Source organism: Cynocephalus volans, chromosome 3 (genome assembly GCF_027409185.1).
Source record: "Cynocephalus volans isolate mCynVol1 chromosome 3, mCynVol1.pri, whole genome shotgun sequence".
NCBI classification, from domain to species: Eukaryota; Metazoa; Chordata; class Mammalia; order Dermoptera; family Cynocephalidae; genus Cynocephalus; species Cynocephalus volans.
In genome coordinates this window covers 92,424,289-92,490,570 of record NC_084462.1, presented here as the reverse complement: position 1 = coordinate 92,490,570, position 66,282 = coordinate 92,424,289, and the positions used below count along the sequence as shown (strand labels likewise).

Sequence of the window (66,282 nt, the reverse complement as noted above, 5' to 3'; positions counted from 1 at the left end):
ATCCATCCCCACCCACACAGCTACCCATGCAGGCAGGTTCTTACTATGGCCTAGGGCCACCCCCCCTCCCCCCCGGGCTCTCTAGTGGTTCTCTGAGAGCATCATACAATACTGCATTAGATAACTGATAAGGTCAGTGCCAGCTCTAACTTCATCATAAGGGATAAAAGCATGGTTGCTGGAGCCAGACTGTCTGGATTGGAATCCCAGCTCTGCTACTTATTAGCTAACCCTGGGCAAGTTATGTAACCCTCCTCTGCCTCAGTTTCCTCATCTGTACAACAGGGGTAATACTAACTCATAGGCCTGTTTGGTAGAATTCACTGAGTTAATACTCAAAAAGCTTTTAGAACAGTGCCTGGCATGTACCATGCTAAACAATCAATGTTTATTATTATTACTACTACTACTACTACTATACAGCCACCCAGCAAAACAGATTAAATCGTCCAAAGCTGGGACCAGAACCAGATCTGCCTCTTAATCTGATGCACCGGCATGTACTTGGTGAAATGTTTTAACGGTGAGAATAAAGATGGTTGATTTTAAAATTCATCAATACTTTGAAAGTAGTGTGAGCTGTTCCTCAGTTTCAAGTTGAAAATAGTCACCTTATTAATTCATCTTTTAGAAAGAACGAGTCTTTTTATAAAAACAAACAAGCTGTCATTAGCAAGGCTAGAATTGTCAGGAACCAGCTCAGTGCTACCATTGGGCTCAGAGAGTGATTATCATGTTCAAAAGCGATAATAACTCTTGGCCATTAACACCAATTTAGTTGTGAATAATTATGTAATTGTCTGGGGTGTTTCAGAAAAGTACCTAATTTTTGTTGTAATCTTAAAACACAGAGATAGAGAAAACAACCATAAAGACTTGCAAAGGTATAGTATAATTACACATACTCTAAGTATAAAAACCCAATTCTTTGTCATTGGGAGATGGCCAGTTTGGAATGTTTTAATAGAAAAGTAGTTTTACCATAGGGATTCAGTTGCATTATAGGAAAGAAGTCAGAGCATTGACAATGTGAGGTCTTAGGGCTTAGAAAAAATTTTTCTATGCATAAATGGATATTTAGTGAATGTATAGTTCCCTGCCATGGGAACATCTGCCCAGCCCAGTGTCTCCCACACTGGAGATTAATGGAGAAGACCCCCAGGGGCTTGTGGGTAACCAGTGGTAGTGCTCCATGGTGACCAGCAGATGAGGGCAAGAAAGCCTTCCTGGAGGAGATGCCTGAGTAGAGTCTTCAAGGAGGAGTCTGTTTTAGTAAAGTAAAGAAATTGGAAATATCTTCCAGGTAATGAAGTGGGCAAAGGAGCAGAGGATAAGAAAGTTTGTCTTGTTCTGGGAACTGCAAGACTGGCAATGCTCAATTAGTCAAGTAAAAATAATAAAGTGTAGTGCACTTGAGAAAAAATGTTTTGTGTGTTCTCAGCACTTTTATTATGTAGCTCATTTAATCATTATAAAAGTCACTTTAGGTAAGGACAATTATTATTCCCATTTTACAGATGGATAAACTGAAGCACAGAGAAGTTTGGTAACTTTCCCAAAATCTCACTGCTAGGGAGGGTGAGCCCGGATGGAAACCCGGGCAGCCTGCTCGGAGTCTGTGCCTCTGTGTGATCTCACAATGAAAACATCTATTTGGTTTGGAGCTATCCAGTTATCAACTGGATCTTACCCACTCCCCAACCAAGATAACATCACTTTTAGCCCCTAATTCCATGATTTGGGGGAAGTTCAGTTCCTTCTTGAATATTTTTATGAATTACCAGAAGCTTCTTTTGTGTGTTTGTTTCCAATGAGTTCACATTCTCCATGCAGCATTTCTGAGCTGTTTTTGTCTCTACCCTGTCCTAATGATGGCCCAGTTGTAGGTAATTTTCCTTGATTTAGCTTTTTCCCTTCTCCCCCAAAACTATGTGTGCATTTGCTTAAGATTTGGGGGGCTGATGACGAGTGGGTGCCATATTATGCTGACTGTAACCCAGACCTGCACCTCCCCCTCACAAACAAGACTACGTGTGGATAGGTAAGTGCAACATCCTGGCAGCACAGCCGTGGGTGGTTATCCCAGTACCCATGGCCTGGATTCCAACCCTTCCCAATCATGACTGTGAGGGCTGAGGAATGAAGAGAGGAAGGGATAGTGAGAGGAACATACTAGGACCCGATTTTGTATTATTGTGGTGCCCCCCAAAACAAGAACTCAAGAAACAGAGTAAACTTTTGACTACTTTTTTTGCTGAACATGCATGTAATTATATAATGTTGAGTTACTAAGCTATTATACTTCCATTACTTTTATACATCTGTTGTCTAAAACTACATTAGTCTACACTGAATCCCTTTTGTATTACATGTTACTGGTTATAAATATACTTAAGAGTTGTCTGTGACCTTCTATTGCTGCACTGTAACTCTACCTATATGACTTTGGGCAAGTCACTTAACCTCTCCCAGTGAGAATTATAATGTTCTTCATAGTACCATCATGAGGATTAAATAAAATACTATAAATTGTGCAGCACAGTGTCTGGAATGCAGTAAGGCTCAATAAATGTTAGTAATTATTTATTTCCCTGGTTAACCAAAAACTGACTGTAGTTCGGTATGGCTGACACATGGGAGGTAGGATAGTGACAGAGAAGGGATGGAACTGGGCGGGGGGGAGAGGGTGCAGGTAAGGAGTAACCAGACCAGGACTTTGTGTGTCGTTACCAAGAAGATAGACTTTATCTACTGGTCAGAGTTTCTGAAGCCATCCTTAATGGGAGACAAGTGTGATCTTCTATCTGTAGGGGTGAGGGTATGGTGGTCCAAGATGGTCTCCAAAAACATAACACTGTGTATTTCCCGTTTAACTTAAAAAACCCATAGCAATTTTATGTTCTATTCCATAGCATATTCAGAGACAGGGAAGTGGCCTTGAGATCAATTCTTGGTTGAATAATTATAAAATGGATGGCATTTGGAAATAGTCTCAAACCACTTTAGAAAAAACAATTTCCAACCAATTGAACCGACTTTTTGAGATGTTCCAATTTCAATATGGCTAATACACTATAAATTATGTAACATTTTGTCTTAGGGGTTTTAAAAATATTCCGAATTTTGGAAAATATTCTTACATAAAGAAGCAAAGGGAGAATGGGATAGGTTAGTATTTTGAAAACAGTGAAACTCTCGTCCCCCTGTAAACTAAGAGCCTGTTGAAACTAGGATTTTCCCTATATCCTTCACAGGTGAATATGATAGATTGATGAATGGGAGTCCAGGAAACTTCCTACCTTCACCCCACTCCCTTCTTGATGCCCCGAGGCCAAATATTTACTGTGATCACTGTTCAGAGGCAAATAGCCTTATAATCATTTAAGCTGTTAGCAGATTTCCTCTGGAAAGGAAGGAAGGGAAAGATAGAGTAGGGTGGGGTCAGGTTTCGGAATCCTAGTAAAGTCAAGGGAGTAGAGGTGGTCTCTCTTGCTCTGGGGCTAGCCTTGCTTTCACGAGGCCTCTAAAAATTTCCTATTTAAAAAAATCCTGCTCTTTTTACCAAGAAATAGTTTAATATATTTTGGAGAAAAACCAACCCACACACATTTTTTCATAGCATCAGCATTTTGTTAAAGTGAACAAAGGTGTTAAAAAACACACGCACAAACCAGTATGCAGAAGCTGGCAAGTGAAACAGACAGAAGGAATTTGAAAATCAAATCAGAACAAGTTTTGAAAGGTCCAGGACAGGAGACATAAAAACTATCTGGTAACTCACCAAGTGTCATCTTCATGTTTATTGGGTGATACCCATGGGCCAAACGTTAGTTTATAATTTTGGTAAGTCACACGAGAGCCTGTTAAACCAGAATGCTGCTTGAAAATGATATCTTTGGTGATATTTCACTGAAGCTGGATTTTTAAACTTTCTAATCTTAAATACATGATTCATGTAGAGATTATATTTAGTCATAAGGCTTCATACTTTCTTCTTATGCTTAGTCTATTTCATAGCTTATAGCAATTGTAACAGGCCCACAGTTGGAGTTGAAATATAACCAAAAACTATTCTACCAATATATTTAATAAAGCTGAAAGTTTAGTGTAAAGAAGACTGTTTCCCCAAATTAGAATCTACTTTAACACCTGACATGGACAAAAAAAAAAAAAGACATCAAAATAGAAGTATAGCTGGGTAGATAAATATCTAACATTTCTCAATGTTTCCTAGTATAACTTATCTACAATTATATTTTATTAGTACTTTTCAAATATAGTTGATGAAGGGGAGGGAGAGAGGGGGTTTGGCAAATGATAGGTTGGGCAAAGGGCATAAAGAAATATCACGATTTGTAAAAACGGAAATTTTTATTTGTAATAAATAAAAATTTAAAAAATATAGTTGAGTCTTTTCTTAGGTAATTTAAAAATTTTAAAGAACATATTAAGAGCCTGGTAACCAATTTTCATTTTATTTAGCAGATAAAATGTTATTTTTCATTTGTGAGCTCCCAAATGGCACGAACTACGTAAGGTACTCTACATACATTTTTATTTCCTTTATTTTTTGTTATAAAACTTAAGTGAAAAATTTAAAAAAAATCAAGTGAATAAGCTCTTACGGTGAAAAATATGTTTAAATGAACCTGGTGATCATGGTGTTCTGGGGAGAAAACTGCTTTGCTAGTGAATGTTAGAGCATATGGTTCACGGATAATATTTGAAATCTTGCTACACTTTTCTCATATTTCTGCCCCAAACCCAAAGGGGGATTAAAAAAAGAAAAAAGGTCAAAGGAGGGGGAAAAAACCTTTAGTGACTCAGATGGCCTCAGATTTACCAGTCATGGAAATTTCCAGGTGGTCTCTAGAAAAGTTTGCTGCATCCATATATGCTGTTATAGCCTTAAAATGGTACAACAGTCTATACCAGGGGATGGCAAATGTTTCCTATAAAGGGCCAGATAGTAAATATTTTATATTTGTCACAACTACTCAACTTCACAACAATAGCATAACAGCAGCCACAGACAATACATAATTGGATGAGTGTGCTGCGTTCCAATAACATTTTATTTATGGACTCTGAAATTTAAAGTTCATTTTCACATATCATGAAATATTACTCTTTCTTTAACTGTTAAAGAACATAAAAATCATTCTTTGCTCTTGAGCCAAACAAAACAGGCTGCAGGCCAGATCCGGCCTGTGAGGCATAGTTTGATAACCCCTGCTCCACAGTACTGGAGAGTTATCAAGCCATTATTTTCAGACTTCTCAACAGTCCTCAGCAATCTTACTTTCACTGTGGCTTCTTTCTTTTCTTTCTGCCATTGTTGCTGGGATTGTAGGGGCACTACAAGTGACTGATATCAAAAGAGAAAAGTCTTTGATATCTTTTATTCCCATCTGGAAGATTTTTTCAGGTTTATTTCTAAACATCTAAGAGTCTATAAAACTAGATAGTTTATAATCTATTTTCCAATGCTTTTCAAGAAAAATGCCTCAATGCCTACCACTATTAATCAATAAAAAGAACAAAAATTTAATTTGAGGGACTGTACATTTTCATTTTTTTTATAAACCACACGGCAAAACACTTTATTTAATAAATGTATAGGAAATTACAATTTGAAAATTGCAAATACAGTACACATACATATACTTTGATCTTAATTACATAGGAAAAACTCCAGCTTCAAAATCTTTCTAAAATAAACCATATGCAAAATACCTGGATTCTGAAGCGGAAATATGGAAAAGAATATACAATTTCTTAAACTGTGATATGGCTTATTTAATAACATATATTTAGAGAAGCATAAGCTTTCCAAATATACAGTGTCATCCAGGTGGAAAGCTGACATACTGGCACATTTCAATTTTGTGTTGCAGACACTGCAGGATATACTTAACTGAAATATTTAAATTGACACTTTTTTTTTTTTTTTTTTTTTTTTTTTGCGGCTGGCTGGTATGGGGAACACTGTCTCCACAAATGTTTAACCAGGAAAGTCTCCATAAATGTTTTCCAATCTTACTAAAAATCAGAAAATGTTTATTGGTTCTCACAATATGACTGGGAGAGCAAGTTAAACCCTCTGTAAGTAAGAATTCAATGACTAGCTGGCCTGGGTGCACACACCTAATTCAGTACTGAGGAACTCCCACAACTACTTCTCTCCAATTTGCATGCTCCCACGCTCCCACAAACATCACAAACAATATATCTAACTGGCGATCTGTAAAGCAAATCTGGAGCCCTGGTCAACAGGATTCACATGAGAGATCTGGAGTTAGGGTTTGCTAATGGTATTTTGACCACAGAGATATTAAGCTTCATCAATTATTTGGAGATCAGACTTGCCTACTCTCAACACAGCATGTAGCAAGGTGCCACTGTTTATTTATGACTAATATCCAAGTGGCTTATGAGCTAAGCTTTATTCAAAGACAAACTGAACCAAATGAACTAATCATATCTAGAAACACATAGATAACTTTAAATTTACTATTCATAAGTTAGAGTCAACAGCAAAATTACCTAAAACCTTATTTCAAAGGGGCTCAAATTTTATAACACCTTATTCATTATGGTGAACCAATTAATATAAGTGCATAAAAAGAAAATAAATTTAGCTAACTGTATTTGTTTCAGAACCAAATAATTATCTCTACAAATGCTGTGAAGAAGTTGTTTGAGAAACACAACCCAGAGTCTTATTAGCAATGATCTTCACTTGTGATTGAACAGTACAGTCTATTTGTCTATCACACTCGCTTTATGAAGTTTAGTTTGCAGAGAAATCTGGATAAGGAACAATCGGCGATTAAAAAGAGGTTCTTTCTCACCTGCAAACGTTTTTTAATTGGTGCCTTGTCTCTGGAAGATGGTTTTTCCCCACATTAAAATGAGAGAAGGTCATGTATCTGATCTTGAGTATGTCTATTCTGGGAAAATTCTACCAAACACTGGCGGCTGGGACATCTGGGTTCAAGAGATAGAACACTGAACTAAGAGCAAGAGTCTTAGTTTTAGAGAATGGAAATAAAGCACCCAATGTTTAGAAGAAAACAGTAAAATAATAAATCCAGTGATTTGGCAAACAATACTGATGGGAGCTGTACATTGTGAAAAATCTGTGCTCACATTACATAAGGCATATCTAATGGAAATGTATGTAGGAATTACAATAGCTTCTAGTTCTATATGTCAAAGCCCTCTGAAATATGCCTTATTCAACTACATTCTCATTATATTTCCATGGCAGCATGATCATTAATGAAATAGGTCTTTTCCTAAAACAAATCAAAAGGCTACATTTGGCCAGAGTTGTGAAACACAGGCTTATGTACACAAGTAACTATTTGCAAATATTAATCTGAAAACATTGCATTAAAGAACTGCCAACTTTTGGGGGCCGGCCCCGTGGCTCACTTGAGAGAGTGTGGTGCTAACACCAAGGCCATGGGTTCAGATCCCTATATACGGATGGCCAGTTAGCTCACCTGGGAGAGCATGGTGCTGACAACACCAAGCCAAGGGTTAGGATCCCCTTACCTGTCATCTTTAAAAAAAAAAAAAAAAAAAAAAAAAAGAACTGCCAACTTTCTATGTTGTGATCTGTTGTCCTATTATGATCTATTTTCCCAGTGCAAAATTAACAATGCTATGTGTTTGTCCAATTCAGCCACTGCTTTTCATAGGGCAATAGAAAGCTCTTATGAGAGCTCAGTTGAGAAGTTTAACACAGGATAGTAGCTCCACAGGTGAGAGACCAAACGCTTTGTCAGAAGCTGTGTAGTCTCTGGTTGTATCTGCTAATTATAACCTTCTCTGTGGGTTTTATCAAAAGTGAAATCTACCAATTCTCAAATCTCATAGGCCCAGTAAAGTATAAAAACAAAATATTTAGTTCTTTCTACAGAAACAAAGCACAGGAAACTTCATGTATAGCTCACTTTAAGCACAACATGATAATTAAGATTTACAAGTTTTCGGTGTTTCCGTATTTTACAAAAGGATCCTTTTCAATCTTCAAATGAATTTTAGACTGCTTTATAAATAACTTTTAAAGAAACAGGCCTATATGAAAGCCAGATGTACCTATATAAGATAAAGTTTACAAGAAACATCCTCAGTAGATATGGGAAAACTATTAGCACATAGTGCACATTTTTTCCTTTTCTCTTGCTAGATACCCAAAGTCAATTAATGCCCAGGTAACCACTGAAATGCTTCTCATTTATTCTTACTTGCCTTCTATATGTAAGAGCATAAATAGTGTATATGCTCCTGAAATTTTTGAAAAATTCAAAACAATATTTTAAATAGATTTAAAATAAGAATATCATAAGGTAAATTTTCAATTCAACAACCACCTACTGGGTTTTATTAGGTACCATCAACCCTGCTATTGATATCACCGTCTTCCAACAATCTTTTAAGTAAATCCAGGTTTTCTTGCCTTAGGTTTGCTTATATTAAGGTACTTGGTAAGAAGATAAAAACTGTTTCCTATTCTTTTCAATTCATAATTTACATGGTACACTGTTACTCTACTAGGAATATCTGAAGATACCCAAAACAATACCCATTTTTGGCATTAAAGAAATTGTCCCTATTGGAAACAGACCCCTAATATGCATAAAAATAACCTCAAAACCAATGGTTGCAAAATGAAATGTGAATATTCACAGCTACCTCTTTAACACAACTGTTACCAATTAGGTTGCCTTCAGTTTGGAAACTTTTATGCTTGGCCTTTCTATAACACAGATTTAATGTCCAACCCTATCCCAGTGCCTTAAACACACACACACCCACCCACCCTCAGGTCAAAAACCCTTTACATTTTTGTTTTCTCAAAGTAATATCTTCTCTCAATCCCTTCAGACATTTCTGCTATGGTATTATTGGGAAACCTCAAAATTGTATCTTAGAGTTTCTGGAGTCTATAGAGAATCCCTAACTTAATAAAATAGAAATTCTCTCTGGAGTAATGTGGTTAATCTACATGTGAGAAGTGGGTATCCTAAACTGAACCTTAGCCCTCCAGGTTTTATCCTGACAGACATACACAGATTATCTGGAATAAGGGCAGGAACCAATGTACCAAGCAAATTTTTTGTACAAAATATTGGCAGTTCTTCAAGGGACAGAGGATCATTGTTTACATCTTCTAGTCTCTTGCTGTTCTTAAGACAATTCCATGAACAATAGAAGGGATTTCAGGAAGACATAAATCTGAAACTCCATACTCTATCCTCACTCTTTTATTTTGTTTTAAATCATCAGATAGTAATTTGAGTTTAAGACTAACTTCTGCCATTCCAAATAATATTGAAAATATTTCCTAAATAATTTAATGACAGTAACCACAATATGTAAAGATTTGGTTCTTTTAAGATTACAAATAATCAAAAATGTTAACTTTGAGATTCAAAACCTTATAACATCTGGAAAAAACTCTTTATCAGTAACTATAACAATAACATTAATACTTATTTGTGAAATAAAACACTTCTGAAACACTTGGGAATACATGCTTATTCCATTCTCTGGATAATTATTAGTACTTTCTGAAATCTGTTGAGGAATAATTTCTGTAAAAAGAGAGCAGCAATTCCAGAAACTAGGTGCCAAGATGACATAATAAAAAAATTCAGTTTTCCAGTACTGGCTTGATATAAAATGGCCTTTAAAAGTATTATTAAAAGCAAATAATGAATTCTTAATTCTTTCTTTAAGACATGTACTCTGTCAAATTAATGAAGTATGGTCTTGGATTGTCTTCTATGAGGTATCTGTAGAGTCACATCTCATACTGTAAACTGTTTTGGAAACATCTTCATCTGAAAATCATGGTGAAGTCTCATTTTACCATTAAATGGAGACTAGCACTGTCAGGCTGGAGTGACTGTTTTGAGAGACTGGTGCTTGATATGGACACAGCTGTCAGGGATTCCATTTTCTCATTTAGGTTTGCATTTATTGCTCTCAAGTCTGTGACTACAGGGTAAATAAGGCAGTAGTCCCCAAAATATATAAAATTAGGGACTGGAACTCTGACAATTTGCACAAGTTCTGTCCACTTCTTGCCTGTAACTCTGAAGCTGAACAGTACATTTATACATGCCAAATGTGTTCAATAATAAATGTTTTGCTTTTGACTGTACTTCCTCCCATTTAGATGAACTTCCAGGAACTGCAATGTCAAGAAAATATCATTACTATTCATTGTTCATAGTTACACATCAGCGAATAAAATACAGGGAAAAAACCAACCTTAAGATACTGTGAACATATTTTTATTAGTCTAATTTGTACCCTCTCTATTAGAGAAGTATGTTATTTTATACATCCAGAGTGGCTTCTCATTATTCCAGTCTCTCCAGTCCACTCTCAGGTAGAGAATGAATACCAGACATCAAGTACAAGCCTGTCATTAAAAGATCTTATGCACTTTAAAGATAAACCACAGGCATATATTATTTTGATAAAAAATAAAATAAAAAGCATCAATCTGAAATGACTTAAAAAAATGAGAAACATAAGACTTTAGCTTTTCTTATGTAGAAAAGCGCATGGTGAGCATGGTAAATATACTTAATGCCTTTGATCTAAAGGTAAAAATCAACTTGTAGTGTTTCATCTCAAAAAGGTCAAAAATTATTGTTCTGCTATCAATATTGACCTGAAGCTCACCTTTTGAAGAGCCTCATCCCTCCCTTAAAACAAATCTTTCAGCGGAAAAGTCTACCTATTTAATTATAAGCACAGATGTTTAGTTTCAGAGATAGAAGTCCACCAACCCCAGGCCCCATTTACCATCAGCAACATACTTAGCTGTATATGAACTATGGCAGTAGATTTTCCTGAAGTGAGAGACCAGATATTTAAATCTTCCACTGAATATACATCTTCTATTTTCATCAAGGCTTCTTTGATACAATCTACATTCAAATGGCTTGGTACACCTATTAGTTCAGGATATATAATTTATATGAAAAGTTTATTTTGGAAAAAAAAAAGAAGTTTTACATTACTGAGAAGACTTTTTTCAAAGAAAACAAATGGCTTTGCCAATTCAGTTTAAGCAAATACTTTAAGATAAACTAGGTACACATATATTTTTACTAAAAATGTAGGATACATACAAGTGGTTAATACATTCTTAACAAAATGTCCATTCTCTCTAAAAAGGAATGCCAATCAAACCAGAATACTTTATTTAACAGATAAGCTAGGATAGGCAAAAAAAGAAAAAGAAAAAAAGAAAGAGAGAAACATCCAATGATGATAAACCTATTGTTGAGAAATTTTATTTTCATGTTTACTTATAGTATCAGTAAGGCAAGGATGTCATAAATACAACAGAGTCACAAGTTAAATGGGAATTAAGGAATTAAACTACTAAACATTCGCATTGAGAATCAAAAGAGTTGCATTCTTGTCCTAGCTCCACAGTTTATTAGCAGCATAACCTTAACCAAGTTATGTTATCCCTCTGAACCTCAATTTTCCTGATTTTAAGTGAGGATAATTTACTCCATTGTCTGCCTTATTTTGCTTAGCTATTATAAGGGTCAAGTGGGTAATAGATGGGAGAGTGCATTGATCTGTATGTTATAAACATGTAAGGTATAGCCTAATAAATATCAGTAAAATGCAAAAGACAGTTCCTACCCAGTGTCCCCCAAACTCCCAATCTGCTTTAGGGAAATAATAAATCCTTAATGGGAATATTAGTGAGATCTTACCTTCCAGTATTATAACTACTGTGTCCCATATGATGCGAAATGTTGTAAAAGCCACAAGTAATGAAAATATATATGTACAGATGGGATCAGCAATCTTGTATTCTGGCTAGAAGGTAATAGTTCAAAGTTGTATGATTAAATATAGAAAGATAAAACAGGCTGTAAAGCAAAGCAAGGCATATGTCCCCTGTTCTTTGGCTTTCTTTAGCAGTATTAGAGAATATCCTTAAAACTTGGATATTGTAGTTGAAAAACATCTTTCCTAGACTGTTTAAATGACTTTCCTCTTGGGACCTATTTCTAGAAGTTTAATTGCCTGTTCTACTGTTCTCCTCTATACCTTCTCTAAATCTTCTCCACTGTCCCTTCACAGAACATCAGAACTGGAAGGGTTTTTAGCAGCCATTTGGTTTAAGCCCCTCTTAAAAAGGGGAAGGAACTTAAGTTTACAGATGGGAAGGGACTTGTCCAAGGTCCCTTGGCAGAGCCAAGACTAGAACCCACATCTCTAGATTTCTAGCCAGTGCACATTTTATCACCTAGCAGTTCAGTGACAAGACTTACGATTGAGTTTTCCAGTGAAGGCACTACCAAAGCCAGCTACAGATTAAGTTACCCTGTGAAGTTACACCATTGTGTTTACTGCTAACAAATATGGATGGTCAATTAAGCTTATGTAGATGCAAAATGAATAGAACTGGCATTGGTGTCCAGCATACTGACAAAGGACAATCAGCTTTATTTTTAATGTTGAAATTAAACACATTTTAAAATAGAAAAATTGGCGATCATATTACCTTGAATCGTATGATGTATGCAGCTATTAGCACACCAACACTCTGTACCAAATCCCCCAAGGCATGTACAAATGCAGCTCTCACTGCCAGGCTATCCTGCCCATGTCCATGTCCATACCCAGAACCTATGGTAGGAGAATTTGAAGGCAGGGAGTGGGAATGGGAGTGATGGTGACCAGACTGTTTCAACAGAAACCCCATTCTGTAAAAATAAAATAAAACATTATTTTTCCTAATGTTATTGATAAACATTTGTTACTAGTCAGACACTAATGATGCAACACAGAACTCATTCATTTAATAAATATTTGAGCATCTATTATGTATCAGGTACTGTTCTAGGTGCTGGGGTCAAAACAGTGAATAAGACAGATATATCCCTACCCCCAAGGAGCTTAGGTTCCAGTAGAGAAAGCAAAGAAGCAACAAATAAATACAAAATATACATCCAGGCAATGAGAAATACTTTGAAGAAACATAAAGCATTGTAAGGGGATGGAGAATGATGGGCAGTGTGGTCAGAGAAGGCCTCTCTCAGATTCCTTCTAAGAGAGACTTTACAGAAGTCAGGGAGCAAGTGGTAGAAGAGTCTTCAAGGCAGAAGAGTCTTCAAGGCAGGGCGAAGGCACGAAAATGAAAACGTGCTCTATGTACTTTTTTTTTTTTTTTTTTTTGGCAGCTGGCCAGTATTGGGATCGAATCCTGGATGTTGGTGTGATCATCACCACACTCTAACCAACTGAGCTAACTGGCCAGCATGTGCTCCATGTACTTGAAAAAAATAAGACAGCCATTGTGGCCAAAATAAAGTGAGCAAAAGCACTAGGAAGTGAGTTGCAGAGGTACATGGGATCTTATTAAAAGGCTAAGGTAAGGACACTTGATTTTATTCTAAGTATGAATAGAAGCCACTAGGGCAGGGATTGGAAAATTGTGGCCAGTAGACCATATGTGGCTTGCTGCCTGTTTTGGTACAGAAAGTTTGATTGGAATATAGCCATGCTCACTTGCTTACAATATGGAGTGTGGCTGCTTTTGTTCTACTAACAGCAGAGTTGAGTAGCTTTGAAAGAGACTGTATGGCTCTCAAAGCCTAACATATTTCCTGCCTAGACCTTTACAGAAAAAGTTTGCTGAACTGTGGTGTGAGTGGTTAAGTATATAACTTAAAAATGCTAAGTTTTTTTGGGGGAAAAAAATTAGTAGTTTAAAAAAAACCTAGATAGAAAAATATTCTGAAAGTTAAAAAACTTTGTCCTTAAATTCCTCATTGTTAGTTAACCTCCAGTGTACCTCAGCAAACTAATGAGAAATTCATAATGTCCATAGCATTTCATTAACTTTTATAAGAAAAATTAATATACAGTTGTCCCTCGGTTTCCATGGGGAATTAGTTCCAGGACCTCCTGCACATACAAAAATCTGCAGATGCTTAAGTCCCTGATATAAATTGGCATAGTAGTTACATATAACCTACATAAATCCTACCATATACTTTAAATACAGATTTACTAGATTACTTATAATACCTAATACAATGCAAATGCTATGTAAATAATTGTCATACAAGATTTTTTAGAGAATAACAAAAAAAAAGAAATTTGTATATGTTCAGTACAGGCACAATTTTTTTTCAAATATTTTTGATCCACAGTTGAATATATGGATGCAGAAACACAAATACAGAGGGTCGGCTGTACTGTATAATTAAAAATATGAAAATATCACTGCAAATTACTGAATGCATGTACACTTGTCTCTAAGTTCACAGTAGTTGAAAATATTAATGTAAAAAATATAGAGCTTACATTACGTTAACTGCAACTCCAACAGCTGCGGTGATGAGCATTATATCTCCATTTATTTCGTAGTTCATATGGATAGTTCTTTGCACAGCTTCATATAAGAGGAATCCCATAAGTATATACACTAACAGCACACTAATCATAGCTGACAAAACCTCTAGAGGAAAAAATATATAAAGCAAATATATTTTCAGCAGTTATTGCACTTCAGAGCAATTAAACATTGTGCAGTCTTTTATTTATATTTTCTTTCCCCTAAGGAGATATAATCACAATTACATTATGTCATTAAAAAGCACTTTGTCATGTCATTTTTCTTATTCAAAAAGTGTTTAGCAGCTTGACTGATCTGGGTCCTTCACTAATTTACTCCTACTACTTACTACTTCCCATCCTCCACCCATCTCTTCAGGATCAAGTTATGTAAATTTCTAGACCATAAAAGGTAAAAAATGACAAACTGAGAAAAAATATTTGTCACATACATTACCACAGACTAGTTTCCTAATATAAAAAAAGTACATTTAAAAATCAGTCACAAGGTGAACAACCTGTAAGAAAAATGGATAAAGGACACAAATAGCAATTCACAGTAAACAGAAATTGCCAAATTCTCAAAATCAATCATAAAAGAAATTCAAATTAGAATAAGATTCATTTCCGGGCCAATCCCGTGGCACACTCGGGAGAGTGCGGCGCTGGGAGCGCAGCAGCGCTCCCGCCGCGGGTTCGGATCCTATATAGGGATGACCAGTGCGCTCACTGGCACTACACATATATTACCTTTAGACTAAAGAAAACAAAGAAAACTTTTAAGACATGTAAGTAATCATTAATGTGCCTTGATTAGGATTTCTCTTCTAAGAATGAGATACACACTCATGCCAATTGAGCTGCACATGCGCAAGATGAGATGTTTTGAGGCTATGCATAAAGCATTATGTACAACAGAAAATGATCATAAACAACCAAAAAAAGTGATCAGTAGGGACTTTGTAACATGGAATTCTATGCTGCTTTAAAAAAAGAATAAGAAATAATCTGTATTATTTCTGATGGTATTACGTTTTGGACAGCCATACAAGTTAATGACCTAGAGATATGATTGGTTAATATTCTGATAAGGAATAATCTCCAAAACATAGTGTTATGTGAAAAAGCAAGGTACACAATATAGTTTATATGTTATTATTTCAGGAAAAGAAAAAAGAATATATAATCATCCGTAAATGCAATCTCTGGAAGGATTATACAAAATATTCATAAAAAACTGGTTACCTTGGGTGAGGAGAATTGGTAGCTGGGAGATAGGGATGACTTTGCACCATATATGCTTTTTGTACCATTTGAATTTTCTACCATGTGAATATAAAGTAAAAATAATTTTGTATCTTTCCAAAATAACAAAAAATAGGCAACGTGAAGTACCTTTAAAAATAATTAACAATTACTATATAAAATAAGTGTTGACACTGAAAACAATAAAAGCAGAAAAATACTTTTAAAGAAAACTTTTCCTTTAGAGAAACCTGACATTAATCCTGTTAAGTGCTGAAAGGTAAAACAATATGTAAAACTGTTATCTGGAATGACTCATTGCTCAAAGGTTCCAGGTAGTTCAAGTATATTGGACTTTGATACATTTTCATTCCAATTTATAAATTACAACACAGAAAAGTTATCTAGCAGTTATAAGCTATTTCCTGAATAATTTAACCAAATTTTTATAAAATCCTGTGCATCAATAGACTAGGTGCTGAAGTAAGACAAAAAACATATAATTAATATTCAAAACCACGCTACCGAACACCTACTCTTGACATAGTAATCATACTTCAAAAGAGATATAAGAGCAGAAGAAGACAGAGAAAAAACCAGTTGAAATATACAAAGCCATGGAGAGACTTCCATATTAAGTAAAGACTGTAAGCTCTTTGGGGATATGGACCAAATCTTATTTCATGTCATATTCACTACAGCACTTAGCAGAGTGGCTTGTATATAGCAGGTACTTAAATATTTATGGAAGAATTTGCAGAATGAAATTAGTCAAAGGTTGAGCAAGGGAAGATGATAAAAGGCTACACAATTATGAAGGTTATGCTAAATATAAAATATAGGTTATTTACTAAATCCCCCCAAACAAGAAGTAAATAGGTTAAAAGAGAAGTCTTAAGCCAAATAAAAGACAGAAAACACATGGAATTCCTTAGGTAAAGTACACATATATAAATAATATAAAGAAAGAAGAAATAATTAAATTTTTAAACTGCAAAATCTCATGTACTAGTGTAGCCTCCTACAGTAGTAGGATTACTTTAATCAAGTATCAAGGCTGAATCTAGCAATTAGGCCACCATAGTTTTTAAAGTGCCTTAATCAAATTTTTTAATATAAAAATGATAAAGTAATACACTTTACATTTATAAAGACTCACAGCCATACAAATTAATGACACAGAGATGTGATTGGTTATGAAAATTTAAAACAAATAATTAAAAATTTGTTCAAAACCCCTTAAAATTAGGTTGACCATAGTTTCCAATTTTCCCAGGACAGTCCCAGTTTATGCTTGTTGTCTTAGCATATTTATTAATAGTGCTCCATTTAACTCTCAAAAGTGTACTGGTTTGTATGATAAATTATACAGTTATCCTAGTAGGTCTGCCAGATAAAATATTAAATGCCCACTTAAATTTGCATTTCAGGTAAACAAATAATTTTTTTAGTATAAGTATGTCCCATGCAATATTTCAGATATATCAGGTGTTCTGTAACTGTGTGTATATATGCGTATGCACGCAAATCTGGCAACCCCACACCCATGTGATAATTTTCCTAAACACTAAAATTACCTTTTTGTGAATTCTCAGATAAAGCAAACTCACATTCAAAATAAAGTAAGATGAAAGCCAAACAAAAGCATAAATACAGCTTCTTGGCAGAAGGATTTCTACCCTTACAAGGCCTACTATGCTCCTGCAGGCTACAGCTGAAGATTCAGTTCTCCAACACCTCAGTTTTCACCTATATGACAGCATGAAAGGGATCCTGATGCCTGCCCACAGTTAACAGTAATGGAATTCACTTGATTCCTAGAAATTCCCAAAATGGTGTATTAGGATACTGTTATCAGTGATATCCCCTTTTCAGCAAATTAGAAAGGAATATGTCTCATAGTCTAGTTCCCTCAGTGAAAAAAAAAGACATTCATCTGTTACTTTTTATTCTAATCACCTGTCAAAATGACTTCTAGACAGAGTACTGATAAATGCAAAAAAAAAAAAAATAATAATAATAATAAAAATTAAAAAACCCCAAATTTTAAGTAGACTTTTAGGACTAAGATTTGTAGCTGAGAAGTACTAGCCATAAATAATACTATCTAGCTAAAAATCCTAATAGTACAAATATGATCATTTATTCTGATAAAACAAACAAAAAACTCTTTCACTGTGAATAAATTAAACCTTGGTGAAATACCATGAGTAGGACTAATTGGCATTAAAATTTTTCTTTCACAATATTTTTAACATGATGGAATGCAGATAAAGACAGGCAACATTTTTTTCCCCACAACATTTAAGAGAGAGGAAAGCTTTCAATCAACAACCAAATTATGACCTGCTCCAATCATCTCATTCTTGCTCTGGGTTGGTCTCCTGTCCCATATTTTCCAAGACAAAAAGAGTGCATATCAGATGAATTTTTCATTTTCTTAAAGGAGACACAGAAACTTCCATAATTGAAATCCTAGATTTCTGTGAAAGTTACTACCCCATTAGATTTAGATAAACTCAAACAGTCATATTTCAGTCTAAATGGAAATTTGCATAAATTTAAAACTCTTCAAAGATATTTTTATGAAATGCTAGAAAACTTACTATTATAGTAGTTCTAATATATTTTGATACTTTACTCTACACATATGTAATTAAATTACTCTGCCTGGAGACTAAAATACACCCTGAATGTCACATACAGAGAATAAACAGTTTTAGTCTGAACGGCCAGTAAATGCTAAAAGAAAAAAACCAATGGGAAAAAACATAGATGATTATCAAGTTTTGATAGTACTGTAAAATATGAAAACTGTTTACTGCACATTTTAAAACAATAATAAATTGCCAAAACTGGAGGTTTTCAAGCTTCATATGAGAAACATTGGAGTCCTTCTCTGTCCTTTGTTATTCTGCAGCATAGTACCTTATTCTTTCTCTTTGTAGAATTTATTACAATTTATATTTGTGTTTGTGTATATATCTACTGCCTGTCTCCCCACACTATACTATCACTCATTCATTCCACAGATAACTTTTGGGCACCCATTCAGTGAATGAATAACAATTTGCTTCAACTATGTAAACAACACACAACCCAAACATATTTGTTTTCATGGGTGCTGCACAAATGTACTGCTGTAATGTAACTGTTAACTTTGTTAATGCTATGATGCTAATAATGAGTATACTTCACTTAAATTATATAACACTTATTTTTCTATTGCCTCAAAGAACTACATATAGCAAACATCTAAAGACAGGGCTCAGAGGCCTATAAAAATTAATAGGGAAAGAGAGTGGAGATATATTCTCTCTTCTACTTCTCTTTATGCTATTTCTCTTTTTTACCTTCTTCCAAAAGGAAGGAAACAGAAGGAAAAACAGGGCGTTGTATAGAATTTGCCTAGGACTTCCAAACCAGTATTTGTATTTTCAATTCATCCACAGAGAACTCTACTGCACTCAGGCTAAAGACACCATATAGGATTTTCAGTGGTCCACTGTCACCACCAGAATGCCAAGTGAGTTTGTCTTTGGATCCTGCCACCTTCTACTCTAAATAATCTCTTATTCCTGCCTTCTTACCGCTCCCCCTATACCATAGCCAAGGTGCCTATGACTTTCAAGTAACTTCTGGCTATCCAAATTGATAACCTTACTCGTGTCTTTCTTTTGCCTTAATAAAAACTCCCATTTTTAGGAAGTTCTAAAAACTTATTCTTTTCCTACAGATGTTCATGTGATGTGATTAAATTCCCACTAAGATGTGAAAAATTAATAGTCATACCTCTTCACAGGGTTGGGAGGAAGTTGTTAAAATGAATTACTAATTAGGGAGAAGAGAATATGGATTTTTTTTTTTTTTTTTTGGCTGCGTGTATGGGTTAAGACTTTTCAGCTGAATACTTTCTGCTCCTTTAGTATCATGGTATAAATAACAAACTACATAGAATTAGCACTGTAACCATATACCTACCCCAGGACAACCCATCATCTAGCCAGATCTGCCAGAGGTTTTTATTCAGTAGAACTACATATAGTAGAACTGCTACGAAAGACTACTATCACTTTGCCACTAACCTAGGCTGATGATCTGTATTACCATACTGCAAATCTTGCTTTTTATTTCAAATACAAACAACTCTGCTAATTACAGTCCTTTCACATGATCACCATCTTTATCTAATCCATGCAACCTCATTGGCCCTGGATCTGGAAAAGAAGCCACATAAATAAAGTTAATTACTTTCATAACCCACAAAGAAAGATAGAGGCATAGAGCAAGCAAGGGGATGGGGGCTGTTCTCTTTAGAATGACATTTCCCCTTTGTCTGGAAGATGATGCTATTCCTCCTGAGAATTTGTGGGATTTCTCCTACAGTGTGGTTTCATTAAATTGTAAGTTTTATTAGCTTCCACAGTCAAATAAATCCAGGCATTTAAAAATAACTCACATATGGTGTGCCTTCCCTGCTCTCCCTCGTCCCACAAAAAGCTGCTATAGTAGCTCATTGTAAAGTAATAATGCAAGAAGAAAAGAAAAAATTTGAATGAGATTTTACACAATCTATGGTTCACATGAAGGAAACAAAAAACAAAAACAAAAATAACCACCACCCCCCCAAACCAAAAACGTAGCAACAGGATAGAACTGACTCCTGGGACAGCCACTTAGGCCCATCCCACAAATCTAAACGTACCTTTCTCTCACCTTGACTGAATGATTTTTGCTAAAATGAACTCTGTTGTATTGCCAGAAAAAGATATCAAAAACCTATAAGTTAAAAAGCACATCATTAAAAACTGTCATTTAATCATCAGGGTGAATCATCTTACTTTTCTCCTCCTACTTAGCTGAGACAGTTATGCTGAGACAGTAAGAATTCTGATTAGTCCATTTTGGAATGTGGAGCATTTTGAGAGAGATTAAAAGTCTGGGTAGGATGATATATATACTGGCAGGTAGAAGAGGGAAGGAAAAGTAGAAGACTGGAACTAACTTTTATCGGAAATTTACTCTCTGCCAGTACCATGTTAGGTTCTTTATATACTTTACCACCTTATTTATTTTTTGTAATTCTGCAACACAGAATTTTCATCCCTGTTTTGCAGAAGAAACTCCTACTTAGATTAACTCATAATCCAAAAGGTCACGTAGACCTCAGATTTAAAGAAAGACATTTGACCACAAAGTTCTAAAAGTGGTAAGTATCAAAGAAAACAAATAGGACTAGCCCCTAACTCAGATAAGGAAGAAGAAACTCCCTTTTGATTAGTTTATTTCAAAAAGACCTATAAGTCAGGTTGTACCATCTAGCTAAGTTAAAGATCAAATAAAGTTTTACAGTCTAGTCTGTGAACATGACCACAGTTTTAGAATTATAGATAAATGTTTTCTAGTTCCAAATATTTTAGTCTGAAAAGTTCAAAAATACCTCTACTCTCAGTTTGGAAATTGGTTTAATTTACTCCCAACACAAATGATTTGAGGATCATGAACGATTCTAAATTATCCTTCCACAGCTTTCATGTTCTTATTTATTCAGCCTGAATATGCAAAAATTTGATTAATATTCTCTTCTACAGCACTTATTAAGGCCAGAAACACAGAGTTTAATATTACCTGTTCCTGTTACAACTTAACTCAAGGTCAAGAAGGAGGCACAGTTTCAAAAATAGCTATAAAATGTGATAAATGCTATTAACCATTTACAAATTGTTATGAGAAAACAAAAAGGAAATAAACTTAGAGTATGATACTACTAATATATGATTATCATTCACAGATACAATCTTTCCTTTATATATATCTAATCTCATAAATAAATCAATCAGGAGTTCATTATAAGAACAATTCTTACAGATTCCATTCATTAAAACATAATTTATACACAAATTTCAGACATATATCCATCTCTCTATCACAGTTTCTATACACCTTCACATGTATAATATGTTTTTACTGAATACTACTAGGTAGTCCAAATTAGATGTACCAGTTATAATTTGACATTAAACACAATATTATGAGTAAACATTAAAAACTCCTGGTCAGCAAGGCAGCTGACTCTACAGCTTGTCTCACACAGACAGACAAAACAATGAATAAACAATATTTGGATGTAAATAACTAAAGGAGAGCACTGGAGAACATCAGAAGAGCAGAAACCCTTGTGAGCGGAAACTTAGGATAGCCACATAGAGAATGAAAGGAAACAATTGGCCTCTACCACCCTATTCCCCAGCTGGGATCAGCTGGGAACCAGGATGAACTCCCTGTGGGGAAAAGGTAAGCAAGAAGACACCAACAGCCCCCCCATCAACATCTTGACACCTACAGTCCTTACTACTGGGGACCCCTACAGTCCTCACAGGTACTAAGCCCAACTGAGGGAGCTGCCTGAAGTCCACACAGTTGTACTCTCCCTAGAGAAGGAGCTGCCACTGTGCCCTGCACTCTGTGACCCACATAGCTACTGTGCTACACCATCTTGGAACTGGAACTACTTCTGGAATGTATCTCACCCCAGGGGCAAGTGGCCACAGCACCCTTTCATCCCAGAGACTAAGCTACCATCGAACCACTCCCTGCCCAGTGGCCCCACATCACCACAAACCAAGCTTCCAGCAGCTGTTACAACCTACCTCATGGGGCTAAGCAGTGGTGGAGCCTCTCCACCTACCCCTCCCAGTTGTGCTGTGCCCCTCCCCATCAGGCTGGAGCTGAAGCAGCACATGGACCCCTGGGGAATTGGTGCCTTGCCCAAGCCAAGCAGCTGTGCAATTCAGGGCTGAGCTGATGTAGTACTCTGCCAAGCTGAGACACTCCACCCTACAGGCTGAACAACTCTAGTATCCTGCTTTCCTGGAGCTGGACTAGCCCCCTACACACTGAACTGCTGAAACACCCTTTTCTCTGGGGAGTGGAATCAGCACTGTGCTGCTCCCTGCCCTATATGGCTCAAATGACAGCTGTGCCCTACCATTCTGGGGTCCTTGCTGCTGCTTCACCTGGCCTCATAGGTTTTGGGATATTGCTGAATCCCACCATTTCAGGGGCTAGAATCACCACTACACAGTGTCTCATCCCCTGGAACATGAGTGACCACTGAGCCCTATTTGCTATGGCTCCTGAATTGCAACCATACCGGGCTCTCCAGGCCCAAATTTACAGAGCACCTCTTCTCCCCTAGAGCTGGGCCAGGGCTGTGCCCTGCCCCTCAGGGTCAGCCCACCAAGCCTAAGCTGCCAGGGAGTGCCTTGGAGTTACATATTCTAGCTCTGTGGGAAATCTATGTCCAAACTTGCCACAAAAAGTATACATGCACCCCAAGATCTAGGTGCCACAATAGGTTTGCAGAACCCTGAGCCTAGGATCCTCACTCCACAGTTGCTCCAAGCACCTGCACCTGAAACCCAGCACTGCTACAGCTGCTTGTAGGTCAGGCCAGACCCCAAACTAAGAGGGATTCCCTCAGTAACATCTCCCCATTGTGGGGAAAATGAGAATAGGAGGACCCCAAAAGCTCTTGTCACTGAAGTCCTTAACAACCTACACTGCCCTCACCACTGCCACAGACTTCTACAGCCTAGGTCACTGAGGCAACCACAGTTTTCACTGATGTGGATCACAGCTGTAGAATCTGCCCACAGATTAAACTACTGCATCTGTACTGAAAGGGAATTGCCACACCCTTTTCAACCAGCACACTAAGGTCCAACTGCAGGTAAAAAAAACCCTTTCTCTATGAAAGCCACTCTGTAAAGTTAGGAAGAGGCAATTGTTTCAACAGATGCACAGATATCAACAAAGAGATACAAAAACAAAAAAGCAAGGAGATATGACACTGCCAAAGGAACACAGTAACACTCCAATGACAGACTCCAAAGAACAGGAAATGTACAAATTGCTGGAAAAGGAATTCAAAATAACGATCTTAAGAAAAATCAATGAGATACAAGAGAATAGCAATAAAGAATTCAACAAAATCAGAAAACAATTTATGAAATGAATGAGAAATTTAAGAGATGGATATAAAAAAGAACTGAGCATAAATCCTGCAGCTGAAGAGTTCAATGAATGAAATAAAAATACAATAGAGAGCTTTAACAGCAGACTAGATCAGCATACGAAAGAATCTCTAAACTTGAAGACAGGTCATTTGAAATTACCCAGTCAGAGAAAAACAACAACAAAACAAACAAACAAAAAAAAAAAAAAAAAAAAAAGAAAAGAAAGGAGAATGAAAAAAAGTGAAGAAAGCTTACAGAAATTATGGGACACCATTAAGCAAAGGAAATTTGCACTATAGGAGCTCCAGAAGAGACAAGAAAAGGCACAGAAATCCTATTTTATGAAATAATAGCTGAAAACTTGCCAACTCTTGGGAGAGATATAGACACTGAGATTCAGAAAGCTCAAAGGTCCCCAAACAAATGAAATCCAAAAAGGTCTTCTCCAAGGTACATTACAGTCAAATCGTTAAAAGTCAAAGACAAAGAATTCTAAAAACAGCAAGAGAAAAATTTCAAGTCACATATAAGGGAATCCTTACAGAATAACAGCAGACTTCTCAGCAGAAAGCTTACAGGCCAGGAGAGAATGGGATGATATATTCAAAGTGCTGAAAGAAAGAAAGAAAGAAAAAAGGCAGACAAGAATGCTATATCTAGAAAATCTATTCTTCAGGAATGAAGAAGAAATAAAGTCTTTCCCAGATAATCAAAAACAGGGAATTCATCACCACTAGACCCGTCTTACAAGAAATGCTCAAGAAAATCCTACATCAGGAAGTAAAAGGACGATAACTACAATCATGAGAACACACAAACATATAAAATTCACTGGTAAAGCAGACACAAATGGAAAAGAGAAAGGAATTAAACCTTATCACTATAGAAAACCACCAAACTGCAATGATAATAAGAGAGAAAGAAAGAAACAAAGGATATACAAAACAACCAGAAATCAACAAAGTGACAGGAGTAAGTCCTCACCTATCAATAATAACTGTAAAAGCAAATGGACTAAATTCCCCAATTAAAAGATATAGACTGGCTGAATAGATTAAAAAAAAAAAAACAACTAGAACCAACTTTATGCTGCCTACAAGAAACTCACTTTACCTGTAAAGACACACATAGCCTGAAAGTGAAGGGATGGTACAAGATATTCCATGCAAACAGAAACCAAAAGCGAGCAAGAGTAGCTATACTTAGATAAAACAGACTTTCAGTCAAAAGTCGTAAAAAGAGACAAATGAGGTCATTACATAATAATAAAGGGATGAATTCATCAATAAGATATAACAATTGTAAATATATATGCACCCAATATTGCAGCACCCAGATATATAAAGCAAATATTATTATATCTAAAAGGGATAGACTTCCATAACAGTCTGAGACTTCAACACCCTACTCTCATCATCAGACAGAGCATCTTACCAGAAAACCAATAAAGAAACACTAAATTTAAACGGCACTACAGAGAAAATGAACTTTATAGACATTTATGGAACATTTCATCTAACAGCTGCAGATCACACAATCCTTTCATCAGCACATAAAACATTCTCCAGGATTAACCATATACTAGGCCAGAAAACAAGTCTTGACAAATTTAAAAAAACAAATCACATCAAGTATCTTCTATAACCACAATGGAATAAAACTAGAAATCAGTAACAAGAGGAACTTTTGAAACTATAAAATTGCATGGAGATTAAACAAAATGCTCCCAAATGACCAATGGGTCAATAAAGAGACTTAGAAGGAAATAAAAAAATTTCTTGAAACAAATGAAAACAGAAACAAAATATACCAAAACCTATGGGATATGGCCAAAGCATTATTAAGAGGGAAGTTCATAGCAATAAACACATCAAAAAGTAGAAAAATTTCAAACAAGCAACCTAACAATGTATCTCAAGGAACTAGAAAAGGAAGAACAAACCAAACCCAAAATTAGTAGAATGAAAGAAATAATAAAGATCAAAGCAGAAATAAACAAAATTTAGACAAAAAAATACAAAAGATCAACAAAATAAAATGCTGATTTTTGAAAAGATAAATAAAATTGACAAACGATTAGCTAGACAAGATAGACCAAAAAAAAGAAAAAAAAGAAAAAAAAGAAAAAAAAAAAAGAAAAAAGAGAAGACTCAAATAAAATCAGAAATGAAAAACTTATTATAGAAGGAGAAGCAAAGGCATAGTAAAACTATCCTAGATCAACTCAACAAAAGAAGACCAGACATTGGATCCTCATTTAGTTATTTTATTTAATAAAAGCTAATCTTTAGGTTATAGAAGAGACAAAGACTGTTGCTTCTTCCTCACCCAAGACCACCTGAAGGAGCTGAAAGTCTACTGTAGATGGTACTTGATCCTGTAAAGCTAATTTTCTATAAAGAAAATTCCAGATTCAGTCTACACTGTGCCCAAGAAACTGATGATGAAGAGGAAAAAACTGAAATGTGACTAGCATGTAATAGCATCACTGTTTTACCATCAAGTAGAGTTTGCCTCTTCAATTTCCTTTATTTCTACCTTTTTAAGAAACATTCTTATCATTCTCACTTGGGTGAACCCTAAAATTATCATTGGTACTTCAAAACTATTCATAGGCACAAATATGAAGAATACTTAGGAATTTAAAAAGAAACAAAAAGTAAGAGCAGAAAGTAACAAGAACTCTTCCTGCATTCTTCCACTGGGCTCACAAGATTTCTGTTCTCTTACTTAAAAGTGAGTATCAACTCCATTTTCTCTAACACCTAAACACAGTGAATGTGATTTCCTACCACATTGTGATGAAATAATTAACTACAAATTTTAAAGATTGGATATTCCACAGACTTTATAGTGGCATTTCTGTATATATACATAAAAACCACATATAAATCTTGAATTCATTTAAAATCATTTTCAGAGAAGAATAAATTAAGCTGAATAAAGGCTGCTTTTGAAGTGCTGGGCACTGTTCTAAGTGCTTGACAAATATTATTAATTTAAGATTTTTATTAACTCTATGGTAGGCACTATTATTAGCATCCTTTTACAAATAGGAAATGGAGGCACAAAGATTTTAGGCAACTTGTCCGAGGTCATACTGGTGGAAAGTGAGAGTGCCAGGACTTGTGCCAAGCTAATGGTTTCAGTGTCTATACTCCTAACTACTTCTTTTTGTTGTCTCTCATGAGTACTTGTAAGCACCAAAAGTCTATAATCAATAGTCCATAGATAAATATAAACCAATCAAAAGCCTACAAAGAATGTGATCTTTTAAAGCGGAAAACACTTCCACATAATACAGAACTAAAGTGGCAATTACAACTAAACCATAGCTTAATATTTACTATTGTCAGATAGAGTGTCAGAATTTGGTTCCTCAACGTAGAAGAAATTTCCAAGAAATCTGTTCTAATTTTCTGCTTCTTGATGCAGAATCCCAAGGCAATAATATCCTGGGCTCAATTCTTATTCAAAAGGAGCAAGAGAATACTATTTTTATCTGAATAGTTAAATGGTCATTGTCTTTAAGCTCTGAACTTTTCAAATCAGAAACTTCTACAAAATATTATAAAGTGATCTTCAGATAGCTGGCTGACTGGCTCAGTTGGTTAGAGTACAGTGTTGTAACACCAAGGTCAGGAATCAGATCCCGGCACCAGCCAGCCACCAAAGGAAAAAAAAAAAAAAAAAAAGTGATGTTCAAGAGGTAGAACTCTTTGTACAGAATCACTGCCGCCAGGTCTAGAACTGGGTATTCTGAATGCTGCCTTTTGCCTAAGAAAGGGCAGCAAATAGCGAGATATGAACATATATATATATTTGCTTATATTTTCAAAAGGAAATGTTGGAAGGTTAAGCCAGAAACCAATTTAAATGGTTTACTAACACGGAGTGGGTGGGGAGACAAGGTGGAGAAGACAGAATAAAAACAAGAGTTCTCTGAATAAACCTTTTCTTTTAAAAAGTAATTTTTTACTTTGTAACATGTTTTTCATATTTACAAAATAAATCAACAAGGAAAAAAAACAACCCGTCCCACCCCTGATGCCATCAAAATGAAACAAATTTCAACAATAGTAACAAATCAGAAGTTTCTTAGAAGGATTCCTTCTGCAGAGTTCTTCAGGATTTGAATTCCCAAGTCTTAAAGCTAGAGGTCAAAAGATCTACACTATTTAAACATGTCCAGTGTAAACATATCTCCCACCACAGAACTTCAAGAGTTTACTTATGAAGCCATGGTACTTTGTGGAATGTAAGGACACCAACGGCTTTGGTTTATAGATTTATTTGCCAAATTCTATTTACCTTTATTGTCTTTTGAATCTTCCCCAAGTCAACATAAGTTTTTTTCTTCCATTATTTCCACCATTACTTCAAGAGTACAGTAAGTGAAATAAGGTCTGTATCTAAATTATCCTTATAAGATTTTGGAATACAAACAATAAGATCCCAAATGGCTCTTTTAGTGTAAAGCTTAAGTACCTACCTGTTTAGCTCTGGAAAATATGTTATCTTTAACAATTCCCTCCCTTTTCTTTTTTAGATGACTTTAAAAATTGAGATAAAATTCATAAAACTTCTCTGTATTAATCTATTTTAAAGTGTACAATTCAGTGGTTTTTAGTACATGTTTAGGTTGTGCAACTATCACCACTAATTCCACAACATGCTCATCTCCCCCCCCCCCAAAAAACCCCATACCCATTAAGTTCTCACTTCCTTTTATTTTTCAAGTTCTGTTTTTTTGAGGTTCTTAATAGTAGGGCTTTGGACTTCCCGGATTGTTCTTTTACAGTTTTTAACTTTTTCCTCCTGTTTCTGTCACATCTTTTTGTTCTATATTCTGGGAGACTCTTACTATATTTTCTAGTCCTTCTACTGAAAAAGAATTTTTAAAAAAATTTCAGCAATAATATTTTAATTTCAAAGAGCCTTTTCTTCTGTTTCTTTTTCAAAACATTTTATAATATTCTGAGTATATTAATTAATAAGATAATTTTAAAACTTTTCTTTTGCTCTTTAAGTTACCTCTCTTTCCTCTAGGATTAATTTTTCTGTTAGTTTAATTTCGGTAATTTCTTTCTTTTGCTTCTAGTTTTTCTCAGATTCTGGAAGATTCCTGGTTGTCCATTCACATTTAGGGCAGAAGGATGGGGAAACTGTCCTTTGCAAAAAGGAAATGCTGGAAGGATAGGCCAGAAACAAATTAAAATGGTTACTAATAAGGGATATATGGCAGGGCAAAGTAGGGCAAGTGTATTAATTTAGGGTGAGTAGGTGGGGAACCAGGCTATAAAGCTGTAGAACCCTGAATTTTAGTAGGAATAAGACTTGTTTTGGAGCATCAACATCCACACTAGAAGTCCTGGCTTTCTCCAAACAATTTGTTCAATTTCTTTATCTTTCTTTTTTGGTAGCTAGCTGGTATAGGGATCCAAACCCTTGACCCTGGTGTAATAACACTGCACTCTAATCAACTGAACTAACCAGACAGCCCTCAGTTTCTTTCTAGAAGAACTATCTGATATTTCACATAGAGGAAAATGTAGGCTGCCTTACTGGAGGTGCAGATTGAGAAGGGAGGTAGTAGCATAGTGGAATTATTGGGAGCAGCTTCCCATTTATACTGATTCAATTAATCTTCTCTATTTTCAGTCCCAGTTTTCACTTCTGCTGATCTCTGTCCCTGAGCCTTCTCTGGAGATCTGTTGGGGCTGATCCAGTTCCTAGTTCAGAGTCTACTCTAGGCTATAGGTTCCTTGCTTATTTCCTCCTTCAATCTACTCTTACCTACTTTATGACTTCCAGAAATTTCTGGAACAGTTTATTGGTGACCCAACCATCTGGTTCTGTTGTTTTTGTACTTTTATGTCTGTATTTTAATGTACTCTCAGATGGACTGGAGTAAAATGCTGATATCTTGTCCACCATCTTGGAACTTAGTACTTTTAAGGAAAAGGAAAGATTTGACTTTCTATAGAAACTTTCAGAGACCCAATAGGACCAATCAGGTCTATTTTCTCTCATCTTTACATAGTACTTGTTATCTATGAAGAAACAAGTGACTATGTACTACAAACACTAAATACTTTAATATTTAATACTTTAATATTTAATAGAATTTTCATGATTATGAGTTATTATATATGTAACACCTTCTATGTTCTGTCACTGCATGTTTCTGGTAGAAGAGTGCCACTGCTTTCATTAGAGTTCCAAGGGATTTATAACCTCAAAAAGGTTAAGAACCATAGGACTAAATGAAATGTACTCTCTCAAATAGCGTTGGAAGTTAAAAATCCCCATTCTGTGATGATCAAGTTTTAGATCTTAAGCTGCAGGTGTTTAAATCACAAAAAATTAATGCTTGAAAATAATTTTGAAGTTGTTTAAAAACCCCAAGGCAACCAATAAACAAATTACTGTATAAATATGTTGGAAAGCAGTGGGGTTTCTTTTAGGAACATATCCAAATGCATTATAAAGTAGCTTAACAAACAATAGAAAAACCTCAATTAGGACTTTAGCTCTCTTGTACAGTAGCTGAGAGTGCTGAGGGGTGGGAATATCATTTAATCTCCAAAACTGATGAATGGATAGCTACTTGGAACATCACCATTCAGGTACAATGTCATGTTTTACATTAGAAGACCAAGTGACTAAATAAGAAGACCTAGATGCTGAGTTAAGATTAAGCTAATTGTAATGGATTGAATTATGTCTCCCAAAACTCAATGAAGCTTGAATTGTGTCCCCCAAGTTTTATGTATTAGAAACTTAATCCTCCACTGTGACTGTTAAGAGGGGGGAAATCCTATTATGGTAATTGAAAGGTGGAGCCTTGAAGAGGTGATTAGATTGTAGGACCTTGCAGTAGTGAATGGATTAAAAATGGTGGTCAGGGGCATGGTTCTGAGGGCTTTAAAAGGAGATACTCTCTCTCTTCTCTCTCTGCTTCTATCATCTTGCACTGTGAGACCCCTGGATCACTGTCACCACCACCAGATGGTCTTTGGACTTCCCAGGCTCAGAAATTGTAAGCAATAAATTTCGTTTTTCTTTATAAATTACCCAGTTCCAAGTATTTTGTTATAAGCAACAGAAACAGACTAATACAGCTAAAAAGTAACAAATTAGAAGAGGAACTGATTGATATATTATTCAAGAGTGTCAATGGTCCTACAAAATAAAACTACCATATGCTAACTCTGGTTCCTTGAGACAGGTTTTGCTGAAGCTACTTAAATATCAACTTTTGGGTTCAATGCAAAAGACATCTGATCATATGGCACTTTATATAATAGTTCAGGTAATTATTTGTACATATTTTCAAAATGAAAAAATTTTAAATACAGTAACATAGTAATAAGCAGAGCTGTGTAGATAACAATGTATTAAAACCCTTCCTAAACATTAACATTTGTTCAAAATAGGCAAATAAAAATATGTATGCATTTGCATAATTATATTGATATGATGGCTGCAATGGAGGTCAGCCACACAGTATATGCTTAAAATCTAGGTTACAGTTGAAATACCTGAAGTGTAAGGGAAAAGCTAATGCTCATTAATGAGTCCCAGGAGGTTTTGCTTGGTTCAATAAACTTTAAATAAACTTTCTTCTGATGCTATCTTTAGGACATAGAAGATTAATGATCACCATATAATTTTATATGTATAAACTGTTTACCTTTTCTGAAGGTATCCTGGAAAATATGTTTTTGAATAAGTCTTGTTCATCTATTTTCATTTGCTTTGTTCAAAGAAGATATCACTGGAAAGATCTCAGTCAGCGTTTACAGTTCGTTGTGGTTTACTATAAAATATTATAAACCCAAATAAACTCCAATTACCTACCTAAGCGATGAAATCCAAAGGTGAATCTCTTGGTTGGTGATTTTGAAGACAGCCACAAAGCAAGCAGGGTAAGTATGATGGCACTTAGGTCAGTTAACATATGAAGTGCATCTGTCATGATTGCTAGGCTATTTGCAATGTATCCACCTTAGAGTAAGGATGGGAGGGAAGAAGGAATAAGTTAATTTAAAAAATTAATGTAAGCAGAAATCCATTATATCCCACAAAACATGAACTTCTAACTAAACGTTTATCCTTTTCAATTAAATCAAGGTATTCTGAAATTTTATGCAAAACATTAGATATGTGTATATTTTTCTGATGAGAATGTCCATTTCTATTAACAGAATGTCTGAGGAGTCAATGACTTTTAAAAAGTTAAAAACTACTAACTTGGGAGCAAACATATAAAGAGAAATTTTGTGTTTTAGCACTGCAGGTTTTGCTCAAATTACTAATTCTACTATTAGATAACCATAATATCCCAATATTACAAAAAAGCTGAATAAAAAGTAGGTGTTTGCTTGTTTGGGAGGGTTTTGAACTGAAAATTAAACTGAAGAAACTCACAAAATGTACATTAGTTCAATACAAAAGATAAAAATTAACTGATTCACATGGATATGGATAACAATGTCTCCAAAGAGAGGAACAAAAGGTGGTATTTAGAATATAACTTTTTTGGTATTGAGAGTGTGAGTGTGAGTGAGTGTGAGTGTGAGTGTGAGAGAGAGTGTGTGTGTGTGTGTGTGTGTGTGTTGTCCCGTTATGGACAACCAATTTTCCTACTACCATTCACTGACTAAACTGTTAATACTATAACACAGTAGTACTAAAACTTTATGTGTCACAGAATCACTTGGAGGGTTTGTTAAAAGACAGACTTTGACACTATTCCCCAGATTTCTGGTTCAGTAGGTCTGAGATGAGGCCTGAGAATTTACATTTCTAACATGTTCCCAGGTGATGCTAATGCTTCTGGTTTTGGAACCAGTTTGAGAACCACTGTTATAATGTACAGCAGAACTTCACGATCACGTAAGTATGGCTGAGCTGTTGATTCCCCTCATTCCTGGGTGTGCAGAACCAAGAGCAGCAGGCCATCTGGGCTGATGATCTTGTAGTCACATCCATTTACTCCAGTGTGCTCTACACAAGTATCTGTTTCTATGTATTCCCTAACATGAAAAAATGGGAAAGCACATGTTATTACAGGGGGCTTTGGAATCTTGGATACTCTGAGCAAGTTTCCTAACCTTTTTGAACCTTAGTTTACTCATCTATAAAATGAGGTTAATACCTTAAAGCAGCACTGTTCAACAGAACTTTCTGAGATGATGGAAATGTAATACAGCTGTGTTGTACAACAGAGTAGTCTACTAGTTACATGTGGCTTTTGAGCATCTGAATAATGGTTAGTGACCTAAGGAACTGATTTAGTTTAATTTTAATTAGCCTAAATTTAAAAAGCCACATGTCCATGAAAATAGAGTAAGGACCTCTGAAAATCATCTTTTTTATAAAAGCAATTGAGAACATGGGCAAAATTTGTCAAAACTCAGCATTTCAGAAGTCTGGAAATTGGGCCGAGCCCGTGGCGCACTTGGTAGAGTGCTGCGCTGGGAGTGCGGCGACTCTCCCGCCGCGGGTTCGGATCCCATATAGGAATGACCAGTGCGCTCACTGGCTGAGTGCTGGTCACGAAAAAGACAAAAAAAAAAAAAAAGAAGTCTGGAAATTAACCAAAGACTTATACATGTAGCATTTACTCAAGGAAAACAGCTGAATCTCAGTAAAAAAAAAAAAAAAAAAAGTTGGCTTTGTGGCGTTTTAACTTGCCCTATAGCCATTTCCCACTCCCCAGCTCAGTGGCAGCCTTGAAAACCAATAGGCCACAGTCACAGTGAAAACCTCAACTTGGAAGGCACTGGAGGAGGTGAAATGGGTATGGAGCTCCTTCAAAGCCCCCTTTCCAGAGAACTGTCATTATTTGACCTGTCTAGTGTTTCCATGAAAGACTTGCAAGGCTGCTTTTATTTGACCTGACAGTTGTAACTTGCACTGTGCGAACAGCCCCAGCCTTCCCATGGTTGTCAAAAATAATCAGAGGCAACTATTTAACACTGCAGCTGCCTGAGTTGGTAGATAATTCATTTACTGTGTTCTGAAGATTCACAATGATGTACCTTAATGTGGGTCTCTTTTCACTGAATTTTCCAGGCTTTTGTTGACTCTTTCAATTTGAAAACATATACCTTTCGGTTACAAAGGAATTCCTTAAACTATGTTATGAATGATTTCCTCCTTTCCGCTTCCTCTATTTCTCAAACTCCTCTATTTGGAGTTTAGACTGCTATTCTAATTTTTGTGCCTCTTCTCTAGGTCCATCTGGTTTTTTTGCTCTACTCTGTAACAGGGTACCTTTAATTCATCTTCTAACTCTTCTGTGGAGTTTCTATTATATTTTTACTGATCAAAAGCTCTTTTCTTTACCCCGAATTTCTTTTTAAAAGCAGCCTGTTGTTTCATGGATACATGATATTCTCTTATCTCTGAGGATACTAATTATATAATTATAGTATTATATCTGACTGGTTCTTAAGCAGTTTTCAACTAGCTTTCCTTATTTTAGTCTTCTTCTTCACCCATACTTCTAGAGAATTACCTGATACAGCCAATTGTGAGCCTATGTAGGATTCAATGTCCTAAAAAAAAGTTCTCTAGGTGATTCTGATGTACAGTAATTTGCTTGATAACCACTGCTCTAGTGTAAACTGGGTTGATTCTCAAGCCTTATCCCAGGCCTACTTAATTAGAAACTAATTAGAAACAATTTGTTTTAACAAGTTCTCTAGGTGATTCTGATGTACAGTAATGTGCTTGGGAACCACTGCTCTAGTGTAAACTGGGTTGATTCTCAAGCTTTATCCCAGGCCTACTTAATTAGAAACAATTTGTTTTAACAAGTTCTCTAGGTGATTCTAATGTACAGTAATATGCTTGGGAACCAATGCTTCAGTGTAAACTGAGTTGATTCTCAACTTTCCCCAATCCTGGCTTTCTTGGGTCTATTAAGTTAGTTACCTCTTTAACTCTTTCCTTTCCAGTTTCCAAAATTTTTGTTGCCATTTTCTCCTCTCCAGTTTTCCCCATCTGTGTGGATTAATACCTTTTTAAAAAATCCCTTTATTGTGGTTTAAGAGAGGTTCAGGAGGGAGCAAAATTAGATGTCTGTGCTCAGTTTGCCAAACTTACCTGGAAGTCTGTATTCACTCTTCAAGTGTTTTCATTCCCAATAAAAATGCAGTTGCTCAGGTACTCAATAACTCTACGTTACCAAATCCTAAGGATATTTTAATTCTCATCTAATTAGACATCTCAACAGTTTCAACCTATTTATTTCCACTTTGAAATACTCTTTTTAAATTATGGGACACCTGTTTTCCTTTACCTGCCTTCTAATGTTGGAGTTCCTCAGGACTTGGGCTCTCTAGGTAATTTTACCTATTCCTATGGCATTACATACTGTATCTCTCTTTACCTTGACCTCTCTTCTGAACTACAAACTCATATTTAACAGTCCAATAGACACTTCCACTTGGCTATTTCACATACAAATAAAAATTAACATGTCTAAAATACCCCTGTGAGCCCATGCCTAAATCCTGTCTGTATCCTCTTCCCACTTCATAAACACATTTCTGTACACTCAGCAACTTAGGTGAGAAACTTCAGAATCATTCCTGATACTGCTTTCTACTCAACCCCCCACATTCAAACCATCAGCCAATTTTCTCAATGTTCACTCTAAAATTTTTCTCAATCAGTACATTTTTCTCCATCCACTCTAGTCCAAGCCATAATCATGGACCATGAAATCAATTTAGTGGACTGAGATGCAAGTGAAAAAATATTAGAATACATCACATGAAATAAAACTTTTGTCTCAGTTTTACATATTTATATACATGTGTATGTCTAGGTCTATGTGTACATACACGAGTAACAATAGTGAGGTCAAAAGTTTGAAAACCACTGACTAAGGTAGAGGGACCATTTTGAAGGCCTTAAGGGCAGGAAAGAGCTTTGTGAGTTGTAGGAAGAGAAAGACGACCAGCATGGCTAAGTAAGCACTGGGGAGGAGTAGTATGAAATGAGGTAGGGAATGTATATAGTTTTTGTACATAAAACCTTCAGCCAAGTATCTTAAATCTGGACTGCCACTTCTATTCTCATCATGGTTCATCGAAAGACAACATGGGAGAATCATCTCCCTGCTTTCATATGATTTTGAAAACTGTCACTAAGAGGAGTTAAGTTACACTAACATGACTGAAAATAATCTCTAAACTAAGAATGTACCTTTACATTCTTATGTACCTGTACATTTTACATAATTAGAAAAACAAAAAAAGAAAACCAAGTTCATAAAACATGAGGGGCCCTCTAGTTTGTTTGAGATCCTCCTTATAATGAAAAACTTTCAGGTTAGTTGGTAGTATTTAATTTTGCAAATCTCTTGGCTATAAATACAAAAAGGAATGGTATAAACAGTCCACCTAAGTGAAATGTAGAGAGAAAAATCAAGAGACTGGGACTGTAGATGTGGCTCTTCCATTATCCACCTAAGTGGTTTCACAACAATTTAGCCTCTCTGGGCTCTCAGAATCCTTATGTGTAAAAAAGAAGGTGGAGCAGGTGTTCAATAAGGTCCCTTCATACTGTAAAGTTCTATGGTTCTAAGTAATTTTAGAACCAGTTACTATTTATTTATTTTTTATGTTAACACCTTGCTCATAGAATCAATTACTACTTTAGATGTTGCAAAAGTTAACCTGGCGTATTATCAGTTTTTTAAAAAGAGGAAGTTACATGGCATACAACGAAGATAATGTCATTCATTTTACAGTAGATGACAGTGTTTGAAGAACTAGAAGACAAAGCCAAAGTTATCTGGGAAATTCATGTTGTACTTAGGTTGATCTGCACTTTGGAATTGTGTGACCTTTTCACATCATGAGATCAGTATCTTGATAAATAACGAACTTCCTGAAAAGTTTAAACCTCAAATCATGTGTAATTATAGCTTGACAAAGACCCTCGAGGGAAGGTAAATGGAAAGTGAGTTGGCAACACAACTCACCTACAAGTTCTCCAATCATGAAAAGCAAATAAAGAACGGCAGCAATGGTCAACCTGGTTTTCACCTTTCTCTGCTTCAGTAACTCTTTCTGTTTGCTGCAGTTGTCACAGGGGTCCACCTTCAAACTCAGCTGACTGTTGGTCAAATTTAAGTCCTGGTCCAGTAAGGAATCATCGTCGGCCTGGAGGGCCGAGTGCGCCCCGTTTATAGGCCTTTCCCGGGTTTCGGAACCATCATCGGCCACCACAACTCGAAGTTTGTTAAACCTAGAAAGCCCCTCGTCCCCCACCTCATCGGAGAAGTCAAAGGCGCTGGTGTCATTCAGAAACAGCGGCGCATCATCCTTCCTCAGCAGAGATTTGAAGCGCTTCCACGCGCCAGAGCCGGCCATGGCAGAGGCTGAGCGGCCGCGGCGCGGAAAGGCGGGCGGGCGGTCTGCGGCTCCTACTTCACGGGAGCGCCGGTTCCCGAGGGCAGTGCCGCGCGTCCCTCCCCATCCTGTGGAAAACGAAACACGGTATAAATTAAAGGCGCCCAACGCTGCCTGCAAGTTCTGAAGCCCCGGGCGGCGGGGCGCAGGGTCGGCCCCGAGACGCCTCCGGGGCTCCGCTCCGCGAGGGGGCGGCGCATCTACCTGGGGCGCTGCCGCGGGGCGGCCGCTCATCTCTCCGCCCCCGGCCGGCTCGGTGGGGCCGGCTCGCGCAGCTCGGCCCGGGGCCGCGGCGGAGCGGGGCCGTGCTCGCGCCGGCCGCGCCCGCAGCTGGAGGTCGGCTCCCCGGGTCTGACAGGTTCACGGCCGGGCGCTCGCGGCCGCCGCCTCTCCCGGCCCTGCGCGAGGGCGCGCGCGTGCGCCGGGCGAGGCTCGCGAGGGAGGGGTCGGCGCGAGGACACGCAGGGCGGGGGCGCCCGCGGGGGGCGGGGCGGGGGCGCGCGCAGGGGGCGCGCGGCCCGTTCCTCCGCCCCTCGCCACCCGCCTCCTCCCTGGGAGCAATCACAGGCGAAGCACGGGGCTCAGGGATGCATTCCACCTCCCCAGGCTGGCAGGCGTCAGCCGGGTCTGCGGGCTAAGCGGGTGGATTGAAAGGTCCTTCCACCGAAGGTGGGTCTCCGGAGTCAGGAGTCGGGTCGAGTCTTGGTTGTGGGCGCTCCGTGGAAAACGAACTTAGAGCTTTCTTGCTAAGTTGAAAACCAAACACCTTCTCTCTCCTTCAGTTGCTGCCTTTCTGGCATGTTGGCAAAATTTGCTGCAGTCAGGTCAACTGGAGAGAGCAAGGTTATGGTCGTCAGCAGTTCTGTGTCCTACTATTGTTTTTCAGAAAATTTGTTGTCTTCTGTGTGCTCACTGCCATGTTCCTTTTGCCTCCCAGGTATTTTCAATATGGACTAAAAAGCACAGAAAGTCTAGTAGAGGTATCTGTTTGGCCTGTGGTTCTAACAACAACAACAAACTAAAAACAAACAAACAAAAAAATCAACAAGAATTAAGTTTTGATTAGTAGTTTCTGATTTAAACTTAAAAATTTAATGGCAAAATGGAATGGCGATAAGTCCCCTCCCCCCCAACCCCCTACTCTGGTCTTAGAGATTCTTAAACAGATTTCCTGAGTGGGTTTTAGGGGTTTGGAAGTCCTTAAACTTATGTTCAAAATTCTGTGGGTATGTGTATTTTCTGGGATAAGTCCCTTAGCTTTCATCATATTCTCAAATGGAGTTAAGACTCAAGATTAAAAGCAACACCACTTTCAGGAGAACTTATCGTATAGGTCAAGCTCCTAGCTTCTACTTGGAGTTGAATTGTAGTGCAAACTCCTATTTATCCAGTGTTTATGAATGTTGTATTTTTCTAAGTTTACATACATAACCAAATTTCAAGTTACAAAAAGTACCATAAAATGTCACATGAAACGTCATTTTCCTCTGAAAATTCAGATGGCACGTTAGAAACTTGTATGTCTCAAGTGCAAGGGCATCAACTGCTTTTGGACTCCAGGGCGTTTCCTCACTTTTGATTGCCTACCATATTCCTATAGAGCTGCAGCCATGGGTGAGAATCAAGTTAGGAAACCTGGATCAGAGATCCCATGGTTTCTGGACCAGGAAGGGAAAACTGTTGCCCAGAATATTCAACAACTAGGGCACAGCTGAAGGGAGAGAGCTTACTGGAAGTTGTTTTCTTAACCCCAAATATCTTAATCCACAATAGGATATTTTTTATTGTTTTTAATTTCACTTTGTTAAACTGCCTGAAATTTTGCTGAGATCCAAATGAATAAAGCAAATACGAGTGTGATCATTTTCTCTTTAGTATAAATTCTTCAAATAAGATTCCATTCGAGGAAAGGGGATAGATATTTCCAAGAAAAATTGAGACAAGCATGTATTATTTTGGGTATTTAAAAAAGCTTTGTTAGGGTAGGCTGCAGTTCTGCATCCTACTTTGTTTTTACTATTTTGTTTCACTGGATACCGGGAGGGATTTACGGGAGGACGACAAAAACTATATGGTGATTTTAAGAGATATCCACAAATTCTGTGATACTCTAGCCATCAAGAGGTAGAGCTTAATTCCCTTCCTATTGAGTGTGGGCTGCACTTAATGAATAGCATATGACCTTTAATGAATAGCATATAGCAGAAGTGACTGTGACTTATGAGACTAGGTCATAAAAGGCACTGCAGCTGCCTCCCTATTCTCACTCTTGGATCATTTGTACTGGGGGGAGCCAGCTACTGTGACATGAGAGACTCAAGCAGCCACGTGGAAAGGCCCATATGATGAACTGAGGCCTCCTGCCAATAGCCATGTGAGTGAACCATATTGGAAGTGGACCATTCAGACCCAGCTAAGCCTTCAGATGACTACAGCCTGGCCTATGTTGACTGAAGCCTCATGAGAGATCCTGAGCCAGAACTGCCCAGCTAAGCCACTCTCAGATGACCCACAGAGACTACATAAGATAATAAATGTTTATTGTTTTAAGATGGTAAGTTTTGGGTTAATTTGTTACACAGCAAGAGATAACTAATATACTATATCAGTTTTCCTCTATACCAGGAAAGACACTTTTCTTATTCTTTAATCACTTGGGCTCTTGTTCCTAGACCTGCCCTTGGACTAGTGGCATGATTTCTATCACTGAGCTTTAATATGGATTAAATAGACTTCTGTCAATAGGCTTGGAACATAACTACCATTTCCAGCCTTATTTGTATGTGTTCAGAGTTTATAACAATAGACAAATGAACTTCTGAAACATGACCTGCTTATAATCTCAGTACTGCCTGCAATTCTGCTAGCTATTGCTCAGTATACCATTCTTTATAACAGACTTCATACTTCTTTCCAGTCCGAAGAACTTTTTTGCATGGCAGATGGAAAAAGTTGCCAATCATTTAGCCTACATTTCTACCAGGTAACCCATAATATACAGATTATTTAGGTAATAGCAGAGGGCTGTCAGTTCAATTGCAAGACACATACCCAGGGGCAATTAACTGGGATTAACACAAAATATCCAACGTCAAAACCTAAAGATTTACTTTAGGCTTGCTTATGTGCCAGGCATTATGTAGCGGACCTGACATATGAAGAGGGTAGTGCTTAAAAGCCTTGGAGTCAGGCTACTGGTGTTTGAATCCTGGCTTCACCGTTTATAATCATATGGACCCTGGCAAATTATTTAACCTCTTTATGGCTTGAATTTTCTTATCTACAAAATGGGGATGATAGTAGTACTCACTTCACAGGGCTCTGGTAAGGATTAAATAAGATAATGCATGTAAAACTTGGCACAGTTTCTAGCACATAGGAAGTGCTCAGTTATTGCCAGCTATTTTATTTTTTTAAATGTAGATGAAGACATGGAGACTCAGGGAGGTTCAGTATCTTGGCTAGGGTCTTGCAGCCAACAAACAGCAGGAACTCAATTCCAGATCAGTGTGGTTTCAGAGCTCAAGCTCTTAACCATTGCTTTATACTGTCTCCCTCAGTTTCTTTCTGCACACAAATGATATGATCTGCAGAAATGCATCAAGACTCCTTGAAGCACACTAGGAGAGATCCCTATTTCATATACCAAGGATTTGTCCGCACCTTGAGACCTCAGCATCATCCTGTGAAATCCCCCATAGAAATGACCAAAAACAAAAGTGGAAAAGTTTCTAAAAATTGAAATATGAGAAAAGGTGCCACTTAGTTGACAAATTCAAATGCAGCATATTCTCCCTCCTGAGAACACCTTTCTCCTTTGGAGTTGTGGCTGTAAGAGGTTTCCATAGGATGTTTTGGAATGTGTCCTTTTATCCTTTTCAGGAGGGATGAAAGTTGTTGAATGCATATAAACAAAGGTTAGTGATGTGATATACAACATGATGAGTATAATAGTTTCTTCTGTCTATGGGTTACTCCGTTAACAGAGTGGCTGGAGTTTCAATTTAACCTCTCCTACAAGGGAGGAGACGAGAAGGACCCCAAATAGATAAGAGAACTGCTGAAGGATGGGAACGGTCCCTTCTTAGGCAGGAGATAAAAGAGAGAGGGTCTCTGGCCCAAGAGCCCATCTACCCTGGCAAGAAACCAACCTGTAAGCCAAAACCTACACTCAAGCTCATTGTTTTCATACCTGAGTTTTTGTTTCTCTTAGTTTTTAAAAGTACTGCAAATGGTTTTATGGATTTCTCTAACCATGTCTGATGGAAATTAGAGGGAATAGAAGGTCCCAGATTGGATGGGGGTTTAGGGAGTAAGGTCTGGGAGTATGCACGTGGCTGGGCTGGGGCAGCTTGAATATGAGGATAGAAGGCAGACTGGGAGTGCTTCAGGAATGCTTCATCATAGGCAAGAGTGCCACATCTAATTTTGTCATCTGTTCACTGTGACCCCTAGCAGTGTAATATTGCTGAGTTCTTGTCTATAAAAAGTGGAAAACAATATTTGTTGTACCTATTTCATAGGGATTCTGTAATAATCAAATGAAATTTTGTATGTGAAAGCATTCCCTTATCAACTTCACTGCACAAGTTATTAAAGACCATACCACCTGAACTAAACTACAAAGCAAGGGTATGGGCAAATGCTGGTTGTCAAGAATCCTCCACTTATATCTCCCTCTTCTCAGGCTTGATAAACTCCAGTCCTTGGCTTATTAATGACACATTCTGACTCATTCAGAACTCTAGATGTCTAGATGACCACACATTACTGTTATTATTACTTCATTTCTATGCTAAGCTGTTTTTGTATCCGTAGCACTTAACATCATACTTGTAGTGGGAGCCCTGTAAATACTCATGGGTTAATATTATGAAAATAGTTTAATCAGAGAGAATTCATCCATAACTTTAAATTCTCCTCTAACAGAAACATTTCTATTTCTTTAAGCTTTATTTCTATTTTTTATAAGGTCATTTCTTTTTTTTTAACTTTTATTTTGTTGGTATACATTGTGGTTGATTATTGTTGCCCCTTACCAAAACCTCCCTCCCTCCTCCCTCTCCTCCCTCCCCCCCAACAATGTCCTTTCTGTTTGCTTCTCGTATCAACTTCAAGGAATTGTGGTTGTTATATCTTCTCCCCTCCCATTTTTTTTTTTTTTTTGTGTGTGTGTGTGTGTGTGTGTGTGTGAGTGAATTTATATATTAATTTTTAGGTCCCACCAATAAGTGAGAACATGTGGTATTTCTCTTTCTGTGCCTGGCTCGTTTCACTTAATATAATTCTCTCAAGGTCCATCCATGTCGTTGTAAATGGCAGTATTTCATTCGTTTTTATAGCTGAGTAGTATTCCATTGTGTAGATGTACCACATTTTCCGTAACCACTCATCCGATGATGGACATTTGGGCTGGTTCCAACTCTTGGCTATTGTAAAGAGTGCTGCAATGAACATTGGGGAACAGGTATACCTTCGACTTGATGATTTCCATTCCTCTGGGTATATTCCCAGCAGTGGGATAGCTGGGTCATATGGTAGATCTATCTGCAATTGTTTGAGGAACCTCCATACCATTTTCCATAGAGGCTGCACCTTTTTGCAGTCCCACCAACAATGTATGAGAGTTCCTTTTTCTCCGCAACCTCGCCTGCATGTATCGTTCAGAGTCTTTTGGATTTTAGTCATCCTAACTGGGGTTAGATGGTATCTCAGTGTGGTTTTGATTTGCATTTCCCGGATGCTGAGTGATGTTGAGCATTTTTTCATATGTCTGTTGGCCATTTGTATATCTTCCTTAGAGAAATGCCTACTTAGCTCTTTTGCCCATTTTTTAGTTGGGTTGCTTGTTTTATTCTTGTAAAGTTGTTTGAGTTACTTATATATTCTGGATATTAATCCTTTGTCAGATGTATATTTTGCAAATATTTTCTCCCACTCTGATGGTTGTCTTTTAACTCTGTTAATTGTTTCTTTTGCTGTGCAGAAGCTTTTTAGTTTGATATAATCCCATTTGTTTATTTTTCCTTTGGTTGCCCATGCTTTCGGGGTCGTATTCATGAAGTCTGTGTCCAGTCCTATTTCGTGAAGTTTTTCTCCTATGTTTTCTTTAAGAAGTTTTATTGTTTCAGGGTGTATATTTAAATCCTTAATCCATTTTGAGTTGATTTTAGTATATAGTGAGAGGTATGGGTCTAGTTTCATTCTCCTGCATATGGATATCCAGTTATCCCAGCACCATTTGCTGAAGAGGCAGTCCCTTCCCCAGTGAATAGGCTTGGTGCCTTTGTCAAAGATCAGACGGCAGTAAGTGTGTGGGTTGATTTCTGGATTCTCTATTCTATTCCATTGATCAGTGTGTCTGTTTTTATGCCAGTACCATACTGTTTTGGTTATTATAGCTTTGTAGTATAGCTTAAAGTCAGGTAGTGTTATGCCTCCAGCTTTATTTTTTTTGCTCAGCATTGCTTTGGCTACGTGTGGTCTTTTATTATTCCATATAAATGTCTGGATAGTTCTTTCCAGTTCTGAGAAAAATGTCTTTGGAATTTTGATGGGGATTGCATTGAATTTGTATATCACTTTGGGAAGTATGGACATTTTCACTATGTTGATTCTTCCAATCCAAGAGCATGGGATATCTTTCCATCTTCTTGTATCCTCTCTAATTTCTCTCAGCAGTGGTTTGTAGTTCTCATTATAGAGATTTTTCACATCTTTGGTTATCTCAATTCCTAAGTATTTAATTTTTTTGGTGGCTATTGTAAATGGGCAGGCTTTCTTGATTTCTCGTTCTGCATGTTCACTATTGGAGAAAAGAAATGCTACTGATTTTTGTGTGTTGATTTTGTATCCTGCTACTGTGCTGAAATCATTTATCAATTCCAAGAGTTTTTTTTGTAGAGGTTTTAGGCTGTTCGATATATAGGATCATGTCATCTGCAAACAGGGACAGTTTGACTTCATCTTTTCCAATCTGGATGCCCTTTATTTCCTTGTCTTCTCTGATTGCTCTGGCTAGTACTTCCAACACTATGTTGAATAGGAGTGGTGAGAGTGGGCATCCTTGTCTAGTTCCTGTTCTTAAAGGGAAAGCTTTCAGCTTTTCCCCATTCAGGATGATATTGGCAGTGGGTTTGTCATATATGGCTTTAATTATGTTGAGATACTTTCCCTCTATACCTAACTTATAGAGGGTGTTTGTCATGAATGAGTGCTGAATTTTATCAAATGCTTTTTTCAGCATCTATAGAGATGATCATATGGTCCTTGTGTTTGACTTTATTAATATGGTGTATCACATTTATTGATTTGCATATGTTGAACCAACCTTGCATCCCTGGGATGAATCCCACTTGATTGTGGTGAATAATTTTAGGTATGTGTTGCTGTATTCTGTTTGCTAGTATTTTAGTGAGGATTTTTGCAACTATATTCATCAAGGATATTGGCCTGTAGTTTTCTTTTTTGGTTATATCTTTACCTGGTTTTGGTATCAGGATAATGTTTGCTTCATAGAATGAGTTTGGGAGATTTGCGTCTGTTTCAGTCTTTTGGAATAGTTTGTAAAGAATCGGTGTCAATTCCTCTTTGAATGTTTGGTAAAATTCTGCTGTGAATCCATCTGGTCCTGGGCTTTTCTTTGTTGGGAGCCTTCTGATAACAGCTTCAATCTCCTTTATTGTTATTGGTCTGTTCAAATTTTCTACGTCTTCATGGTTCAGTTTTGGGAGCTTGTGTGTGTCCAGAAATTTATCCATTTCCTCCAGATTTTCAAATTTGTTGGCATGTAGTTGTTTATAGTAGTCTCGAATGATTCCTTGTATTTCAGATGAATCAGTTGTAATATTACCTTTTTCATTTCTAATTTTTGTTATTGAATCTTCTCTCTTCTTTTTTTTGTTAGCCATGCTAATGGTTTGTCAATATTATTTATCTTTTCAAAATACCAACTTTCTGATTCATTGATCTTTTGTATTGTTTTTTGGGTTTCAATTTCATTCAGTTCTGCTCTGATCTTAATGATTTCTTTCCGTCTGCTAACTTTAGGTTTGGATCGTTCTTGTTTTTCTAGTTCTTTAAGGTGAAGTGTTAGGTTGTTCACTTGCCATCTTTCCATTCTTCTGAAGTGAGCATTTAATGCAATAAATTTCCCCCTTAATACTGCTTTTGCAGTATCCCACAGGTTTTGGTATGATGTATCATTATTTTCATTAGTTTCAATAAATATTTTGATTTCCTGCTTGATTTCTTCTTGGAGCCATATGTCATTAAGTAGAATGCTGTTTAATTTCCATGTGTTTGTATAGTTTCCAGAGTTTCGTTTGTTATTAATTTCTAGTTTTAATCCATTGTGGTCTGAGAAAATACATGGGATAATTCCAATTTTTCTGAATTCATTGAGACTTGATTTGTGACCTAATATGTGATCTATCCTGGAGAATGATTCATGTGCTGATGAGAAGAATGAATATTCTGAGGTTGTTGGGTGGAATGTTCTGTAGATATCTGCCAATTCCAATTGGTCTAGAGTATTGTTTAGATCTTGTGTTTCTCTACTGATTCTTTGCCTAGATGATCTGTCTAATATTGACAGTGGAGTGTTCAGGTCCCCTGCTATTATGTTATTAGTGTCTATTTCCTTCTTTAGGTCTAATAGAGTTTGTTTTATAAATCTGGCTGCTCCAACATTGGGTGCGTACATATTTATGATTGTTAAGTCTTCTTGATGGATCAGTCCTTTTATCATTAAGTAGTGTCCCTCATTGTCTCTTTTTATGGTTTTTAGTTTAAAGTCTATTTTGTCAGATATAAGAATAGCTACTCCAGCTCGTTTTTCTTTTCTGTTTGCATGGTAAATCTTTTTCCATCCTTTCACTCTTAGTCTGTGTGAATCTTTATGGGTGAGGTGGGTCTCTTGTAGGCAGCATATAGTTGGGTCCTCCTTTTTAATCCAGTCACCCAGTCTGTGTCTTTTGATTGGGGAATTTAAGCCTTTTACCTTAAGAGTTGTTATTGAAAGGTGTTGATTTATTCCTAGCATTTTATTGGTTGTTTGGTTGTCTTAGGTGTCTTTTGTTCCTTGCTTTCTGATTTACTGTTTGGTTTCTGTGTTTGTTGGTTCCTTAGGTTGCAGATAGCGTTTTTGTTTGTTTGTTTTCTCTTCATGAATGCCATTTTTATTATACTAGTGGATTTTTATTTTTCTTGGGTTTTTATGGCAGTGGTAGTTATTTTTCAGGAACCAAACCCAGTACTCCCTTGAGGATTTCTTGTAAGGGTGGTCGTGTGGTAGTGAACTCCCGCAGTTTTTGTTTGTCTGAGAAATATACTATTTGCCCTTCATTTCGGAAGGATAGCCTTGCAGGGTAGAGTATTCTTGGCTGGCAATCTTTGTCTTTTAGTATTTTGAAAATATCATCCCATTCCTTTCTAGCTTTTAGGGTTTGTGATGAAAAGTCTGATGTTAGCCTGATTGGGGCTCCATTATAGGTGATTTGATGCTTCTCTCTTGCAGCTTTTAAGATTTTCTCTTTGTCTCTGAGTTTTGCCAATTTGACTATAACATGTCTTCGAGAAGGCCTTTTTGGGTTGAATACATTTGGAGATCGTTGAGCTTCCTGGATCTGAAGATCTGTGATTTTTCCTATACCTGGGAAGTTTTCTGCCACTATTTTGTTGAATATGTTTTCAATGCAATCTCCGTTTTCCTCCCCTTCTGGAATACCCATGACTCGGATATTTGAGCACTTAAGTTTGTCTGATATCTCTCTCAGATTTTCTTCAATGTCTTTGATTCTTTTTTCTTTTTTTTGTCTGCTTGTGTTATTTCAAACAGCCCATCTTCAAGTTCAGAGGTTCTCTCTTCAACTTCGACAAGCCTGCTGGTTAAACTCTCTGTTGTGTTTTTTATTTCGCTGAATAACTTCTTCAGTTCGGCAGGTTCTGCTACATTTTTTTTCAGGACATTTATTTCCTTGTACATTTCCTCTTTCAGGTCCTGTATACTTTTCCTCGTTTCATCAGGATGTCTGGCTGAGTTTTCTTGTATCTCATTCAGTTTCCTTAGAATTATCACTCGAAATTCCTTGTCAGTTATTTCAAGGGCTTCTTGTTCTATAGGATCCAGAGTTTGAGATTTATTAACTTTTGGTGGTGTACTTTCTTGATTTTTTGTATTTTTGGTATCTTTTTTTTGATGTTTATTCATTGTGGCAGGGGATTTCACAGTCCACTGGTTTGAGACTATCAACTGACTAAGATGTTGCTGTGGTTGCCAATTTGGTATGGCTACCTCCGTGACTGCTCAGTTGGCCTCTAGTGCCTTATGGGTGTGGTTACCTCGGGTCTTGGGCCTCTCCGCAGAGACACCTCTCTGGTCAGCTTGGACTCTGCTGGGCTGCTGGATCACGGGGTGACCCCACAAGGTGTGTGGTTTCTGTCAAGTCTCCACCTCCCTAGCTGGACGTCTCCCCACTCTGTGTGCACTAGGCTGGGCTGCTGGATCTCGCAGTGGCGGCCCGGCAGGGTGTGTGTTTTCTGCCGAGTCTCCACCTCCCTAGCTGGACGTCTCCCCGCTCTGTGTGCACTGGGCTGGGCTGGGATGTGTCTTCTGCAACCCTCGTCTATCAGCTGGGCCTTCAAGACCCTGCTCGGCACCACCTCGCCTAGGAAGTCTACCAGGTTTCTGCTAGGTGCAGACGACCGGTCACTTTGGGTGCCTTTGTAGCACTGTGTAGATCTTTCTTGGGACTTATCACCTTCCTCCTGGTATCACGGTTATTTGTGTACTTGTCTTATCTCCCACACCAGAGCGTGAGCTCCTCGGGGGAGGAGCCCGCAGCACATGGTTCACCTTTGAATCCCCCTGGCGCAGACCGACTCCAGTGCCCGCCCACAGTCAGCTCTCTGGCAGATTCAAGCGAACTCGGGAACGCTCTGACCACACTATTCCTAACCAGAAATCGGTTAGGTGTTTTTCCGAACTGGTGGCCGCAGAGATGGTATCTGCCTCCCCATAACAGGAAGTTTACCGGGGGCCGGAGCCCAGGGTGCAGTGGAGTGACAGTCGGCCCAGCCCATACTTCCTTGCCCTTCCAACACTGGCCGGGGGTGCCCCATGCCACCAGGCCCACCAGAGAACCACAGAGGGAGTGGGAGGGGAGGCTGGCCCGCAGGCCCCGGGAAGCCCCGCGCTGGGGCAAGCAAGTGGGAAGGCTCAGTGAGGAGCCAAGCCGGGCGATGAGGACAGGCTTGGCCGAGCCGGGCCGGAGCCACCACCACCTGAGAAAATGGAGGCAGCCCCAGGGCTGGTGAGTGGCCCGGTGGGGCAGGCGGAAGCTGGGCGGGCGTCCGTCCCCTGAGCAGGGCCAGGCTGGGGGTCACTCACAGGGCTGTGCCAGGTCGGGCGGCTCCCTCTCTGCCTCTGTGTCATCACTGTCCCCGTTCTCGGCTGCCGTTGTCTCGGGCTGCTCACTTGGTCCTGCGGCGCAGCTCGGGCGCTCCCAGGAATCTTCTTTTATGCCGGCCTGAAACCTTGAATCCTGAATAGGGTAGCTGGCCGCCTTCAGCGTGGCCCCGGCCTCCAGGATCCTGGCAGCGTCATCAGCAGCCCCGGCGCCATGTTCCCTGTTTAGAGACTTGCTTTTGCAGCTAAGAAACAGTTCTTTTCCTGCTCCATACTTCAAATCTGTTGCCTGTAAATGAGGCAGCCTCTCCTGCCAAGGGCAATGTGGCGGTCAGCCCCCACGACCGGCCACCAGCAGCTGTCCTCCCTTAAGAGACGGCAAGAGGAAGGTCCACAAGTTTCCTGGCTGCCTAAGGCCCAGTGGCCGCCTTTTCCACCTCAGCTACTCTGCGCCAACCGCCGCAGCCACCGCAATCTTAGGATCCGCCTATAAGGTCATTTCTAATTAATTTTTAGTGGTGAGATCAATGTATCTCATAATGATTGGTGATTATTTATACACTAATAGTTTATATTTATACCAGATCTATTTCAAAGAATATTATAACATTTATGAATTAAGACAGGACAAAGAAGCAACTGCAGACAAAGTGACTCTTTTGTGGCCTCTCACAACTGGTGGCTTTAATCAATGAAGGCCATTGTATACACTCTCTCCAGGGGTTACTGTGAGGATTAATCAGATTAAAATCTGCAAAATGCTTTGAACTTTTCCTAGAATTCCTTTATAAATAAAGATGGCATTAATGTTTTTTTTTTTTTAAAGTATCCTTATGTTTGTCCTACCAGAATCAAATATAACAAGTTCACCTGCCTGTGTTTCCTGAAGCCAAAAACCCTAGATTAAGCCAAACCTAAATTACCTTTACTGGTTTTAAACTGACTTACAAGAGTGCACATTAAAAAACCCCAAACATGGTTTCCTTTCCAGAAGGAAACCGAGCAGAATTTACTACCTTGATCACAAAGATTTTGTTGTATGATTTACATGACACAATAATGTCTCATAAGCACTATGCAACATAGGAATTGGATATAAATTACTGTAATTATTACAGGTATTTTATACTGACCAACAAAGTTTTACTTTCTTTGTTATTTATAATTTACATTCTGCTTACTTACAAATAGGGTTTAAGGCAGCCTTCCCTTTAGTAGTTCTCCCTTATCTCCAGTATAAATGCTGAAAAATTTTCCTGATACCAGGAACTGTTTAATCTTCATGTATGCATAGAAACACTTACAGATGCTAGATAAAAGACAGGAGTCTGAGATCCAGTTCTCCAACAGCTGAGGTTCCTTGGGAACCCCTTCTCCTTAGTCTCTTGGTCTCCTCTGATCCTAATCCTGTCCCTACTGACACACCCAGAAAGAGCAGCTCTGAATATTCTGAGTGGTGGACTATGAGGTAGCAGAAACTCAGGAGCAGCCCCAGTTTAGGCCTGGGGAAAAGTAGGATAAGAGGCCCATTGTAAATGAGGAACCTATCTAGCTGGCGACCAGCCTGGTTTGCTTGGCCTGAGGGAGTTTCCTGGGATATGGGACTTTCAGTTTACCACAACAAGTTTGCCTGGCAATGAGAATACATTCTGGAACTCTGATGTTGGCTGAGTCTTTGTGGGTGGGGAAGAGACTATTAACCTGGGAAAGACAACTTGTTCCTTTTGGGTCCTGCAACACACCGGGCTGGGTGTTCTCAGGAAACTCTGATTGGACTCTGGTTACATTAAAATGGAATAGGTCAGAGGTGTCCAAGAGGAAGACTGGCCAAACTCAAGCAGGACCTGCAAAGCCCCGAGTCCCTGTGGATCCATTCAGGTCGCAGGTCAGTTGTGCAGTTTTGCAGGTATGGAAAGTTCCCCTGTGGATCAGGCTGGGGAAACCAATGCGTGCTAAACAACTGCCCTGAGAGACTGAGTAAATTACTGTTATGGTTGGTATCTTAATTTTCCTGAGAGACATACCTTTCCTGTTGCCCTGGATGCCTCCTTCACAGGACCAGTGATCTGAGAAGCCAAGTTCTTTTAGAGCTAGAGCAAAGGTGACTGGGAGTTTTAAAGGATATTGTTTCCAGTTGTACCCCCATTTTCCTGCTGGGGTGCTTTTCCTCATCCTCTGCATCTGGCTAACTCCTGCTCCGTCTTCGAGTCTTAGCCTTTAATCTTCTTCATCCCTCTCTCCTTTCCATCCCTCCTTCCTCCTCTCACTTCCTCCTTCCTCCTCTCTCTCTTCCTCCTTCCCTTCCTTCCTTCTTTTCTTCAACAAATATTAGTTGAATGCTTATCATATGCCAGTCATTAAACAAGGCACTGGAGCTGTAGAGAGTAAGAGTCTAGATGATATCCCATCCCCCAGTAGTCCTGCATACACCTCACAAATTCTAAATCTTTATCACTAATTTTCCCTGATTACATGCAGACTGTTGATATCTATACCTATATATAATTTTTTGTAAGTTTATTAATATTATTTTTTTTACATTCTAAGATGTTGCAGAGCAGTTGGGGGGAGGAGAGGGGAAGGGGGATGGAAATAGGGTGGGAGGAGGCAGAGAGGGGTGTGGTTGAGGCCTGTGGCAACCCCCTCATTCCTGCAGGGGAGACAAGGGGCCTTCCAGTGGTGGCTCAGTCATTGCTGAGCTGGTTGCAGATGTCAGAGGGTATGGCTGAGGCCCCCAGCCCTCCCTGCTCCCTGGCTTGGGAGCCCAGGGTGTTTCTGGTCCTTCTAGGTTTATAGGTGTTCTTTGGTGATATGAGTCATTTACTAGTTAATATCAGACTTTTTCTCTGGTCTGTTGGTATTTTGTTTTTTCTTTCAGCTCTGTGTTGGATGATTTGCTGTTCCCACCACTTAAACTCTGCACTGGAACTAATTTGTCATCCTTTGCTTACTTCTAAAATAGGGGAATTTCCTGTGGGGACCAGCACTTGAGCCCTGTAGTTGAGCTAAATTGCTGCTTTGCTGCTGATTTCCTGGGGAAGCCTTCTTACGCAGCTCAGGTTTTAATTGTTGACCTAATATGTACCAGGTCTTGTGAGGTCTAGTACACCTGGGTTGGGTGGAAACTCTGGTCTGGGCCTCAGACTTTTCAGCAAACTGCATACCCTGCAGATCTGTATTCCTGACCAGTCTCCACTGAGTGGTCCTGCACCGATAGGGGGGCAGATCAGCTGTCCTTGCTGTGCCTCAATGTTCCCCCGGTGGATGTGTCTCCCCCACTACCCACACTCCAAACATTTCCCATGGGATGGGCCATGTGCAGGTCCCTTGTGATGACTCACTGGCCTCTGAGTGGCTCCTTTTTTCAGTTTTTGTGGCTTCTTGCTCCTATGTGAGTCCACGGGAACCCTGTTAGTGGTCTTGCTGGCCTGAGGGCCATCAAGGACCTCTTCTCCCCTGCCGCCTTCAAGCAACTTCATCCGCAGGGCATAGCAGTGGCTTTTGCTAGCTCTTGCTCCATGAACTCACCAGTTCCAGCCTTGAAGCTGCCAGGATTCAAAATGGTGGGAGCGATCCTTTCTTTCTCTCATTGTGGCTTTTCCTGCCTTCATGAACTCCATAGGTCTCTCCTCCTCTTCCTTTGAGTTCTAGTGGCCCCAGCTTGGCTATTGTTGTTTTTTAAAAGTTGTAAATTGGTTGATTTGTGGGAGAGTGATGCTGGGATTCATCTAGTCCACCATCTTGACTGGAAGCCTCAGCCTCTTGACCTATATATAATTTTTAAAGCGAAAGTGCAAAATAATATATCCTTTCTTCTCAGTTGAATTTTAGTCTAGTCTTTTTAGAAAATTTTCCCCAGGCCCCCAACAGGTGAAGTCAGCAGATGACCAACACCATACATTGTATACTGATTGTTATAATCTGGGGCAGGAAATTCACTTAATACTACTCTCCTGCCTTTAGTTCTGCCAGTTGTGCTTAGTTTTGAGTTGTGACCTCAAAGCTCAGAGTCCTGTCTTCATTTTATAAATAGTTTGGTATTTTTATCTCAAAATGTATTTATTTGCACTTCCTCCCAGGAAAGCTTATTTGTCTGTTGTCTGATCACATAGTCAGATCTGTAGTCACTTTTGAGTACATAGCCCAGGGATTGGCAAACATTTTCTGTAAAAGGCCAATTAAGTGATTTCAGCTCTGCAGCAATACCCAGGTATTGGTCATGGTTATTCTGCCATTGTAGCATGAAAGCAGCCATAGACAATAGTAAACAAATGAGTGTGGCTATGTTCCAACAAAACTTTATTTACGGAAACTAGGATGTGAATTTCATATAATTTTCATGTGTCATAAAACATTAGTTTCCTTTCGATTTTTTCCAACCATTTAAATATGAAAAAACTACTCTTAGTTTGCAGGCTGTATAAAAATAGGTACTGGCCGGATTTGGTTTGAGGAACATAATTTGCTGACCCCTGATCTAGACACATCACTATTTACAAGTGTTGTTAGAGATTTCACTGCATACTTTTTCCTCCAAATCATTTACACATGTGTTAGTGAGCTCTCTTCTAGCACAGATGCCTGAGGATTCACTCTTTACTTGGCTCCATTAATTCCCGCTTCCCAATGTGCTATTAAAGTAGCAATATTTATACTGCCCAACTGTCTTCATTTAGATGGGGTGTAGCAGGAGCCCCAGAACCCACTGGAATGTTCTGTTTGTGGCCGCCCAAGCCTCTTAGTGGTTCCTGTTAAAATACTTTAGGCCTTTCAAAATAGAAATCCGATTTCATCTCACACTCTGCCTCTGCCCTTGAGTTGCAGCCACACTGAACTTGTGAGAGCCCCAGGTCTTTTCACGTGCAGTTTACTTAGTTGGAATGCCCTTCTTCAACACTCCTTTACCTAGTTAATTCTAGGTGAGCTCTAGAGTCCCTCTTTCCCCAGGCACCCATCACACCCCAAGTCTAGATGAGTTCATTTGTTACATGTGCTCTCATCTTACTTTGCAATTTTATCATTAGTAGTGTTATCGGACTAACGGCTGCCTCAAACTCCATTGTTAGACTCTAAGCTCTGAGAGTGGAGGACTTATCTTTGCTCACGACTATATCTGCTGCCTCTGGCACTGTGCCTGGCACATAGTAGATGTTTAAAAAGCAGCCCACTAGGCCTCATCCTATTGGCTGGGGCATTGATGCCTATGACAGTCCCTCCCCTTACTAGCAGGGTGAACTTGGATGAATGATAAGATCTCTTCAAGCCTTGTTTCCTTCTCTGTAAAATGGAGCTAATAATTAGTGCCAATGCCTGACCCAGTTGTTAGTCCCCTTCCCCCTCTTTCTCTCAATGATATCAACTCCATGGTTGCCTGACGCCTAAGTACCACTTGCCCTGATTCCCCAAGTGTACAGGCCCCACCTTCCTGAGAACTGTATTGTTTCCGCTGAGAAATCCAGAATTAGAAATGTGATGACCATGCCCTCCATGCATCTGCTGCCTTCCCAGGAGCTGTCACTTGGGCCCTCTAGTTCCTTCCCCCGACTGGAATCAAAAGGCCTCACCCATTGTTTTTGCTTCTGAGCTAGTTCCTTATTGCCTTACACAATATTCCAATCTCGTGCAACTTTTATTGTCAGCCTCTCCTTTGGAAACCTGTCCATGGTTTTCTTAAGTTCTCTAGGTGGTTAATTTTAATCAGTTCTTTATCTACATGCTATTTACTTCCTCAAAAATTAAATTAATTTGTAAAATATCCTCCTTAAAGATACCATCTTGCATCCTTCTCTGAAATGTTTAGCCTGCCTATTTTACCAGTGAACCATACCCTCCCAGGTTCCCTTTAGAAATTTCTTAATGATGATAAATATTGTCATGTAAAATTACAATATTTTGAGCCCACTGTGCTAGGAACTTTACATACATTATTTAATTTAATCTTTATAACAATCCTGCACACAGGTCTGGCCGGTTAGCTCAGTTGATTATAGCACAGCCTTATAAAACAATCCTGCATAGTAAACACTATTATTACCATTTGGTATATGGGATAAGTGGAATTTTATAAATAATTTTTTCAAAGTCATACAATTAGAAAATGGTAGAATCAAGATTTGCATCAGGTTTATCTAAGCCAAGTGGCTATCATTTTCCACTCTGACATTTTCCTCCCTTTGTCCATTTGGTGGTTGGTGATGATGGAGGGGAGAGTATATATGTCACATTCTCACTTTTCTAATCTCCCGGATGAGCTGTCAGTTGTTATGACTGGTTACCCATTTTGGCCAATGGTTCCTTGATGACATGTTGGACTTCCGACAGAACTCAGGTAGGTCTTGAATTGTTATCCTTGCATTTAAGCCAGTCACCATCCATCCAACCATCCATCCATCCATCCATCCATCCACCCATCCATCCAGTATTCCTTAAGGGTCTGTGTACCAGACACTGTGCTATGTGCTAAACATGCCTTAAGTGAAAGAAATGTGTCTCTAGTTTTTTAAATTAAGACAGTGGGGAGTTATGGAAGAGGCATTGGAGAAGGCGGAGGGGTATGTTAGGGAAGATGGAGATAAAGGAAGAGAAAAGGAAGTACTTCTGATGAAGTCATTGCCCTGGGCCTGTGGGTATTATGGAGAAGGCAGGGGAAGGTAAATGAGGTTCCTGCATACCAAGATATGTGAGGGATAAGGTGCAACCAGCAGAATTTTGCCCTGGCATGAAATACTGCCTCTGTTTGTGGTACCTTATGATTTTCAGTTCCCTTCCCTATAAGCTGGTACTTTCCTAGTTCTCTAATGTTCTCATTTTCTCTTTTCCAAGACAGTTTTAGAAATTGGCCAGTGTAGATGTTACCTTTGCATTTTGTGTTCTATGTATAGATAGCATCCCCACTTATCTCAGTAGCCTACCAGAATTGCTACAGTGGATTCAAGTTATACTTTAAAGAAAAAACAAACACACAGAAAACCCCCCACAAAAAAACACAACCGCAGCAGCATCAAAAACTGACTATTTTACTGTGCAGACAGGGTTTACTCTATTTTTTCCATTAGTTTTGTATGTGTACGTGTTTGTATATGCACAGTGTATGCATGTGCACACAAGTGTGTGTAGGCTTGTACCTGTGAGAAGTAAGGGAGCCTGGATTGTTATTGTTCAATCATTAAAACATATTCAGACAGAGGAATCCTGGTTACCAGAAGAATCCTCACAAAGTAACCTTTACCTTGATGAGTTCATCATGGATCAGAGTGAGAAACTTGATTTCGCTGGCACCCATTAACCTGGCTTACAAAAACTAATAAATGCAAAGCAGAATATTGTGGGCATGTAAGAAAGTGTTCATATGTTTTAGAGATCCATACTGAAGTAAGTGGGTGTCTTGGTTAGCTTGGGTTGCTATAATAAAATACCATAGACTAGGTGGCTTATAAACAACAGAAATTTGTGTCTCAGTTCTGGAGGCTGGGGAGTCCAAGATCAAGGTGCTGGCAGATTCCGTGTCTGGTGAGGGCCCCCATCCTGGTTCATAGACAGTTGTCTGCTTTCTGAGTCTTCACATGGCAGAAGGGGCAGGGAGCTCTCTGGGGTCTCTTTTGTAAGGGCGTTAATCCCATGAGGGCTCTGCCTTTATGACCTAACCACCTCCCCAAAGGCCTTGCCTCCTAATGCCATAACCTTGGAGGTTAGGATTTCAACATATGAATTTGGGGGGAGAGCGGAGACACAAATATTTAGACCTTAGCAGTATGGATGAAATGACTTAGAATTTTATTTAAAATATTCTAGTTTTTAAAAGTGGAGGAAAATGAAGCAAGTGTGGGGAAGCCTTGATAATTATTAAGTGTGGTTAAAGTATATTTTATATTATTTATTATACATTATATTTTAGACATTCATTATAGTAGTTTGTCTACTTCTGTGTGTTTGAAATTTTTCTTCATATGAAATTTAAAAATATAAAGAAATGACAGTAATGTACAGAGAGAAATAAAATAGTCAGGTGGCCTGGATATCCAAGTTACCTTGATCAGGAATACAACATGGAAAACAAATTTGATTTAAGACTTCTGGGTATACCTGGAATTCTGGCAAGGGGAGTTAGCTATAGGATCCAAGCTTAATGGCACCATGCTCTGGGGTCATTTCTACCAAGGGGATCCACCCCTTGTGGGGTCTGTTAGGGCTTCCTTCTCTCAGACTTGCTTAGAAAGACATTGGATTTCCATGAGCTTTTCTAGGCTGGGTAGAAACTTTACCTTTTGGCTTCTAGTCCATTTCTCTTGTGGTATGCTATTGGTGTCTAAATCCAGAGCTGACCTCACTACTACATTGCATAATTATTATTTTTGTAACATGCCAATACCACAAAAATACCACAAAAAATTACCACAAAAGATTAATGCCTCACCGTTTTAGTCTATTTGTGCTGCTATAACAGGATACCACAGACTGGGTAATGAATAAAGAACAACAATTTATTTCTCACAGTTCTAGAGGCTGGGAAATCCAAGATCAAGGTGCTGGCATCTTGGGTTGCCTAGTGAGGGCCGCATCCTATGGAAGGGAGAAATGCTGTGTCCTTACATGGTGAAAGGTAGAAGGGCATGCTAACCAAACCCTGTGTGAAGCCTTATTTATAAGGGCTGCTATGGTTTAAATGTGTCTATAGTGGATTGGTTTATGTCCCCTCAAAACTCCCTGAAGCTTGAATTGTGTCCTTCAAGTTTTATGTATTAGAAACTTAGCCCTCACTGTGACTGTTAAGAGGGTGGGAAATCCTATTATGGAAATTGAAAGGTGGAACCCTGAAGAGGTTGTAGGACTGTGCAGTAGTGAATGGATTAAAAATTGTGGTCAGGGTGTGGTTCTGAGGGCTTCAAAAAAAGAGAGAGGAGAGTCTCTCTCTCTGCTCTCTCTGTTTCCACCATCTTGCAATGTGAGACCCCTGGGTTACTGTTGCCACCACCAGATGGACTTTGGACTTCCCAGCTTGGGAAACTGTAAGCAATAAATTTCATTTTTTTTTATAAATTACCAAATTCCATGTATTTTTTTATAAGCAGCAAAAATGGACTAATACAGTGTCCCCCAAAGCTCATGAGTTGAAAACTTAATCTCCAATGTAACAGTGTTGAGAGGTAGGACCTTTCAGAGGTGATTAGATCATGGAAGCTCTTCCCTTAAGAATGGATTAATGCCACTATCTCAGGAGTGGCTTAGTTATTGCAGGAGTAGATTCCGATGACACCGCAAGAAAGTCCTTGCAAGATGCAGGCCCTCTGACCTTCTGCTACCCAGCCTCCAGAATTGTAAGAAATAAGCCTCTGTTCTTTGTAAATGACACAGCCTGTAGTAGTCTGCAATAGCAATACAAAACATACTAAGACAGGGGCCTTAATTCCATTGAAGAAGGAGCCCTTTTGACCTAATCACCTCTTAATACTATCACATTGACAACACCTGGATTTTGGAGGGTGCACATTCAAACCATATCACATACTAACCATACAGAATGACTTAACCATCCATTTCTTTTTCCATGTCTTTCTCCAAAAACCATTGATTTGATCTCAGCTTACGTAATTACAACTTTAATACAGTCCTGCCTCCCCAAGAATACTCCCAGAACATCTTTGAATGCCCCAAACTCTTCAATTACTGACTTACAACTTTCTAATTTACTCCAACAGATAACTGATTCGATCCTTTGCAATTAACTCTGGCCAGAATAACTCAGAGAACAGAGAGAGGACCCCAGAAACTTCTGGGAACTGAGCTCTCCCATGTGCTCTTCACCCTGGGACTGTGGTAGTTTACACAGGAGAATGAGACATCTGCAGCCAGGGGCTCTGCTCTCTTCTTCTGCTTTTTTTTCCCAGGATCTAGTTCCAGGGACCTTCTCAAAGACTTAGACAGCTGATCCCTACAACCATGGGCTTCTCCAGTCGCACTTCCTGTCCCCATGTCAGCACTTAAATCCTGCTCAAGACCAAGGGAGTGGTACCTCTATTGCTACTACCAATAGCAACAGCATCTATTTCTCTGGCTTTCAGCTTCTGCTTTTGCTTTAGGAACTATCATTTTCAAAATATATGAGAGATGCTGCTAACTCAGCTCTTGGTTCAGCTTCCACTCCTGCTAGCACCTTCATTCCATCAGATCTCTTAGCATCTGAAACCTGAATAACAGCAGGGCCCTGTGAGGATCCTGACCTTGTGGCCCAATCTGTCTGTCCCGTTTGCTCAGAACCAGCCTTCTGGAATGACAGAGATGGCTAAAGCGAAACCACCTCTGTGGTTTACAGATTGTTTTCAAAGGCATGATTTAATTTCATCCTCTTTTGGATCTGTGAGATAGTTATTTCTATTTGAATAGATAAGAAACTAGGGCACAGAGAAGTTAAGTAATTTGTTCGTGGGCACAGAGAGGTTAAGTAATGTGTTCGTAGTCACAGAGTTAATTGGCAGGAGGGACATGATGTGCACAGAGGCATTCCATCTCCTGGAGGAGTAAATCCAAGTTATTACTAAACTTCTATATTTCTATCATTAAAATATTATTTGTAGCAACCAAGTTGTGTTACCTCAAAAAGTGACCTAGCAGCAAGCTGAGATTGTTCATTGCCAAATGCCACATTTCATATTGTGTTGAATTTACTAATTCAAAACAGACATTCCTAACTTTTCATTGTGATGAGTCAATAGATGATATCTACCGCTGATAAATCAAGAAAAAATATAATATGTTTATATACGCAGATCCAATGGTAATGAACTGTAGAACTTAAAACAGAAACTGTTAATAAAACTTCTGGGTAATGTGGTAGTGGTGGGATGATGGAGATGGGTGGTGGGATGATGGAGATGGGTGGTGGGAGATTTTTGTGTTTCATTTTAGATACTTCTGTACAGTCTGAATTTTAAAAACATGTACAAGTACTACTTTAAAGTAAAAAGTATTCTAAAAATAGAAAAAAAAAACAATAAAAAATATCCCACCAATGAGTGAGTTTAGTCATATGTAAAACTATGCAGCAAGTGGAAAAAATGAGGTACCTCCACAAATTTTAAGTAAGAAAAGTAAATTGCAGAATGATTTGGTTAGAATAGTATTATTTATTTCAAATTGTGTGTGCGTTGGCAGGGGGTTAGGTATACTTGGCCACCACACTAGAAGGATGCATACCAAAGTGTAGGAATGAGGGGTGTGGAGGAGAGAAAGACTTTGATTATTTACTTTCTATACTTCTGTATATTGTTTGTTTTCTTCCGAGGAGCATGCATTGAATATGAGTATATATGGAATATTCTGCAAGTTAAAAGCTACAGTAATTTTGAGTGTTTCCCTTTTTAAATAGTTCAAGCATGATTGTACTGTGTTATATATGAAGAATCAGGATCTAACGCTGACTTGTAGTAAGGAAATTCACTGGTTCTCTGCTCCGTGGTATTGTTGCTAAGGGAAGTTTGTGAATTGAATCACCCCACTCTTCTGCGTCACCACAGACCTGACCAAAAGTCCGATTCATGTTTCTTTTTATATTGTTACATTTCCTTTTTCTGCTTGGTTTTGAGCATATGACACCAAGAGTGCATGAGATTTAAATCCCCCAATCCAGTATTTGATGATTGTAACAAGGTATCTGTCCCACACTTTGGAGTCCTGGACTTGAGGTCTTGACTAACCCTGATACTAGATTGTCACTTTTGTGACAATCTGGCAATTAGGTTATTAAATTTGAGCCTTAGTAACTTCATCTGTATCATGGGGATGCTCATTATATTTGTTCTGAGGAGTTATTGTCAAGATCAAATGAAATAACCTTTATGAAAGCCTTTGAAACTTATAAACACTATACAAATAAATATAAAGGATTATGATTTTATTTGTCCCAGTAACACAACCATACTTAATGCCCACTCATCACAGGGTTAGAAAACAGGCTCCCTGCCTTACTTCTGCTTTCCATCCCTTGCAAACAGCCCCACCTGACACCCCTCACCCCCCCCAGAAAAAAGATTTGCTTGGCAAGACAATTCTGATTGTTCAGTGTTTTCATAGTGGTGTACTAGGAATCATAGGCAAATCCAGGAATTTGTAGCAAAATATTTCCTTTTTCTGCCTCCAGCCTGGATTTGTCCCCAACAGCATCAAGCTTTTTCTTCCTTTATACTTGTCTCCTACTAGAGCTAGGGCCCATGACTTGTACAGTGTTTTATGAAAGCGTCTTCCAATAGGACTGTAGTGGTTTTAAAAAATGATCCCAAGTTCTTTGACACTCCTCTCATTGAGAGTGGGGTCTGTATTCCCTTCCTTTAAATCTGGGTAGACTCATGACCACTTTGAGCAATATGGTATGGCAGAAGTGCTGCTATGTGAATTTCAAGGCTAAGTCATAGAAGACCAAGCAGCCTCTGCCTTGTTCATTAGGACATTTGCTTATGGGCTCTGATGTCACTTAAGAAGTCCAGCTACCCTGAGCCACTGTGCTAGAGAGGCCATGTGTAGATGCTCTGATTAACAGCCCCCATTTAGCCCAGTCTTCTAGCCAAGATACCAGAAATATGAAGGAAGCCATCTTGGACCCTCTAGACCACCCCAGCTTTTGGGTGAAAGCCAGTGTCCTCCAGTAATGCCTCATGGAACAGAATTCTCCAGCCGAGTCCTGCTTAAATTCATGACTCACAAAATTGTTTTGAGGTAGTTTGTTGCACAGCAATTAAGTAACAAGAACAAGGACCATTGTCTCCTGTTACCATCATTTTAGCTAAACTTTTGGGAGATTAAGCACAATTGTGGGGTCAATTTATCTTTCTTTTCCTTTTTATTCTTTCTTTGCACTGAACTTTAGATATGAAAAAGAATTTTGATCCTTTCAATTAACAATATATATACATTTTTACCTAATTCTGATCCATTTATAACTATTATTTTTTTTCTTTGTAATTTAGTTTTAATTTGGTATTTTCATTATATCAACAGTTATCCAGTCTGTTTTAAACAGCTATATCACATTCTAGATATCATAGTAGGCTTAATAGCCTTCTTTTATTGCGTTTTAAGGATTTTTTTTTCCCTCAGTTTGGGATGTTTCCACATAGACTGCTCATTCTTGTCAATATCAATGTCCTCTTCTTTGGGGCCTACAGTTTGCAGTTAGGTGAGGCCTTCTGGCTGATTTCTGGCCAGTAAAACATAAGCAAAGTGATATGTGCCACTTCCAGGCCTGCCCCATAACAAGTACAACAAGTAAATCCTCACTTTCTTTCCCAGTCCACCAAGTAAATGGAGAGAATTCTGAGGATCTAGAGGAAGGTACAGCCACACAATAGAAGGAGCCTGGGTCCCTGAATGACCATGTGGAACAGAATCATCACAACCTGCTGACCTCCATAGGAATGTGTATTGAGGGAGAGATAAACTTTTATTTGGATAGGCCTTAGAGATTCTAGGGTGTATCTGTTATAGCAGCATCTGTTATTAACCTTAATTAACATGGGCATTGTAAGTGCCTCTGCTACCATCATGTTCATTTACTCAGCTGGTAGAGTAGGACAGTAATTACTACTGATGCCTTCAAGTAATCACTACATTTTTGTTTGTTTCATTTTCAGTAAATTAATTTTAGGGATCCTGCTAGCATTTTGGAATTTTGAAAAAAAATTTCACTGGCTTCTCAAAGCTAAAACTTTATATCAAGTCTATATGTAAAACAAAACCTCGAATTATAAATTCGTTTCTTAAACATAGGGCTGTTAGAGTTAGTATATAATAGAGATACTAGTATGTTCTCTGAGGTCTGATGGTCAAGTGCTTCTATCATTGATTCGTGCATTCATTCATTTATACATTCAATATGTGCTAGACATTAGAAACCCAAAGATAAATGAGACATATTCATTTCCTTTAACTATGACATGTACAATCATGTATTACCTGGGTGACTAAGAGCAAGATGCTAACCTCTTTAAGCTTTAGTTACTCCATGTTTTAGTCCATTTTGTGTTGCTATAACAGAATACCTGAGACTGGGTAATTTATAAAGAACAGAGGTTTATTTGGCTTACGATTCTGGGACAGCTACATCTGGCATGGGCCTCAGACTGCTTCTACTCATGGCGGAAAGCAGCAGGCAGCTGGCGGGTACAAGCAGATCACATGGCGAGAGGAAGCAAGAGAGAGAGAAGGTGCCAGGGTCTTTTTAAGCAACGAGCTCTCACAGGAACTAATAGAGCGAGAACTCACTCATTAGTCCCCCCTGCCCCAGGGAGAGCATTAATCCATTCATGAGGGATCCACCCCCATGACTCAATCAGTTTCCAACACTGCCACATTGGAGATCAAATTTCCATATGAGTTTTGGAGGGGACAACACATCCAAACTCCATCACTCCACTTGTAAAATGAGGACAATGTTACTGGTATATTCATTTCTAGGGTTCTGGTGAGATCTAAATGAGATTAACCATGTAACACAGTGTCTGTCATATTCTAAGTGCTCAAAAAATATCAGTTTCTTTCTTTAAAAACAAACAAACAAACAAACAAACAAACAAAAAACATTTACTAATCATTCTCAGTAGCTGGGTAGTTGAAGATAAAGATTTCCAAAGAGGGATCCTAAGCTGTAACTCTGCCCCCAAATAGGGAGCACCAGGGTTTCCTTGCTGTCATTTTACCTGAGGAACTCCTTTGCACTGAGGCTAACCAGTCAACAACATTCTTCAAAAAAGGAATTTTATAAGAATATTCATAGGTATTTATCACTTCTCTTAGGTAAATGCCTATGAGTAGAATTGCTGGGTTATGGGATAGATATATGTTTAACTTGATAAGAAGTTGCTACTTTTCCAAATTGCTTATACCATTTACACCTCCTAAAGTAGGTATGTAAAGTATGAGATCTCTCCTCATCTCACCAACATTTGGTATAGTCAGGTTTTAGGGTTTTTGTTGTTTTTCTTTTTTTTTGTCATTTAGTTTTGGTGAAGTCCAATTTATCTATTTTTTCTTTTCTTGCTTGTGTTTTGGTCTTATATCTTAGAAATAATTGCCTAATCCAAAGGCACGAAGATTTACACCTATGTTTTCTTCTAAGAGTCTCTGATCCCCATTGAGTTAATTTTTGTGTATGGTGTGAAGTAATGGTCCAAACTGATTCTTTTGCATGTGGATATCCAGATGTCTCAGCACAATTTGTTGAAAAGACCATTCTTTCCTCATTGAATTGCCCTGGTCCTTTTGTGAAAAATCAGTTAACTATAAATGTATGGATTTATTTCTGGACTCTCAGTTCTATTGGTCTATATGCCTGTCCTTGTGCATAGTTTTCATTGTAACAATTCATTGTGGCTTTAATTTGCATTTAAGTTGTATTTTCCTGATGACTAATGACTGCCCTAGAAAGTTCCTTCTTACCCATTGTAGCGGACTGAATTATGTCCTCCCAAACTCACTGAAGCTTGAATTGTGTCCCCCATGTTTATGTATTAGAATCTTAGCCCCCACTGTGGCTGTTAAGAGGGTAGGAAATCCTATTATGGTAATTGAAAGATGGAGCCTTAAATAGGTGATTGGATTGTAGGACCATGCAGTAGTGAATGGATTAAAAATGGTGGCCAAGGGTGGGGTTCTGAGAGCTTTAAAAGAAGAGGAGAGTCTGTCTTTCTTGCTCTCTCTGCTCTCTCTGCTTCCACCATCTTGCAGTGTGAGACCCCTGGCCCACTGTCACCACCACCAGATGGACTTTGGACTTCCCAGCCTTAGAAACTGTAAGCAATAACTTTCGTTTTCTTTATAAATCACCTAGTTCTATGTATTCTGTTATAAGCAACACAAACAGACTAATACACCCATTTCAATCAATTCCTTTCCCCATGCCCCAGAACTAGCCACTGTTTTGATTAGTTTCTGCCATAGTTTAGTTTTTACCTGTTCTAGAACTTTATATAAAAGGAATCACACAGTATACACTCTTTAGTGTAGCCTTCTTTCACTCAGCATAATGTTTTTGAGATTCACCCATGTATTGTATCAGTACTTCATTCCTTTCAGGAGAAATTTTTACCACAAAGACTTACTAACATTTCAGTTTCCTTCTTTTTCATGTAATTTCTCTGTGGAAAATTCTAGCCTATTTTTCACATTTTTCATCCAATTGCTGATTATTTTCATATTTGATATGGTTTTAGTTGTGTCCAGTTTTTGGATCTTTAGCTTTTTCCTTTTTCCTGGCTTTTGTCATGCCCATTTAGTTGCCTTCCTACGGTCCTGTGAAGGCAGTAGCAGAGTCAAGGGTTATTTTCTGTTTTCTTTCAAAGCTCATATACATTGCCAACTCTTTTCTAGTGGCTTAAGTGTATATTTAGCTGAACATCCGACTTTAGATTATATTCTTGCTATTAAGTAATTAAAATACACATTTAGCTTAGAATACCTACTAGTTTCTGAAAAACTTGCCAGATTATTCATGGTATTTGGGGAAACACTCTAGGTATAGAAGGAACCCAATGCCTTTTCTGCTCTTTTATGTATGTATGTATGACAGGTCTTCATGGAAAGATTTCTATTATCTCTTAATTCTATTTTTCACGAACTTTTTGAAGTACCCTCTTATCTATGCATGTAAGCATTACATGCATTTGACTTTGCAGATGAGTTTGGAAGCATTAATTGCAAAGATATGCATTTACCTTTCTGGCTATGAGAAAGAACAGAAATGCACAAAAATACCCAAAGTGAGTTGTCCTGAAGAATAACTTTCATGCAATGTGCAGATGTCTTTTGAAATACAACCATTTCTGGGCCGGCCTGTGGCTCACTCGGGAGAGTGTGGTGCTGATAACACCAAGGCCACGGGGTCGGATCCCATATAGGGATGGCTGGTTGCTCACTGGGTGAGCGTGGTGCTGACACACCAAGTCAAGGGTTAAGATCCCCTTACCGGTCATCTTTTTAAGAAAAAAAAAAAAAAGAAAGAAAAAAAGAAAGAAATACAACCATTTCTTCCCTTGCCGCCCCCCTCCCTCCACTGCCAATAACTAAAGCCGCTAAAGAAGAGTGAGTTTGTGGTACAGCCAGTATCCCTACTGCATCTCGGGAGCCCCAAATCTGAAAGGGCACTCGCGTAGTATTTGCCTATTCCAAAGAAACTCACCCAATCTTGCAATAGGTAGAAACATCGGTTTATTAGACTTGAGGGAGGTGCTGATGGCAGCCAGTCAGCTGGAAATCCGCACCACCACAGGGTACATACAACAGTTATATAGTGAACAGATCAAAGTAGAGGTGCAGATTATTTGCATGCTTGTGTTCCCCTCAACCCAACTTAGAGCTCTTAGTAGATTTGGCTGAGTAGATAAGTTAACTTACTTGTTACCCTCCGGGAGCCAGAGTAGATAACATCAGTGTACTAACTCCATTTACTTGCTAATTAATTTACTTAGGGCTCCTGCTTCCTACAGTTCTCTGTTTGTCTTAAAGGAGACGTGCCTTTCCTTGGGTAAACTACCTTGGCCAGGGGTAGTTTTCCAGGGGGGAGGGGGAACTCTGGCTGCCTGGGGAGGGTAGGTCTATGTCCTGCATTTATTTACCTTACACCTACCTTTTCTACCTTTACTCTGATCTTGCAGTCTCCTCTGGTTCCTCTCTTTTCTGTCCTTTTTTGGTTTTCCCAAATAAGGTCTGCCTTGGAAAAAATTGTCAAATCAACTCCCTTTGCTGCCTGATTCTTTTACTTTACTCCTCCGTGCAAGCCTCTCCGTGCTCAACC

At 38.4% G+C, this 66,282-nt stretch overlaps 1 protein-coding gene across 1 annotated transcript; it reads right to left on the bottom strand.

Moving 5' to 3' along the window:
• Nucleotides 1-9,528: 9,528 nt before the first annotated feature.
• SLC30A4 (solute carrier family 30 member 4) lies at nucleotides 9,529-37,384 on the bottom strand. Its single transcript, XM_063090696.1, has 8 exons — nucleotides 37,304-37,384; nucleotides 36,670-37,167; nucleotides 31,527-31,673; nucleotides 14,371-14,524; nucleotides 12,563-12,764; nucleotides 11,766-11,871; nucleotides 10,848-10,982; nucleotides 9,529-10,210 (listed from the first exon to the last, which is right to left on the bottom strand). Exons 2-8 carry the CDS (start codon nucleotides 37,058-37,060, stop codon nucleotides 10,056-10,058), a joined length of 1,290 nt encoding a protein of 429 aa, XP_062946766.1. The 5' UTR covers nucleotides 37,061-37,167; nucleotides 37,304-37,384; the 3' UTR covers nucleotides 9,529-10,055.
• Between the last annotated feature and the right edge of the window lie 28,898 nt (nucleotides 37,385-66,282).

Coding starts and splice junctions, on each gene's coding strand:
- SLC30A4 (XM_063090696.1), bottom strand. CDS start 37,060: ATGGCCGGCTCTGGCGCGTGGAAGCGCTTCAAATCTCTGCTGAGGAAG. Junction 14,525..31,526: donor CTTTGGATTTCATCGCTTAG/GTAGGTAATTGG, acceptor TTTTTCCTCTAG/AGGTTTTGTCAGCTATGATT. Junction 10,211..10,847: donor CATAGTTCATATACAGCTAA/GTATGTTGCTGA, acceptor TTGACATTGCAG/TTCCTGGAAGTTCATCTAAA.